This window comes from Phacochoerus africanus, chromosome 4, assembly GCF_016906955.1.
Source record: "Phacochoerus africanus isolate WHEZ1 chromosome 4, ROS_Pafr_v1, whole genome shotgun sequence".
NCBI lineage: Eukaryota > Metazoa > Chordata > Mammalia > Artiodactyla > Suidae > Phacochoerus > Phacochoerus africanus.
Window position 1 is genome coordinate 15,184,764 of NC_062547.1, and position 72,089 is coordinate 15,256,852.

Consider the following 72,089-nt stretch of genomic DNA (forward strand, 5'->3'; position numbering starts at 1 on the left):
ATGATTTTCTTAAAGTAAAGGGTAATGCTAAACAGAGTATGGGGATGAAAACACTCTAATTCCTCCCAGGTTTATGGTCTGGAGAAGCATGCATATTCTCACCATGGAGAGTGGCAGCTTATAAGCAATTACTTAACATCTAACAGGTTCCAGATGATGTAGACATTATGACAGGCACTATGGTAAGTGAAGAAACAGTTGAAAAGAGCACATGTGTTTGGGTGGGTACCAGGGAGGGTGTTGCCAACAACATGTACATCTCCCTAAACTGGCTGTTTATGGCAGATATTTACTGACAGTGCCTTTCTTTCCACATTTTAAAGTTGAGGGTTCAGTTGTTAATTCTCTCTTTTTTTTTTTTTTTTTTTTGCTATTTCTTGGGCTGCTCCCGCGGCATATGGAGGTTCCCAGGCTAGGGGTCGAATCGGAGCTGTAGCCACCGGCCTACGCCAGAGCCACAGCAACGCAGGATCCGAGCCGCGTCTGCAATCTACACCACAGCTCACGGCAACGCCGAATCGTTAACCCACTGAGCAAGGGCAGGGACCGAACCCACAACCTCATGGTTCCTAGTCGGATTCGTTAACCACTGCGCCACGACGGGAACTCCTGTTAATTCTCTTGAGAGAATAATTCTTACCTGTATGAGGGACCTCTCAGCTCACAAGATATATCTGAGAATTACAATGTGTAAGTTCACAAACACAGAGGTGGGCCCAGAATCATGGGACACTGGGGTGACTTACAAAGTCACTTGAAGTTGGAATCAAGAGAAAAACCCAGATCTCATGCAATAGCACAGTGTTTTCTCAGTAAATAACCACCTGATGTTGCCCTGTAGATGTTTCACGTGTGACAGGTATGAGGTGTCTGAGGAGATGTAAGTCATCATGAAGAAAGTAAGAAATATTTTAAAAAAGAACTGGGGGATGACTGCCAAGAACATGCCCTTCACTGACAGTGACTACTCTGTTTAGTTCTGAGAAATTGAGACTACAGTTATTTTCTGACTAAAAGGTATCATTCTTTATTCCTTTGCAGAAAATTCAGGGACCTGGAAGGTGGTCCTTAGTTGAATGGATCTCCCCACATCTTCCAACAATGTGACCGAATTTGTTCTCTTGGGACTCACACAGAATCCACACTTGCGGAAAATACTCTTCGTGGTTTTTTTGTTCATTTTCCTGGTTACCTTGCTGGCAAATCTGTCCATTGTCATTACCATCTCCCTCAGCCCCACGCTTTCAGCTCCCATGTACTTCTTTCTCACTTACTTGGCTGTCACAGATGCCACCTTTTCCTCAGTCACTACCCCCAAAATTACCATTGACCTGCCCTATCAGAGGACAACCATCTCCTGGGGTGGCTGCCTGACTCAGCTCTTTTTGGAACACTTTCTGGGAGGAGCAGAGATCATTGTGCTCATTGCCATGGCTTATGACCGCTATGTGGCCATCTGCAAGCCTCTGCACTACACGACCATCATGCGCCATGGGCTCTGCCAGCTCCTGGTTGTGGTGGCCTGGGTTGGGGGGATACTCCATGCCACCGTGCAAATTCTCTTTGTATTTGACTTGCCCTTCTGTGGTCCCAAAGTCATTGACCACTTCATGTGTGAATTCTTCTCACTGCTGAAAATTGCCTGCACTGACACCTACTGGCGTGCAATAGTGATATCAGCTAACAGTGGGGGCATGTGCTTGCTCATTTTTTTCATGCTCCTCATCTCCTACATGGTCATTCTGAACTCCCTGAAATCCCATGGCTCTGAAGGAAGATGCAAAGCCCTCTCCACCTGTGGCTCCCACTTTACAGTAGTGGTACTCTTTTTCGTCCCTTGTATCTTCATCTATGTACGTCCTCTGGCCACCTATCCCGTGGATAAGTTGGTGAGTTTGTTCTATGGAACCTTCACTCCCATGTTAAATCCTATCATTTATACAGTGAGAAACACGGAGGTGAAGAATGCTATGAAGGGTTTGTTGAAGAGGAGAGTAACTTGGGTTGTGCCTGGTGCCTAGAAATTGACAATTTATGTACATAAGGAGGTTGATATCTGTTGTAAATTGTGAAAGAAAACTAAGAAATCTTGTGGATTGGTGACAGAAATAAAGACCAAAACTAATATTTGTTGATTATTTAACAGTGGCTAGGCATTTATTAGACATTTGATAACATTTAATCTCTAGGCAAGGCTTCAATATTCATGTTCATAACTTCAGAATTGACAATGGATAAACAACTGTATAACCCTAGTTTTATGAGTATAGAGTATGTTTTACTCCAGAGTCTTCTACTCCTTTATGAAATTCTTCATTTTTGTTACTTGCATGAAATTGCTTTTCCAGAGCACCTTGGTCTTAGAACTTCTTCCATTATTGCTGAGCCTACATTAAAACAAAGGATAGAAATTCTTAGTATGTGCATAGAAAAGGGACAGTTGCAAAAGCAATCACAGCTGGTTTTTCATAATATGAATTTACCAAAAGTGAAAAAAGAGTCTCTCATAAAAGTGGAATGAATAATTCACAATTTCTTTCTTTACTTGACATAAAATATAAGCCCCCAAATTTGACATTGCTCTGTATTTGCTCCATTTTTAAAATATTCTATGGCTTACAGCTTTGAATACAAAAGAAATGTTTTCATTTTCCATACCATGACTTGAGTCATTCAAAACAAAATCAATATCTTTTATCAAATTTGAACAAGAAGGCATATGATTTTATTCCAAAACTACAGCTTTGTAGAGCTGATACATATATTTATATTAATTAATTAATACTTTATTGACTATAGCACATATTCTCCTCTGCTGATTTACTCTTGTAAAAAATGGTAGTTCCATCATTAGCATCCCCATTTTATAGAAAAGCAAATTAAAGCCAGAAGAGCTTTATTAATTTACTTGCCTGTCACAACACACATAGTTCCTCCATAAAGTGTGCTGGGAAATATTACACTGGAATGCAACTTCCTTTCAAAGTTTCAGCTACAAAATTGCAACCAAAGTCATTAGAATTCAAACCTATTTACATTATAATGAAACATAATTATCTGTGATATATTTAAATTCTATAGATAACAACATTATCTCTACTATTCATAAATCACTTTGAACTTCAGTGAGTTATCAGCCATATGGTGTAGAATTATCTCATGTGTAGCAAGATATTTCATCACTGTTAAGTATTTTCCTCTCTTTGAATGTTCAAGTTATGCCACTTCATGTTTACAAAAGACAAATGCTATTATGGTAAAAGTTATTACTATTTTTTTTTTTTAGTAAAGGTAAAAATCCCCTTAAGATTTCTTTCTCACAAGTGAAAATATACACTAACATATACATTCATAAAATCAACGTTGCAAATGTGAACCTTCAGAAAGTGGGGTATACCTGCAATGTGCTTCTTAGTGTGTGGAGAATAGCTGGTGATTTTACATTATTACATCTCCGTTAATCCATGCATCTCTGTTTACTACACTCCAACTCACATTACATCTCAGAAAATCACTTTTCGTAGTCAGTGGTCAACTTGAGCTATTTCTTCCATAATTTGACCTTACATCAATGCCCCAGAATGGTACTGGGGAGAATAAGTTTACTAGGTTGAGCGTGACAATCTCCAAGGAGGTAAGAATATACAATAGGGAAAGAGTCTCTTCAACAAGTGCTGCTAGTATCAATTAAAAAAAAAAAAAACCCTAAAATTTGAGTGATGTTTTATTTGGTGGGCATTCTGAGGACTCAAGCCTGGGATAGTGCATCTGAGACAATTTAGAGAAAGTGTTATGAAGAGGCAAAGGGAGAACCTGAACATACAGGAGTTTTTGCACAAAAGGAGTGGGGAGTCGGAACATCAAGATAATCATTAATAAAAGAAAACCCCCTATCTAAGGAACTTAGGACATTTCCCTGTTTGGGAAGATGCAGGGGTCCGGGCTCCCTGAAATCATTCCTCGGATAGGCACCTCAGCTCTCTGGGTCAGTGTCCTGTGCTTCCTCATCCTGAATCTCCTCAGGGTGCCCCATCCAGTATCTCTACAGCAGGTGACTGCTACATGGCAGGTACTTTTTGTCTCCATTCTCAGGGCTTTCCTTCAAGGTGGCTGTAATGTGGGGGCTTGAGGGCTGTCACATCCTTTGTTTACTCACATGGCCTGCTATATTTTAATTCACAGTCCCTCCCTTTGGGCCCAAAACTCAACCAATACCTGGCAGACATTTCATGAACAGTTTATGTCCTGTGTCACTAGGAAATTCATCCCAGATCAGGTGAAACAGATACTGTTGGTGTGCCATGCCCAGGGATAATTTATGGGTTAGGCCCTGCTGAGAATCTACAATTTTCTGGATCCTTGTCTTACCAGTCCAACTGATGCAGGAAATATCTTCCCTTCTTCCTCTCTCTCATACCTAGAATCACACCATTACAACCATTCCTAAGAGGCATAAATGTGATCTATTTAGTCAAGATGTTCAGAAATGTTCAGTTTTATTGGAGTCTTGGATACACATTCATTTAGGTAAGAGAAAACATCTTATAAAATAGACAGGATATAATCATATAGCTAGCAATATTGCCTAGGTCATAGCACAGCAGAGAAACACAAAGCAAAACAATTTGAAAAGCAATGAAATTAAATTAATGATTAATGTAATGATTTATAATCTGGTAGCAATAAACCATCAAATCCACTGGATGCGTAACTGGAGAAGCCACATTCTGGACAGATCAGCTAGAGAGAAATAAGATGGTTCATCTTTGTTCACATAGGTTTACTTTATCAACTGGTTCTATGTCATAGCATAGAAGGAAACCTTTTTAGGAAAAGAAATACCAAAGTCCAGTGTATTTCCCTAAAAATGCCAGAAAGCTATAATTGATATTTATGAGTTCCTTCAGTCCCCTGTAATTAAACAATATTTATCTGGATGAAGTCTTCAGGTTTTCCATTAGAATTTTGCCATATGTTATTCAGTGCAGTGATATTATGTAAATAAAGGCTATCAGAAACTTGAATTTCTCAAAAAGTTCCCTTTATGCATTTTCTTAAAGATCTTCATTTTATGAGAGCATTAATGTAAAATAAAGATTGCCTGTAAAGGAAAAAACTTGAAATGGCATGGTTAAGCATTTAAATACAATGTAATTGGTATGAAAGTGGGATATTTCTGTGATATGTTACATTATAAGATAGTAACAAGGATTATGACTAATATCATTATATCAGGGCATGTCACATCTTAGGACTTTTACATACATCATTGAATATCTATGATAAACATGTTTATCTATACAGCATAACAAATATTTATCCCCAATCACTTGACAGTGTTACTCAAGTAATTTACCATTCCATAGCAGCCTAATTAGTTTAATACTCCCCTCTGAGATGTCTCAGTGTTCCTGTGAAGTACCCTAGAGGTTGGTGGAGGCTAAAAGAACTTAAGTTAGATATTGAGATTTCAGAAACTTTTACAAATATCCAAAAGTTTTTAAAGCAAACAAGATCACATGTCACTGGGCAAACAATACCTGTTTGTCAACCAAATTGTCAATAAACAAATCAAAATTTAAAAAAAAAAAACAAATACAGATCATTGAGGGCACAGAAACCCACATAAGAAGAGAATCAAAAGGTTAGAGGACTGAGACATGGTGCTCACCTTCACCCACAAACACATCGAAAAATCCCAGCTTCATGTAGACCAATTCTCAAGGAACATCTATGGAACACTGACAGAAACCCTTGAAACTCTAAAAAGGGCAAGAAACCCTCCACATAACTGGGTGGAACAAAGGAAAAAAAAATAGAGAGAGAGAAAAAGAATCAGGACAGAACTAGAACCATTTTGAGGGAGCAGTTAAAGAGGAAAAGTGTCCAAACCTGGGAAAGACACTTAACTGATCAGGAGATCAGCTGTGACAGAGGGACCTCCAAATGTCCCTGCAAAGAAAAATCATCAGCTGGACTGAGGAGGGCAAAGCAGAGTAAGAGCTGCACAGATCATCTGCACCACTGCTCTGGACACCACAGCCTGAGAAGCTCAGGAGGGGGCTGGATGGGGAGATCAGGCTTGGAGTCTGTTTGGGGAGAAGACTAGGGTTGGCTCTGTGGAGACAGTTTGAAAGGCTAGGGAGAAGTGTCCATTGGCTGGGGAGCTGAGGGAACCTTGGAAGAGGTCTGGACCCCCAGGAGAAGCAAGGCACCATTGCTGGGGAGGGCCAGAGGAGGAGGGGCAGGCCACCATAGAAATAGTTTCACTGCATACACATGGATTCTCAGACAGTGGGGCACCTCTGGGGCAGGATAAAGTGGCCAGGAGCCACTTGCACAGGACATGGCAACAGGGCAATTCTTGTGTGGGCTAAGAGCAGTGAGGGAGGGGACTAAGGGCAATGCAGTTATATTTTATTTGGTAGATAATACTGAGGTCTAAAGTTCAGGACACAGCTTTTCAAATAATTCTGAGAGACTACTCTGAGGAGACAAAGGAGTAGGTGCTAGAATACACGGATGTTTTTTGACAAAAGACCAGATATTTGGAATCAAAAGATTATTGTTAAGTAAAGAAAAGTATATCTCAAATTAAGGAATTAATCCCTTTTCTATGTATGGGAAGATGGAGCATCTGAGCTCCTTGTACTCATTCCTTGCGTATGCACCTGAACTCTCTGGGGCCAGTATGCTGGGTTCTCTCATCCTGTGTCTCCTCAGGGTGCACCGCTGGGGCTGGCTGCAGTGGTGGGCATTGCTTCCATACTGAGTTCCCTCAAAGCTCACTGTCCAGGTATCTGTAATATAATGCTCGATGGCTGCCATATCCTTCATTTACTGATATGGCAGTCAATATTTCTTATTCATCAGTCTAAAGGAAAATGCAATGGACCACTCTTCATGTTTTTCAATAAGAAATGCATAATGAATTTACAAATACCTACAAAACTGGCTGTGTCTGCAATGGTCAGGGAAATCAATCAAACTTTCGGTAGATTGCTGTCCTTATGGTCATGGCCTGTGTCTGATACATGACCTCTGCACTATATGACCATCATGAACCAGGACACGTGATGCCTCCTGGTGGAGGTGGGTTTTCTGTGATTGATTGGACAGATCCTTGTCCCTTCCTGGCTTCCACGCTGTGGTTCAGACATCGTGGATCACTTCATATGTGACATTTTCCCCCAACACAGATACCAGCACTGACTCTTACCTTGTTCATGTGTTGGTTGCTGCAATGGTGGGGTAGTCCCTGTGATCACTTTTGTAATGTTGTTGGTATCCAGTGTGTTCATCCTGTGTGTCTTTGGGACGCACAGCTGTGCACAATTTGTCTTGTTTTTTGTGCCTGTATTTTTATGATGCTGTGACATTCTGTGCATCATAAGAAGACATTCTGTACTTTTTCCCATGGATAAAGCCATAGCAGGGTTCACTATTAGTGTTACTCCCATGTTACCCCCTGTTCCTTATACAGTAAAGAATACAGAGGGCAAAAACACAACTAGTATATTCATAAACCTATTCCTGTCACATAAACCTAGGAATATGATTTCAGATATTAAATGGCCCAAAATGAACATTTTATTTCTATCATGATCTTTAAATTTTCATATCTTGTTACTCTAAATTTCTTTTCATTCCTCTCGCTTAACACTAAAAGCACCTAAAAGATGTTATGGTTATCCCTGTTCCACACATGTGGAGCAATGAAGTTCAAAGAAGTTAAATAACACAATATCAGAGTAAGAGCTAGTGTTCCGATCTCCATCATTCTAAAACCAAATCCGATTCTCTTTCAATAGTTTCAATGTTGTCAGAGAAAAGACCTTTCCCTCAGAACTTCTCTTATTTTGTAGCAATGGAAAATTTTCCTTTCAGGGAGTTCTCTTTGTGGGTCAGTCAGTTATGAAGTGGACTAGGATCCGTGAGGTTGCATGTTCTATCCCTGTCTTTGCTCAGTGGTTTCAGTATCCAGCATTGCCATGAATGGTATGTAGGTCACAGATGGGGCACAGATCCCACCTTGCTATGGCCTAGACTGTCAGCCACAGCTCACATTCGGCCCTCAGCCTGTGAACATCTATATGCCGCAGGTTCAGTCCTAAAACCATACAAACAAACAAACAAAAATTCTTTCTAATTACATGGTTATATACTGTGTCTAAATATAAAATCGGTGGGTTCTCAGAAAGCTATTTGGCCAACTGGTATCTAGGATGCTGTGGAATATGAAATAGAGAGAAGATTCTTGCCAGTACACTCTTAACCCATAACTGATACAACTAATCAAAGGTTATTGGAGTTCTTATTCTGTTGGCAAGTGTTGTAAGTGAATATAAAATTTAATTTATTTAAACTGATGTAAAAATTATGAATGGTTCTGAAATGGTTAAAACAACATTATAAAATTAAGATTTTGTTTTCTTAATTTATAGAAATAAATGGTGTAAGAGAATCCCTAATTAGATCATAGGACCTGTAAATCACTTTGAGACCAAATATTCTTAATCTACATCCTGTGATCTTTGGATTGATCCATAGACTCTTTTGATGCTTGTATTTGATTATAGCTGTTTATGAAAATATTATTGTTTATATGCCATAAGCAGTGGTAATTTTTCAGATTAACAGTAATTACTAGTGTTTATGTTTGGGTTTTCTTCAGAAGCACACTGTAAAATACGTCTGTAAAATAATTTCTCTAATTAACATTTAGCTTTCCACTTAGTTCCTTGAATCTGGAATCCTCTTTTAAAGCTGAGATGAATTATAAGAAATATGTACATTTAAAAAAAAAACCAAAACATGAATGATTTCTCCACGGTTGACCACAGAAAGGATTTTTCAAATAAACCAATGCCTAACTTCAAAGATTTTGTTGTCAATTAATTGTAGCTATTTTCATAAATGAAAAGTGCTTCTAAAATAAAAATAAATTCAAATGTGTGTATATGTCATAGATGTGTTTTCAGTTTCCTCTTTTGACAGAAAGATCCAGCTCCCATTTCATGGCTACCATATGCTGTATTGAAGAAAGCAGTGGACCTTGGATATAGCAATATTTCCAAGCATGCAGTGGTTATGAAAACCTGATGAAAAACACTAGCTTAAGGATCAGGAGGCATGAATTTTATTTCACACTATGCCATCATCTCCTGTTTTAACCTTGGACAAATTGCCCTATTTCTACAAAAGTCATTTACTTAGGTAAATTGGAAGATGTTTCTAAGTTCTGTGATTCTGCCCAAGCCAATGTGTTTATTGCCATAAACATTGTTCTCTTTGCTTTTACTTCAATTATAGGTAAAATTGGAAGAGTTTTGAGACCACATTCCACCTCTTCTTCCTGGTAAACAACTTAAGGGGTGGCCTTATGGGATGAAGTTTGGAATGGATTAATACAATGGGATCTCTGCTCTTGAGGGCTTTGTTATTTTGAGACTGTTTCTCTACCTATTGAAATGTATGAAACCGCCCATAAGATCAATGTAGCAAGTACTTGTTTTTTGCTAATTAATCTCTGAGCCTTCCAAATATCACACCATTCCTCAGTTAGCTTCTGATCAACTGTGAAAAGATCCGTTTAAAATTTCTCCTGCTTTCTTTCTGGTTTACCCTTCAAGTGTGAGATCCTGTGTTGCTGTCCCTTTAGGGTTTTAAACCACTCTGTCCTTGCATTTGTATTCTGGAAACTGCCTTTTCTGGTATTACTCCAGGAACTTCTCTTGTGAAAATTGTTTTCATGGACAACAATTTAGATCCAAACTTGACTTGTTTTCCATTCCATGCTACTTTAGGGCTTAGGGCTAGACTAGGTGGGTATAAGCATTCTAAAACAAGCTGTATAACCAGCACTGTAGTTATTTAAGTAGAGACTGGATTGCCACCTAACAAATGGATTTCAATCTTTTGTGAGGTTTGGAATGATGATTTTTTTTTCCAGTACATGCTAAGTCTCTGAACTGTGGCTTTCATTCCAGAGCTGAGAGGCAAGTTCAAGATATTTCCAGGATGACACTAAATTAACTTCACTTTCCTTATAACTTATTAAATAGTTTCAAATCCTCATTCAAACTGTCATTTTAATGTGCCAACACAAATGTTATTTTGGCCCTAACACATTGCAATGTTTAGTCAAGCTAGGTTGAACCCTGTGATAGCTTTCTTAAAGTATTTTCATTCATGACACTTGCTGCCCACAGTGAATACTTTCTCTAGAGCCCATCCAGAGTTATGTACAATTTATTTCTCTTCTTACTAATGTAAGCATATTGGAATGTGGTGAGGAAGTGAAAATATATATATAGAAATATTCCTGAGTTGAACTGAATTATGTTTATTTACAAAATAATATTAAATATTGGTATATATTTCTTTAATGTAGAATTGTTTTAGGCCTTGCAGTTGGTGGCACTATAAGAGTATCATGACAATTTAGTTGTATACCAACAATTTGAAGATCAAAAACCTGGCCCGTGATTTAGTGACCTAGCTTCTTACTTCCCCTTGAAAATGATGCTCTCATTCCCTATGTTGTATTTTCTACTTATAAGCTATGGATATTGTTGCCAATTTTTTTCTATAAGTATACTTTGAGATTAAATTTAAATGGCAAATAAAGGCATTTTACCATCTTTGAATATAATTTAAAAGTGGAATTATTTCCACCATTATCTTCTTCATCTAATTCCAGAATTGGCACTGGAAACAACTACTCTGAAGATGTAGTGTAATTTTTACCTGGTGTGAAGTGCCAATATTATAATAGGGTTCATAAGGACCACCTAGTGCACATCAGAAAATGACATTAAAATATTATGATGAGCATGAATGGTAATTAAAAATAAAATATTGGAGTTCCTTTTGTGGCTCAGTGGTTTAAGAACCCAACATAGTATCTGTGACGATGCAGGTTTGATCCCTGGCCTTGCTTAAGTGGTTAAGGATCTGGCATTGCCACCAACTGTGGCAAAGACCATCATGATATGGCTTACTGGCAGCTGTACCTCTGATTCAACCCTGGCCCTGTGAACTTCCATATGCCAAGTGTGAGTCTATAAAATAACATTTATCATGAAAGGAAATTAAGTCAGATAGTTACCTACCTAACAGTTTAATTTATACAATCATCAATATTCAGACTTCATATTATGCTCATTTCTTATCAAATACCAGATTTCAGAGGTAGGCAACTTGCTGGTTTTTTTTTTTTTCTCTCATCATAGTATCTTAGCCTCATTTAGCCTTAAGGAAGAGTTCAAAATTAAAGATGAATAGAAATGATTGGGTTGTTGGCATTATCAGCTAACTGTGGTAAAACAGCCCTGAGGTCCAATTAGCCACAGTTAAGAAACATCATGGAATTTGCCTACAAAGAGCCTATGTGGTAGCAATATAAGGCTCAAGAGAAAGGCCTTATGCAAAGATACTGTTTATAAATCAACAGAGACACTTACAGTCATTATCATTTTTACTCTTACAGCTTCTTTCTTGTTGAACCGACAGCTGCTGGGGGCCCTTTCCATGGAGCCGTGTCAGACAAATTCATAGGTGAGATTTTTTTCCCAAGGAAATCATATAGTCATAGACTCTTGAGTTTAAATGCATCTTACAAATTTATAAAATCACTTCTCATGCTCACAAGTCTGAGCTTTAAATCCCTTATCCAGGATGTGAAACATGAAAAAAGATAGACATAAGTAGAAGACTATGAGTTGAGAAGTAAAGCTATCTGGATTATTTTTCTCTGTCATATATATTTAAATTCATTAGAAGAAAAATAAAATTAGTTGGAAATAAATAGTGTAGAATAATTATACAATTCAAATTTGCATACAAAATTTTTTCCAGTTTACAGTACAACTTAAGAATGATCCTATGATGTCACACATTTTGTTTTAAAAACACTTTTGTTAAAAAGTACACATTAATCAAAGAGATTCACTTTATTTTTTATTCCATTTCTCCAAAGTTGAACATTCCACGTCATTTCTAAATTTTCCACAGCTCTTAATAATTGTATTAACATATATGAAAATAATGATTTTTCTCCTTTAGAAATGTTTTCCTTTTAGGTTTGTTCCTAGAAAGAGTATTGTGGAGCCAAAGAAAAAAGAAGCAGTGATTTTTATTTCTTCACAGTTATTTCTAAATCGCTTTCAGTAATTATATTTAATTCTTGTTTTATTAACACAATACACTTCTCTGAAATGTTGGGGGAGTCCATCTCAGAATAAAAGAACGCAATGAGGTTGCTGCACTTTGTTTCCATGTATGTATAAAATTTCATCTCAGAAAATTAAAAAAATAAAAATATTTACTCAATTAACTTTGAAAGGAAAAAAAGCATGCTTTTTATAGGAATACATTTTTATGTTCATAGCTTTCTTCCCCCCTCATTGGGAAATCTATGTCTCCAAATTTCTCAATCTATTAGTAACACAGTCACCTACAACCAGGAATAATGGAGGAAGGATGCTATGGGAAGATGGAGAAGAAGGCATGAGAATGCATGTGTCAGAAATATAAAGGAGTGGGAAGTTCATTCACATTGTGGATAGACGGCTTGCTGCTCTTTGGTAATGAAATTTCAGGCATTAAGGGCATTTAACAGGGAGATACTTCATGATTTTGTGGAAACAAACATACATTCACATACATAGAGTCCAATAAATCTTTGTATTTGTATAGTGAGTGAACTTACCATAGGTACTTACAGTAAGCAGAAGGCTTTATATATGTTTTTGTGTACATGTATATAAGTATATACACATTGTGCGTAATGTATCTTACCTAGTAGACTATTTCTCTTTGCTTTTCACATTAAATTTCTATTTTTAGAACTTTGAAAATAAGGATTTCCTTTGCTTGATAGGTCATTGCTTATTGAACACCTATGCAAGAATTTTGTTTTCTTTTAATCCTAATCTATGGAAGTAGTAGTTTACTGAATATGACCTTGTTAAGTTGTATGTGGCAGAGAACTTTAAAGAATAAACACATTGATTAATAAATATAATATCATAAAAGTCAAATGACCCAGTAACACTCTCTTACCTAGAGGCAATTAACGTTTTCACACTTAACCTATAGAATGTTTCAGGGAAAAACTGGAATTCCACTCCTTCTCAAATGTTTATATCTGTTTTTCATAGAGAGTAGTGCTAAGCAGAGTAAGGGGATGAAAATATTTGAATTCCTCCTAGGTTTATTGTCTGGAGAAGCATGCATATTCTCACCCATGAAGAGTGGCAATTCATAAGCATTTACTTAACATCTAACAGGTTTCAGATCCTGTAGACATTATACCAGGCACTATGGCAAGTGAGGATACAGTTGAATATCATATATGTTCGGGTAGGTACCAGGGAGGGTGTTGCCAACAACATATACATCTCCCTAAACTGGCTGTTTATGGCAGATAATTATTGACGATGCCTGTCTTTCTACATTTGAGAGTTGAGGGTTTAGATAATTCTCATGGAAGAGAGAATAAGTCTTACCTGTATAGCAGAACTCTCAGCTTATACAATATATCTGAGAATTATAAAGTGTCAGCTCAAACACAGAGGAGGGTCAGAATCGTAGGACACTGAGATGACTTACAAAGTCATCTGGAGATGGAACCAAGAGGAAGAGCCAGATCTCTCAAAGATAGCACAGTGTTTTCTCAGTAAATTACTCACCCAGTGTTGCCCTAGAGATGTTTCACAGGTGACAGATTTTAGGTTTCTGAAGAGATATAAATTATCATGGAGAATGTAAGAAAGAATTGAAACAAGAACTGGGGCAAGATTTCCAGAAACAGGCTCTTCACTGACAGTGACTACTCTATTTTAGTTTTGAAAAACTGAGACTATAATTCTTTTCTGACTAATACATATCATCCTTTATTCCTTTGCAGAAAATTCAGGGACCTGGAAGGTGGTCCTTAGTTGAATGGATCTCCCCATGCCTCCCAACAATGTGACTGAATTTGTTCTCTTGGGATTCACACAGAATCCACACTTGCGGAAAATATTCTTCATTGCTTTTTTGTTCATTTTCCTGTTTACCATGCTGTCAAATATGTTTATTGTCATTATCATTTCCCTCAGCCCCACGCTTTCAGCTCCCATGTATTTTTTTCTCACTTACTTGGCCTTCATCGATACTTCCTTATCCTCTGTCACCACCCCCAAAATTACCATTGACCTGCTCTATCAGAGGACAGCCATCTCCTGGGGTGGCTGCATGACTCAGCTCTTTTTGGAACACTTTCTGGGAGGATCAGAGATCATTGTCCTCATTGCCATGGCTTATGACCGCTATGTGGCCATCTGCAAGCCTCTTCACTATACAACCATCATGCGCCATGGGCTCTGCCAGCTCCTGGTGGTGGTGGCCTGGATCGGAGGGATACTTCATGGCACTGTGCAGATTCTTTTTGTCCTTGACTTGCCCTTCTGTGGTCCCAATATTATTAACCACTTCATGTGTGATTTCTTCTCACTGTTCGAACTTGCCTGCAGTGACACTTACTGGCGTGCAATAGTGATATCAGCTAACAGTGGGGGCATGTGCTTGCTCATTTTTTTCATGCTCCTCATCTCCTACATGGTCATTCTGAGCTCCCTGAAATCCCATGGCTCTGAAGGAAGACGCAAAGCCCTCTCCACCTGTGGCTCCCACTTTACAGTAGTGGTACTCTTTTTCGTCCCTTGTATCTTCATCTATGTACGTCCTGTGGCCACCTATCCCGTGGATAAGTTGGTGAGTTTGTTCTATGGAACCTTCACTCCCATGTTAAATCCTATCATTTATACAGTGAGAAACACAGAGGTGAAGAATGCTATGAAGGGTTTGTTGAAGAGGAGAGTAACTTGGGTTGTGCCTGGTGCCTAGAAATTGACAATTTATGTACATAAGGAGGTTGATATCTGTTGTAAATTGTGAAAGAAAACTAAGAAATCTTGTGGAGTGGTGACAGAAATAAAGACCAAAACTAATATTTGTTGATTATTTAATAGTGGCTAGGCATTTATTAGGCAGTTGATAATATTTATTAGCCTTAGCAAGGCTTGAATGTTCATGTTCATAACTTCAGAATAGATAATGCATAAACAACAATATAACCCTAGTGTTATGAGTAGAGAGTATTTTTTACTCCAGAGTCTTATACTACTTTTTAAAATCCTTCATTGTGTGACTTTGATGAAACTGACTTTTCCAGTGCACCTTGGTCTCAAAATTTCTTCTGTTTTTGCTAGGCCCATATTAAAGTAAATAAGTGATAGAATTTCTTAGTACGTGCCTGGGAAAGGAAGAGTTGCAAAAAGGAATCACAGCATGTTTTTTGTAATATGAATTCACCAAAAGTGAAAAGAGAGTCACTCATAAAAGTGGAATGAATAATTCACAATCTCTTTCTTTACTTGGCATAAAATATAAGCCATAAAATTTGAAATTACTTTAAATTTGCTCTATATACTTAAATATCCTGTGGCTCACAGCTTTGAATATAAAATAAGGTTTTCATTTTCCATACCATGACTTGAGTCATTTGCAACAAGGCTAAGCATCCTTTATCAAATTTGAACAAAAAGGCATATGATTAGTTCCAAAGCTATTGTTCTGTAGGTCTGATAACATATTTACATTAATTAACTAATGCTTTATTGACTATCAGACATATTCACTGCATTTGATTTACACATGAAAAATTCGTAGTTCCTTTTTTAGCATCCCCTTTTTACAGAAAAGCAAATTAAAGCCAAAGGAGTTTTACTAATTAACTTGCCTCTCATATCACACATGCTTCCTCCATAAAGTATGCTAGAAAATATCACACTGGAATGCAGCTTGCTTTCAAAGTTTCAGATACAAACTTCCAACCAAAGTCTTTAAGACTCAAAACTATTTTCTTTATAATGAAACATGATTATCTGATGTATAAGTCTATAGATAAAAGATTATCTGCAGTTTTAATAATTCACTTTGAACCACAAGGAGATATCATCCATAGTTGTAAAATTATGTCATGTGTAGCAGTATATTACAGTGCTGTATTTTCCTCTCTTTGAAAGTTCAAGTTCTGCCATTTCACTTTTTTTTGTCTTTTGTCTTTTGTTGTTGTTGTTGCTATTTCTTGGGCCGCTCCCGCGGCATATGGAGATTCCCAGGCTAGGGGTTGAATCGGAGCTGTAGCCACAGGCCTACGCCAGAGCCACAGCAATGGGGGATCCGAGCCGCGTCTGCAACCTACACCACAGCTCAGGGCAACGCCGGATCGTTAACCCACTGAGCAAGGGTAGGGACCGAACCTGCAACCTCATGGTTCCTAGTCGGATTCGTTAACCACTGCGCCATGACAGGAACTCCTGCCATTTCACTTTTACAAAAGACCAACACTAGTATGGCAGCAGTTGTTTTTTGTTGTTGTTGTTGTTGTTGTTTTTGTAAAAGCAAAAATCCACTTTAGATTTCTTTCTCATAAGTGAAAATATGCACTAATATAGACCTTCATCAAATTTAAATGACCAAAGTGAACCTTCAGAAAGTGGGAGATACCCGCAATGTGCTTCTAAATATGTGGAGAATACCAGAAGATTCTCTATGATTGCATCTCTGTTAATCCATGCCTCTCTGACTACAACCCTCCAACTTATGTTACTTCACTCAGAAGCACTTTCTCCAAGTCAGTGGTCAACCTCAGCTATTTCTCCCATAATTTGAACATACATCAATGCACCAGAATAGTACTGTTGAGAATGTGCTTGCTAGGTTGTACATGGCTGTCTCTGAGGAGGCAAGAATATACAATAGATAAGAGAGTTTATTCAACAAGTGGTTTTAGTATCACCCCCCCTCAAAAAAAGAACAACCTAAAAATTGAGAGTTATATTATTTTTGTGGACATTCTGAGGACTTAAGCCTGGGATAGAGCATCTCAGATATAGCAGAGAAAGTGTTATGAAGAGGCAAGGAGAAGAGCCAGAATATATGAGAGTTTTTGCATTAAAGGAATGGGTAGTCAGAATATCAAGATTACTATTAATAAAAGAAAACTTCATAAATCAAGTTAGAGAATGTAGAACTTTTCCACATATGGGAAGATGCAGCAGTCTGGGTGCACTGATCATTCCTTGGATAGGCATCTCAGCCTCTGGGTCAGTATCCAGTGCTTTCTCATCCTGAATCTCCTCAGGGTGCCCCATACAGGATCTCTGCCTCAGGTGACTGCTAAATGGTTGGTACTTTCTGTTTCCATCCTGTGTTCCCTCAGGGCTTACCATCAAGGTGGCTGTAATGTGGTGGTTGATGGCTGCCACATCATTTGTTTATTCACATGGCAGGCAATATTTTAGTTCACAAAAGTCAACCAACATCTGGCAGACATTTCATGAACAATTTTTGTCCTACAGCAATAGGAAATTCATCCCAGATCAGGTGAAATAGATACTGTTGCTGTGCCACTCCTGGTGATAATTTATGGATTAGACCCTGTTGAGAAGTTAAAATTCTCTGGATCCTCTGTCTTACCAGTCTAATTGATGCAGGAAATATTTTCCCTTCTCTGGATCCTCTGTCTTACCAGTCTAATTGATGCAGGAAATATTTTCCCTTCCTTCCCATACCTAGAATCACACTATTACAATTATCCTCTAAGAGTCATAAATGTGATTTATTTAGTCAAGATGTTCAGACACGTTCAATTTTGTTGGAGTCTTGGATGCACATTGGTTTATGTAAGAGAAAACATCTTATAAAACAGACAAGATATAAGTCATGCAGCTGGTAACATTGGCAATGTCATAGCACAATAGGGAGACACAAAGAAAATGTTTTGGAAACAAATTAAATTAAATTAAATTAATGCAACAAGTTATAATCAGGTTGCAATAAACCATCAAATCCACAGGAGACCTAGCTGGAGAAGCCACATTCTGGACAGCTCAGGTAGAGAGAATAGGATGGTTCATCTTTTTTTCACATAGGTTTACTTTATCAACTTGTTTTGGGACGTAGTACAAAAGGAAACTTTTTCTGGAAAGCAAAGATCAGTGTATTTCCCCAAAAAATCATCAAGTTATAAATGATATTTATGAGTTCCTTCAAACCCTTGTAATTAACATTGAACATGATAAAGTCTTCAGGTTTTCCATTATAGTTTTGCCTTATGTGACTTGGCTCAGTGATATTACCTAAATAAAGGCCACCAGAACCTAGAATTTGTCAAAAAGTTCCTTTTATGAATTTTCTTGAAGATCTTCATTTTATGAAAGCCTTAATGTAAAATAAAGATTGCCCATAAAGGACAAATGGCAGGAAAGTGAGAGATATCTGTGATATATGACGTTTTAAGGTAGTAACAAGGATTATGTCTGATAACATATCAGGGCATGTGAAGTTTTAGGAATTTCATATAGATTTTGGAATAACTATAATAAACACATTTACCTATTCAGTATAAATAAAGGTACATCTCCAGTCACTTGACAATGTTTCTCAAGTAATTTAACATAGCAAAGGAGCCTAATTATTTTATTTATTTATTTATATTTTGTCTTTTGCCTTTTTAGGGCTGCACCTGTGGCATATGGAGGTTCCCAGGCTAGGGGTCTAATCGGAGCTGTAGCTGCCAGCCTTCGCCAGAGCCACAGAAACCCCAGATCTGAGCTGCGTCTGCAACCTATACCACAGCTCAGGGCAAAGCCGGATCCTTAACCCACTGAGAGAGGCCAGGGATCAAACCTGCAGCCTCATGGTTCCTAGTTGTATTCTTTTCCTCTGTGCCAAGATGGGAACACCAGCCTAAATATTTTAAAGTTCCTCTTGAGTTGTCTCAGTGTTCCTTTGATGGACTCCAGAGTTTTCTGGGTATTAAAAGAACTTAAGTTAGATTTTGATATTTGAGAAATTTGTTTAAAAAAAACCCAAAATTTTCTAAAACAAGCAAGATCACATGTCACTCTGAAATAATACATATTTATTGAACCAAAAATCACAATATTTAAATTAAAAAACAAGTACAGATCATTTAATGGCAGAAACCCACAATTCTTCAAGGGCAGTGCTTGAAGAATATTTGTTCTCCTAATAAAGAAAATTAAATCTAGTTTGGTATTAACTTTTTTTTAAAAAAATTTTAAATAAAATTTATGGCCACACCAAGGGCATATGTAATTTCCCAGGCTAGGGATTGAATCCAAGCTGCATCTGAGACCTACACTGCAGGTATGGAAATTTGACCCATTAAGCAAGGGCAGGGATTGAACACACATCCTCACAGAGACAACATCAGATCCTTAACCAGCTGAGCCACAATGAGAAGCCCAATGAAATATATATTAACAGTGATTCGAACAAATAGAACACAAGAGGCTTCCCCATAAGAGACTGGGGAGGATGGCACTAAACAAGACCCTGAAAGTTTATAAGTTTACTCTCCAAAATATGACGGAGGTCACGTTTTCAAAACACACACACACACACACACACACTAAGAAGAACACATAGAACATTTAGCCATTTAGATCTCAAGGTCACTGGAAGAGAAATGTATATTTCCCCTACAAGGCTTTTGGTTGTGGTCAGAAGCCTATGAAAATATTTTTATCAAGTCAGTGTTTTATTTAACTGCATACCATTCCACTCAAACAAAATCAGCCCAGTTTGGCCATTTAGGGCTGAGATCTCTTTTAGTATAATTTAGGAACTTACAAGAGTGAGCTCTGTAAGTATTGCACATGGATGGATCTAGAGTGATATTTGGAGGTTGGCTTTAAAGAGGTCAGGTCACCCCCTTGCTGTACAGTGGGAAAATAAAAAAAATAAAAAAAAAAGAGGTCAGGTCAGCCTCTTCCCCACACTAGCAGCTCAGACTCTTCAGTTTCTTTAGCACATCCCAGGCTCTGCTAATATCTTTCAATCAGGATGATTTTCTCCCAGTTCTTTTTCAAACAGGCTCCCATTATACCTTTAAAATAGGGTGGGAGTTACTCTCCAAAATCTTTCAACTGGGGATCCAGGTAACAGACACTGCCAAATAAAACTCAGGATCATCAATAAACACTAGGAAAATCCAGACACCATGAGAGACTCGGCCAAATTCTTGTGCACTCTCCAAGGTGATGGATGAGCACAAGAGGCCTCTGCTGGTACCAAGGCTCCAGACCCTCATACAGTTCAAGCCAAGGAGAGAAGATTGTTCTGAGTTCCTTTGTAATCATCACCCAAACTGTCAACTAAAAAATAATTCACACCTAAAAGTTGATAATTATGTTTTATTAGGTGGACAAAATTGAGGACGTAAGTCCAGCATCTCATATAATTCTGAGAGACTGGTTGGAAGAGGCAAGAGGTGTAGGTGGGCAGAATATATAGCTTTTTTCAACTAAAGACCAAGTATTTAGAATCAAAAGATTATTGCTAATTAAAGAAAACTAGATATCTCAACTTAAGGAACCGATACCTTTTCTATGTACAGGAAGATGCAACATCTGAACTCATTGCAATCATTCCTCGGGTATACACCTCAGCTCTCTAGGGCCAGTATCCTATGAACTCTCATCCTGTGTCTCTTCAGGGTGCACCACTGGGGCTGGCTTCAGTGGTGGGCATTGTTTCCAAATGTAGTTCCCTCAAACTCAAGTTATCTCTAATGTAATGCTTGACGGCCATGACATCCTTTGTTTAGTGATATGGCAGGCCATATTTTATTCACCAGTCTAAAGGAAAATGCAATGAACCACTCTTCCAGTTGTTCAATCAGGGATCCATAATGAATTTACAAATAAAAACAAAAATGAGCTTTGTCTGCAATGGTCAGGGAAATCAATCATATGTTCAGTAGAAGGTTCTCCTTGTGGTCAAGGCCTGTGACTGATACATAACCATCTTTCAACCTCTGCTTATGTGACCAACATGAGCACCACACTTGCTGCCTCCTGGTGGAAGTGGGTTTTCTTTGATTGATTGGACAGATCCTGTCACTTTCTGGCTTCCATGCTGTGGTCCAGACATTACGAATTGCTTCATGTGTGACATTTTCCCCTCTGATACAAGTGCATGCATTGACTCTTTCCTTGTTCATCTGGGGGTAGCTGGAATGGTGGGTAATCCCTCTGATCACTTCTGTAATGCTGTTGGTATCCAGTGTGCCTTGGGGACTCAGAGCTCTGCAGGGAAGAAAAAGTCCTGGCTACCTGTAGCTCCCTCATCATAGTTTTGCATAGTTTTTTTGTGCCTGTGTTTTTATGATTCTGTGACCAGTAGCTCCTCTTCCCATGGAGAAATCCATAGCAGTATTCGCTAGTATTGTTACTCCCACGTAAAACCCTCTTCCTTACACAGTAAAAACACAGAGATCAAAAATGCAACTAAAATGATATTAAACAAATATGCAATTTCAGATACTAAATGACCCCAAATGAAAATTTTATGTCTCTCATGATCTTTACATTTTCATATTTTATTGCTCTAAATTTCTTCCCATACCTCTCACTTGACCCTAAAAGCACCTAAATAATAGGATGATTATCCCCATTCCACCCACGACAAACAGTGAATTTCAAAGAAGTTCAAGAACCCACCCACTAGCAGAGACAGAGCTAGTATTCAGATCTCCATTCTTCTAAAACCAAAATTGATACTCTTTCCATAGTTTCAGTGCTGTCAGAGAAAAGGCCTTTCCCTCAGACTCTCTCTTATTTTGTTGCAGTGTAAAATTTCCTTTCAGGGAGTTCCCATTGTGGGTCAGCAGGGTATGCATGGGACTAAGATCCATGAGGTCGTGGGTTCCATCCCTGTCTTAGCTCAGTGGGTTAAGTATTCAGCCTTGCAATCAAGGATATGGGTGTGTAGGTCACAGACCTGGGTCAGATCCTGCCTTGCTGTGGCTGTGGCATAGGTGGCAGTGGCAACTCCAATTCGACCCCTTGCCTGGGAACTTCTATATGCCGCAGGTGCAGCCCTTAAACGCAAAAATAAACATAAGAAATTTGTTCTAATTATGTAGTTATATACTGTGCCCACATACAAAATCAATGGGTTCTCAGAAACCTGTATGACCTACTGGTATCTAGGATGCTGTGGGATATGAAATAGAAAGAAGATAATTGCCAGTACTCTCTTGACCAATAATTGATACAGCTATCCAATGTTTATTGGGGTTCTTATTCTGTTGGCAAGAGTGAATATAATGAATATAAAATTTAATGGCACACCATTTAAACTGATGTTTAAAATATGAAGTATTCTGAAAAAGGTACAACAACATTATAAAATTAAAATTTTGTTTCCTTAATTTATAGAAATAAATGGGATAAAAAAGAAAGCTTAAATAGATCATAGGACCTGTACCTATAAGTCAGATTGAGCCAAAATACTCCTCTTCTATCTCCTCTGGTGTTTGTATTTGATTATTTGATTATAACTTGGTATGAAAATATTTTTGATTATATGCCATAGGCAGTGATAATTTTTTAGATTAACAGTTATTACTAGCAATTAAGTGTGGCTGCTTTTCAAAAGCACATGATAAAATACATCTGTAAAATAATTTCACTCTGAGATAATTGGCATTCTGCTTACTTCCTTGAATCTGGAATCCTCTTTGAAAACTGAGGAGATGATGTATAAGGGATATGTATATTTAAAAAACAAAACAAAACAAAAAACCAGGAATAATTACTCCACAGTTGATCAGAGAAAGGATTTCTCAACTAAACAAATACCTAACTTAAAAGATTTTGTTGTGAATTAATTGTGGCACTCTTCATAAATGATGCCTGCTTCTCAAATAAAAATGAATACAAATGTGTGTATATGTCATAGATGTTTATTGTTTGCTCTTTGACAGAAAGATCCTGCTCCCATTTCACGGCTACAATATGCTGTTTTGAAGAAATCAGTGGACCATGGATATAGCAATATTTATAAGCTTATGGTATTTATGAAAATATGATGAAGAACACTAGCTTTAGGATAAAAAGACATGAATTTTATTTTACACAGTGCCATCGATTTTAATCTTAAACAATTTTCAAACAATTTTCCCTATTTCTACAAGTAATTTACTTGGGTAAATTGGATGGTATTTCCAAGTTCTGTGATTCTGCCCAAGCTAATGTGTTTATTGCCATAAATATTGTTCTGTTTGCTTTTACTTTAATTATAAATAAAATTGGAAGAGTTCTGAGACAACATCCCACCTCTCATTCCTGTTAAACAGTTTAGGGTGTGTCCTTATAGGAGGAAAGGCTTTTGGAATGGATTACTATGATGTGAGCTCTGCTCTTGAGTGCTTTGTTATTTTGAGACTGTTTCTCTAACCATTGAAATGCATGAAACTGGCTCAGTATTGTAGGTTGTAGCTTTGAAAGAATCTGTCCATTTCTTCTAGGTTGTCCATTTTATTGGCATATATTTGCTTATAGCAGTCTCTTATGATCCTTTGTATTTCTGTGGAGTCAGTTGTAATGTCTCCTTTTCCATTTCTTTTTTTTTTTTTTTTTTTTTTTTGTCTTTTTGCTATTTCTTTGGGCGGCTCCCACGGCATATGGAGGTTCCCAGGCTAGGGGTGGAATCCGAGCTGTAGCCACCGGCCTACGCCAGAGCCACAGCAACGCGGGATCCCAGCCGCGTCTGCGACCTACACCACAGCTCACAGCAACGCCGGATAGTCAACCCACTGAGCAAGGGCAGGGATCGAACCCGCAACCTCATGGTTCCTAGTCGGGTTCGTTAACCACTGCGCCACGACGGGAACTCCTCCTTTTCCATTTCTAATTTTATGGATTTGAGCTCTTCTGGTTTTTTCTTGTTGAGTCTGGCTAAAGGTTTACCCATTTTGTTGATCTTTTTAAAGAATCAAGTTTTCATTGCACTGCTCTTTATTTTTATTGTCTCTATTTCATTTATTTATGCTCTGATCTTTATGATTTCTTTCCTTCTGCTAATTTTGGGCTTTGTCTGTTCTTCCTTCTCTGATTGTTTTAAGGACAAGGTTAGGTTGTTTATTTGAGCTTTTTCTTCTTTCTTGAGGTTAAGATTCCTTCTTCATTGAAAAAGAGACATGCACCCTTATGTTCATAGCAGCACTATTCACAATAGCCAAGACAACCTAAATGTCCATCGAAGATGAATGGATTAATTAGATGTGGTACATATACACAATGGAATATTACTCAGACATGAAAAGGACAAACTAATGCCATTTGCAGCACCAAGGATGGATCTAGAGACTCTCATACTAAACGAAGTAAGCCAGAAAGAAAAAGACAAAACCATATGATATCACTTATTTGTGAAATCTAAAGTATGGAACAGATGATCCTATCTAAAAATAACAAACAAACAGAAAACAGAAATATATCATGGCCAATAAGAGCAGACTTGGACCTCCTGGTGTGGGGGGAGGAGGGGAGGGAGTGGGAAAGATGGGCACTTTGGGTGTTTGGGGGATGCAAACTGTTAAATTTGGAAAGGATGGACTGGGATCCTACTGTACAGCACAGGGAAATGTATGTGATTGGTTCAATTTGTTGTACAACAGAACTTGGTGAAACATTATCAATCAACTACACTTGTAATAATAATAATAATAATAATAATAATAATAATAATAATAATAATAATAATTGATGTGGCTGTGGCAGAAACACCAATTCTACTCCAGATCTGGGAATTTCCATATGGCAATAGGTGGCTGTAAATAAAAATTATAATGAAAGAAAAATCAGATAGTTACCTGCCTGAGTGTTTAATTTATACAATAGTCAATATTCAGACTTAATATTATGCTCATTTCTTATCACATACAAGATTTCAGATGTAATCAACTTTTTTCCCCTCATCATAGTAGTTTGTTCTCATGCAGACCTAAAGTGGAGTTCAAAATTAAAGATGAATAGAAAAAGTATTCTTCTGCTTTTCAGTTTCTGTGAAATTATTGGGTTGTTGGCATTATCAGCTAACTGTGGTAAAACAGCCCTGAGGTCCAATTAGCCACAGTTAAGAAACGTCATGGAATTTGCCTACAAAGAGCCTATGTGGTAGCAATATAAGGCTCAAGAGAAAGGCCTTATGCAAAGATACTGTTTATAAATCAACAGAGACACTTACGGTCATTATCATTTTTACTCTTACAGCTTCTTTCTGGGTGAACCGACAGCTGCTGGGGGCCCTTTCCATGGAGCCATGTCAGACAAATTCATAGGTGAGATTTTTTTCCCAAGGAAATCATATAGTCATAGACTCTTGAGTTTAAATGCATCTTACAAATTTATAAAATCATTTTTCATGCTTGCCAATCTGAGCTTTGAATCCCTTATGTATTTAGCATGAAGAAAGATAGACTCAAGTACAGGACTATGAATTGAGAAGTAAAAATAGCTGATTTTTCTCAGTCATATGTATTTAAATTCATTAGAAGAATAAAATTAGTTGGAATTAAAATATGTGGAATAATTATACAATTCAAATTTGTGTCCAAAATTTTCTCTACTTTACAGTGCAACTGAAAAATGTACCTATGATGTCACGCATTTTTTAAAAAACTCTTTTGTTTAAAAGTACACATTAAGCAGAGACACACTATATTTTAATAATCCATTTCTCTAATGTTGAATATTCCATGTCATCTCTAAATTTTCCACAGCTCTTAATAATTGTATTAACATATATGTAAATAATGATTTTTCTCCTTTAGAAATAATTTCCTTTAGGGTTTATTCCTATAAAGAGTATTGTGAGGCCAAAGAAAAAGGAAGCAGTGCAATTTATTTCTTCACAATTTTTCTAAATCACTTTCAGTAATCATATCTAACTCATATTTTAAACAATACACATTTCTCTGGACCTTTGGGGGAGTCGAAGTCAGAAGAAAAGTAATGCAATGAGATTGCTGGACCTTGTTTCCACTTATGTACAAATTTTTGAAAATTAAAAAAAAAGGTTCTTTACACAATTATCTTTGAAAGGAAAAAAACATGCTTTTTGCAGGAATACATTTTTTTTTTGTCTTTTCTAGGGCCACACCCAGAGCATATGGAGGTTCCCAGGGTAGGGGTCTAATTGGAGGTGTAGCCACCAACCTATGCCAGAGCAACAGCAATGCTGGATCGGAGCTGCCTCTGGGACCTATACCACAGCTCAGGGCAACACCAGATCCTTAACCCACTGAGTGAGGCCAGGCATCAAACCCGCAACCTCATGGTTCCTAGCTGGATTCGTTTCCACTGCACCACTATGGGAACTCAAGGAATAGATTTTTTTATATTCATATTTCCACCCCTTTTTCATTGGGACACCTAATTCCCCCAAGTTTCTCAATCTATTAGTAACACAGTATCCTGTAACCAGGAATGATGGAGGAAGGATACTATGGAAAGATGGGAGAAGTAGGCATGAGAATGCATGTAGCAGAAATATAAAGGAGTGGGAAAGTCATTCATATCATGGAGGGATGTCTCACTGTTATTTCATGATGAAATTTCAGGCAATAAATACGTTTAACAGGTAGAATCTTCATGACTTTATTTAGACAAACATACATTCATATACATAGTAAGAGTCCTTTAAATATTTGTATAATGAGTGAACATGAAGTAGGTACTTATAGTCAGTAAAAGGCTTTATATGTGTTTGTGTATAGATGTATATATGTATATATGCATAGTGCCTTATCTATCTTACCCAGTAAAATATTTTTTTTTGCTTTTCATTAATTTCTACTTTTAGAACTTTGAAAAAAAAGGATTTCCTTTGCTTCATAGATCCTTGCAAGATCCTTGCATACTGAACACCTATGTCAGAGGTTTCTTATCTTTTCATCCAGATCTATGAAAGTGGTAAGTTTACTGAATATGACTATGTAAAGTTGTATGTGGCACAGAATTAAAAAAAATAAACATATTGATTACTAAATATAATACTATCTTGAAAGAACAATGACCCAGTAACACTCTCTTACCTAGAGGCAATTAATATTTTCACACTTACCCTTTAAAATGTGTCAAAAAAAATTGAATGGCACTTCTTTTCAAATGCTTATTTACGTTTTTCTTAATGTAGAGAGTAATGGTAAAAAGAGTATGGGGATGAAAACACTCTAATTGCTCCCAGGTTTATGGTCTGGAGAAGCATGCATATTCTCACCATGGAGAATGGCAATTTATAAGCATTTACCTCACAGCTAACAAGTTTCAGACCCTGTAGACATTATGCCAGGCACTATGGTAAGTGAAGAAACAGTTGAAAAGAGCACATGTGTTTGGGTGGGTACCAGGGAGGGTGTTTCCAACAACATGTACATCTCCCTAAACTGGCTGTTTATGGCAGATATTTACTGACTGTGCCTTTCTTTCCACATTTTAGAGCTGAGGGTTCAATTGTTAATACTCTTGAGAGAATAATTCTTACCTATATGAGGGACCTCTCAGCTCACAAGATATATCCAAGAATCACAATGTGTAAGCTCTGAAACACAGAGGAGGGCTCAGAATCATGGGACACTGAGGTGACTTACAAAGTCACTTGAAGTTGGGACCAAGAGGAAAACCCAGATCTCTCAGTGATAGCACAGTGTTTTCTCAGTAAAATACACATACAGTGCTGCCCTATAGATATTTCACAGGTGACAGGTACTAGGTGCCTGAAGATACATAAATTATCATGGAGAACATAAGAAAAAATTGAAACAAGGACTGAGACAAGTCTGCCAAGAACATGCTCCTGACTGACAATGACTATTTTACTTCTCAAAAATGGAGGCTACAATTATTTTCTGACTAAAAGGTATCATTCTTTATTCCTTTGTAGATAATTCAGGTCTCAGGAAGGTGTTCCTTTGTTGAATGGATCTCACAACACCTCCCAACAATGTGACTGAATTTGTTCTCTTGGGACTCACACAGAATCCACACTTGCGGAAAATACTCTTCATGGTCTTTTTGTCCATTTTCCTATTTACCTTGCTGGCCAATCTGTTCATTGTCATTATCGTTTCCCTCAGCCCCACACTCTCAACTCCCATGTACTTCTTTCTCACTTACTTGGCTGTCATAGATGCTGCCTTCTCCTCAGTCACTACCCCCAAAATTACCATTGACCTGCTCTATCAGAGGACAACCATCTCCTGGGGTGGCTGCCTGACTCAGCTCTTTTTGGAACACTTCCTCGGGGGAACAGAAATCATTGTCCTCATTGCCATGTCTTATGACCGCTATGTGGCCATCTGCAAGCCTCTGCACTACACGACCATCATGCGACATGGGTTGTGCCAGCTCCTGGTTGTGGTGGCCTGGATTAGTGGGATAATCCATGCCACTGTGCAGATTCACATTGTGCTTGACTTGCCCTTCTGTGGTCCCAATGTCATTGACCACTTCATGTGTGAATTCTTCGCACTCTTGGAACTTGCCTGCACTGACACCTACTGGCGTGGAATAGTGATATCGGTTAACACTGGGGGCATGTGCTTGCTCTTTTTTTTCTTGCTAATCGTCTCCTACATGGTCATTCTGAACTCTCTGAAATCCCATGGCTCTGAAGGAAGACGCAAAGCCCTCTCTACCTGTGGCTCCCACTTTACAGTAATGGTACTCTTTTTCGTCCCTTGTATCTTCATCTATGTACGTCCTGTGGCCACCTATCCTGTGGATAAGTTGGTGAGTTTGTTCTATGGAACCCTCACTCCCTTGTTAAATCCTATCATTTATACAGTGAGAAACACAGAGGTGAAAAATGCCGTGAAGTGTCTTTTGAAGAGAAGAGTAATTTGAGTTGTGCCTAATGCCTAGAAATTGATAATTATATACATAGAAAGGTGTACATCTGTTGTAAATTGTGAAAGAAAACTAAGAAATCTTGCAGATCATTGACAGAAAAAAAGGTCAAAACTAATATTGTTGATAATTTAATAGGAGCTAGGCATTCATTAGGCATTTTCATTACATTTAATGAAATGTTTAATTAATATTCTTAGCAAGGCTGCAATGTTCATGTTCACAGGTTCAGAACAGACAGTGGAAAAACAACTATATAACCGTAGTTTTATTAGCACAGAGTATGTTTCACTGCAGAGTCTTATACCACTTTACTAAACTCTTTACTTGTGTTACTTGGATGAGATTGGCTTTTCCAGAGCACCTTGGTCTCAGAACTTCTTCCATTCTTGCTAAACCTGTGTTGAAGCAAAGAAGCAATAGAAATTCTTAGTAGTTTCATAAGAAAGAACAGTTTCAAAAAGGAATCATAGTAGATTTTTTCTAATGTGATTCTACCAAAAGCAAAAAGAGAGTCACTCTTAAAAGGTGAAAATAATAATTCATAATCAATTTGTATACATGGCATAAAATATAAGCCAGAAAATTTGAAATTACTCTAAATTTGCTCTATGTACTTAAATACCTTATGGCTCACAGCTTTGAATATTCCATACCATGACATGAGACATTTGAAATAAGATTAAGCATCTTCTATCAAAGTTGAACATTTGAAAGACACATGAGTAGTATCCAGAGCTATTGTACTGTATGTTTGATACATATATTTATATTAAATTAATGCTGTATTGACCACCAGGCATAATCACAACAGTTGATTTACCCCTATAAAAACTGGTATTTCTATTACAAGTATCCCCATTTTACACAAAGAGCAAATTAAAGCCAAAAGTGTTTTTCTAATTTGCTTGCCTTTCACATGACCCATGCTTCCCCCATAAATTATGCTAGGAAATGTGAAACTGGAATGCAGCTTCTTTTTAAAGTTTTAGCTACAACCTTCCAATCCAAGTCTTTACAACTCAAACTTACTTTCTTTCTAATGAAATATGATTATCTGTGTTATGTTTAAGTCTACAAACAGCAAAGCTATCTGCAGTTACAATAATTACTCTCTTTGAACTTCAAGGAGATAGCATCCATAAAATGTGGACTTTCTCACATGTAGCAATATATTTCATCACTGTAATTATTGTCCTCTCTTTGAACATTCAAGCTATGCCACTTCACTTTCACAAAAACCCAGCACTAGTATGGTAACTATTTTGTTATGTTGTTGTTATTTTAGGTTTTTTGGGGGCGGGGATTATGTAACAGCAAAGATCCCCTTCAGATTTCTTTCTCATAAGTGAAAAAAATGCACTAACATAGACCTTCATAAAATCAAAATGGCTGAGTCGAACCTTCAGAATGTGGGAGATACTTGCAATGTGCTTCTCACCATCTGGAGAATACCAGGAAATTCCAAGTTATTACATCTCTGTTCATCCAAGCCTCTCTGCCTCCAACACTCCAACTCACATTACTTCACACAAAATCACTTTCTCCAAGTCAGTGGTTAACCTGAGCGCTTTCTTCCATCCTCTGACCATACCTTAATGCCCCAGAATGGCACTGGGGAGAACATGTTTATGAGGTTGTGCATGGCATTCTCCAAGGAGGCAAGAATATACAATGGAGAAAAGAGAGTCTCTTCAACAAGGGGCGCTAGTTTCAACCCCAAAAGTGTACAACCTAACATGGGAGAGTTATGCTGTATTATTTGGTGGGTATTCTGAGAACACAAGCCCGTGAGAGTGCATCTCAGATAATGCAGAGCAACTGTTCTGAAGAGGCAAGGGGAGGAGCCAGGATATATGGGAGGTTTTGCAACAAATCATCAGGAAGTCAGAATACTAAGATTGCTATTAACAAATGAAAGCTTCATGAATCAAGTTAAGGAACTTAGAGCCTTTCCATATATGGGAAGATGCATGGGTATGGGCTCTCTGAGATCATTCCTTGTATAAGCACCTCGAGCTCTCTGGGTTAGTGTCCTGTGCTTTCTCATCCTGAATCTCTTCAGGGGGCACCAATATGGTGGCTTGATGGCTGCCACATCCTTTGTTTACTCACATGGCCTGCAACATTGTAGTCCACAGTCCCTCCCTTTGCCCCCCAAATTCAGCTAATATCTGAACAATTTCTGTCCTATGTCACTAGGAATTTCATCCCAGATCAGGTGAAATATATACTGTGGATGTGCCACTGCTGGTGATAATTTATGGACTAGGCCCTGTTGAGAAGTTAAAATTCTCTGAATTCTCTATCTTACCAGTCTAATATAATCCAGGAAATATTTTCCTTTCTTCCTCCTTCTCATACCTAGAATCACACACTTACAAATTATTCTCTGGGTCATAAATATGGTCTTTTTCCTCAAGATGTTCAATTGTGCTCAATTTTATTTGTCTTAGATCCACACTGATTTATGTAATAGAAACATCTTACAAAACAGACAGGATATAAGTCATACAGCTGGTAACATGGACAAATTCATAGCACAGTGGGGAGACACAAAGCAAAATAATTTGGAAACAAATATAATTAATGTCATGAGTTGTAATCTGGGAAATCCATAGGAGACCTGGTTGAGAGAAGCCACATTCTGGAGAGAAAAGCTAGAGAGAATAAGATGGTCCATCTTTGTACACCTAGGTTTACTTTATCAACTTGTTTTGGGACATAGCATGAAATGAAAACTTTTTCTAGAAATCAAAGATCAAAGTCCAGCGTATTTCCCCCAAAATATCATGAAGTTATCATTGATATCTATGAATTCCTGTTGGCTTTAAAGAAGTCAGGCCAGCATCCACAACAACTCTCAGCCCAGACTCTTCTTGAAGAAATTCATAAATATGATCTGGATGAACTCTTCAGGTTTTCCATTAGAGTTTTGCATTTTGTTATTAAGTTCAGTGATGTTGTCCAAATAAAGACCACTGGAACATTGAATTTTTCAAAACAAACCTTTTATGAATTTTCTGGAAGACCTTCATTTTATGAAAGCCTTAATGTAAAATAAAGATTGCTCATAAAGGACAGAACTTAAAATGGCAGGTTAAACATTTGAAAACAATGTAATTGGCAGGAAACAGGGAGATTTCTGTGATATATACATTGTAAGAGAGTAACAAGGACTATGACTGATGTATATATATATACATTATATTGGGGCATGTCAAGTTAGGAATCGCATATGCATTTCGGAATATCTATAATAAACACATTTATCTATACACTACAACCAAAAGTTTATCTCCAGTCACTTGACAATGTTCCTCATGTAATTTAACAAACAAAAAAAGCCTAATTAAAGTTCCTATCTGAGATGTCTCAGGGTTCCTTTGAAAGATCCCAGAGTTAGCTGGAAGCTGAAAGAATTTTGGTTAGATTTTGCAATTTGAGAAAATTGTAAAAATATCCAAAAGTCATAAAACAAATAAGATCACATGTCACTGTGAAACAAAATTTATTTATTGGACCAAAATCACAAGATTAAAATAAAAAAGCAAATACAGATCATTTAAGGACACAGAAATCCATATAATGTCTTATCAATGGAAGTGCTCAAAGAAAACTTTATTCTCTTAATAGAGATAGAAAGTTAAAGTCTTTTGTTAGCTTCCTTTTTTTTTATATTTTTTTAAAATAAAATTTATGGCCAAACCAAGTACATATAAAAGTTCTCAGGCCAGGAATTGAATCCAAGCCACATCTGCACCCTAAACAGCAACTGTGGAAATTTAACCTATTAAATGAGGGCAGGGATTGAACCCATATCCTCACAGAGACAACATTGTGTCCTTAAACAGCTGAGCCACAATGAGACATCTAACAAGATATTTATTAACAGTGATTCAAACCAATAGAACACAAGAGGCTTCCCCGTAAGAGAATGGGGAGGATGCCACAAAACAAGAGCCTGAAAATTTACAAGTGTACTCCTCAAAATAGTATGACAGAGGTCAAGTTTTCAACACACACAAACACACAGAAGTGCACACACACACACACACCACACTCTAAAAAGATCAGGTAGAACATTTAGGACTCAAAAACACAGGAAGAGAAATATGTTTCCCCAAAAAGGCTTTTGGTTGAGGTCAGAAGCTTGTAAAAATATTTTTATCAAGTCAACATCTTTATTTAGCTGCATACCATTCCACCCAAACAAAATCAACCCAAATTGTCCCTTCAGTGCTGAGATCTCTTTTAGTATAATTTAGGTATTTACAAGAGTGAGCTCTGTAAATATTGTACATGGATGGATCTGGATATTTGGAGGTTGGCTTTAAAGGGGTCAGGTCAGCAACCACAACAAATCTCAGTCCAGACTGTTCAGATTTTTAGCATATCCAGGCTCCACTAATACCTTTCATTCTGGGGCATTTTTCTCCCAGGTTTTTCTCAATCATTCTCCAATGATATCTTTAAATTGGGGTGGGGCACTCCCCAATGTCTTTCAACTGGGGGTCCAGGTACCTGTTAGACATTGCCAAATAAACTCAGGATCATCCACAAATACTAGGAAAATCCAAAAACCAGGAGAAGTTGGCAAAACTATTTTGGAGAAGGATGAGCACAAGAGGCCTCTGCAGGTACCACGGCTCCAGATTCTCACAGAGATCAGGCATAGGAGAAATGATGTTCTCATTCCCTTTGTAATTGGTCACCAAAACTGTCAATTGTAGAAAAAAAAAATTCACACCTAAAAGTTGAGGGTTATGTTTTATTTGGTGGGCAAAACTGAGGACTTAAGTATGGGACAGTATCTCATATAATTCTGAGAGACTACACAGATGATGGAAATGCGTAGGAGGGCAGAATATATGGGACTTTTGTCAACAAAAGACCAGGTATTTGGAATCAAAACATTATTGTTAATTAAAGAAAACTCAGTATCTCAAGTTAAGGAATTAATCTCTTTGCTATGTATGCGAAGATGCAGCATCTGAGCTCCTGTACTCATTCCTTTGGTAGCTCTCTAGGGCCAGTATGCTCTGTTCCCTCATCCTGTGTCTCCTCAGGGTGCAGCACTGGGGCTGGCTGCAGTGGTGGGCATTGTTTCCATCTTGAGTTTCCCTCAAAGCTCACTGTCCAGGTACCTGTAATGTAATGCTAATGGCTGCCACATCCTTTGTTTACTGCTGTGGCAGGTAATATTTCTCATTCACCGGTCTAAAGGAAAATGCAATGTGCCACTCTTAAAATTGTTCAATTAGGGATGCATAATGAATTTACAAATCCCTGCAAAACTGGCTTTGTCTGCCTTGGTCAGGGAAATCCATCTTTCAGTAGATGGGGGTCCTTGCAGTCATGGCCTGTGATCGCTAGGTGGCGATCTGCCCCGTGTGACCCTCATGAACCACGAAGCATGCTGCCTCCTGGTGGAGGTGGGTTTTCCTCGCTTGACTATGCAGACCTTGTCACTTTCTGGCTCCCATGCTGTGGTCCAGACATCATGGATCACTTATGTGTGACATTTTCCCCCAGCACCGATGCCAGCATTGACTCTTTCCTTGTTCATGTGTTGGTTGCTGCAATGGTGGGGTAGTCCCTGTGATCACATTTGTAATGTGGTTGGTATCCGGTGTGTTCATCCTGTGTGCCTTGGAGAGTCACAGCTCTGCAGGCAGGAAAAAGTCCTGTCTACGTGTCGCTCCCTCATCACCATTTTGTCTTGTTTTTTGTTTGTTCGTTTGTTTTGTTTTTGTCTTTTTTTGGAGGGCCGCACCCACAGCATATGGAGATTCCCAGGCTAGGGGTCTAATCAGACCTGTTGCTGCTGGCCTCTGCCAGAGCCACAGCAATGACAGATCCCAGCCGCAACTGCGACCTCCACCACAGCTCACGGCAACGCCAGACCTTTAACCCACTGAGCGGTAACCTCATGGTTCCTAGTCAGATTCGTTTCTGCTAAGTCACAAAGGGAAACTTCTGTCTTGTTCTTTGTGTCTGTACTTTCATGACTCTGAGACCAGTAGCTCCTCTTCCCATGGAGAAATCCATAGCAGTATTCACTAGTATTGTTACTCCCACATAAAACCCTCTTCTTTACACAGTAAAAACAGAGATCAAAAATGCAACTAAAATGATATTAAACAGATACGCCATTTCAGATACTAAATGACCCCAAATGAAAATTTTGTCTCTCATGATCTTTACATTTTCATATTTTAATTCTCTAAATTTCTTCCCATACCTCTCACTTGACACTAAAAGCACCTAAATGATATGATGATTATCCCCATTCCACAAACAGTGAATTTCAAAGAAGTTCAAGAACCCACCCACTAGCAGAGACAGAGCTAGTATTCAGATCTCCATTCTTCTAAAACCAAAATTGATACTCTTTCCATAGTTTCAGTGCTGTCAGAGAAAAGGGCTTTCCCTCAGACTCTCTCTTATTTTGTTGCAGTGTAAAATTTCCTTTCAGGGAGTTCCCTTTGTGGGTCAGTGGGGTATGCACGGGACTAATATCCATGAGGTCGTGGGTCCCATCCCTGTCTTAGTTCAGTGGGTTAAGTATCCAGCATTGCCATGAACAATGTGGGTATGGAGGTCATAGACCCGGGTCAGATCTTGCCTTGGCTGTGGCATAGTTGGCAGCGGCAGCTCCAATTCGACCCCTTGCCTGGGAACTTCTATATGCCACAGAGGCAGCCCTTAAAAGCAAAAACAAACATAAAACTCTTTCTAATTACATAGTTATATACTGTGCCTACATAAAAAAATCAGCGGGTTCTCAAAAGCTGTATGGCCCATTGGTACCTAGGAAGAAGTGGGATATGAAATAGAAAGAAGATACTTGTCAGTACTCTCTTGACACGTAACTGATACAACTACCCAAAGGTCATTCATTGGAGTCCTTCTTCTGAAGAGTTCTCAGTGAATATAAAATTTAATGGCACACTATTTAAACGGATGTGAAAATTATGAAGTGTTCTGAAATGGTTACAACAATGCTATCAAAGTAAAATTTTGTGTTCTTAATTTATAGAATTAAATGGACTATCAGAAAGTTGAATTAGATCATAGGATCTGTAAGTCCATTGGAGTCTATACGCACTTCCTCTATATCCTTTGATCTTTACATTGCGTAGAAAGTTTTGGTGCTGGAGTTCCCGTGGTGGCGCAGTGGTTAACGAATCCGACTAGGAACCATGAGGTTGCAGGTTCGATCCCTGCCCTTGCTCAGTGGGTTAAAGACCCGGCGTTGCCCTGAGCTGTGGTGTAGGTCGCAGACGTGGCTCAGATCTGGCATTGCTGTGGCGATGGTGTAGGCCGGCGGCTACAGCTCCCATTCGACCCCTAGCCTGGGAGCCTCCATATGCTGCAGTGTGGCCCTAGAAAAGACAAAAAAAAATAAAAAAAAAAACAGAGAGAGAGAGTTTTGGTTCTTGTATTTGATTATATTTTGGTATGTAGAGACGATTGTGAGTATATTCCATAGGCAGTGATAACTTTTAAATTAACCTTTATCACTAGCAGTTAAGTGCAGGTACTTTTCAAAAGCACACAGTAAAATATATCTGTAAAATAATTTCACCACTATACATTTGGCTTTTCACTTAGTTCCTCTTTGAAAACTGAGGAGAGGAGTAGGTAATCTCAAATCCTCATTCTAACTGTCTTTGTTTTCCACCATCACAAATACTCTTTTGGCACTAAAATACTGGAGTCTTTAATCACACTGGGCTGAGTCCTGTGGCTTCAGCTTTCTCTACCTATTTTCCTTCATGACACATGCTGCTCACAGTGACTACATTCTCTGGAGCCCATCCAGAGTTACATACAATTTATTTTTCTTCTTCTTCATGCAAGCGTGTTGGAATATGGTGAGTGAGTGAAATTCTATATAGGAATATTCCCGAGGTGAATTGAATTATATTTATTTACACAATAATTTCACATAGTGGTATTTATTTATTCAATATACTATTGTTGTAGGCCTTCTAATCGGTGGCACTGTAAGAGTATCCTGACACTTCTGTCATCAACCAACAATTTGAAGATGAGGAAACTGGCCCAGGACTTAGTGATCCAGCTTCTAATTTCCTCTTGGAAAATGGTGCTCTTATCCCATGTGTTGTATTTTCTACCTATAAATTGTGTATATCATGGCCTAATATTTCCTTTCCATAGGCATACTTTGAGATTAAATGTAAATGACAAATAAAGGCATTTTACCATCTTCGAAATTTTACCATTTTCGAAAGGAAAAATTTCCATCATCGTCTTGTATATCTAACTCCAGAATTGGCATAAGAAATAAGTATTTTGAAGATGTAGTGTAGTTTTTACTTGGTGTGAAGTGACAGTATTACAATAGGGTTCATAATGATCACCTACTGTGCATCAAAAAATGATATTTAAATATTAGGATGAGCACGAGTGGTAGGAAATTAAAAATAAAGTATTGGAATTCCTGTGGTGGCTCAGCGAGTTAAGAATCCAACATAGGAGCTCCCATCATGGCGCAGCAGAAAAGAATCCGACTAGGAACCGTGAGGTTGTGGGTTCGATCCCCGGCCTTGCTCTGTGGGTTAAGGAACCGGCATTGCTGTGAGCTGTGGTGTAGGTCGCAGATGCAGCTCGGATCTTGCATTGGCATGGCTGTGGTGTAGGCCAGCAGCTGTGGCTCTGATTGGACCCCTAGCCTAGGAAACTCCATAAGCCACGGGCGCAGCCCTGAAAAGCAGAATAAAATAAAATGAAATAAAATAGAGAAAAAATAATAAAGAACCCAACATAGTATCTGTGAGGTTGCAGGTTTGAGCCTTTGCATTGCTTAGAGGGTTAAGGGTCTGGCGTGGCCGTGGCTGTGGCATAGACCAGCTGCTGCTGTCCTGATTTGACCCCTGGCCCAGAACTTCCATATGCTAAGGGTGTGACCGTTAAAAGAAGAAAAAAAAAATGTGTAGTGAAAAAATTTAAATCAGATAGTTACCTACACAAGAGTTTAATGTATACATTAGTCAATATTCAGACTCCACACTATGCACACTTCTCATGAAACACCAGATTTCAGAGGTGATTCACTTGCTGTTTGTTTTTTTCCTCATCATATTATTTTGTACTTATGTAGAGCTAAGGAATAATTCAAATTTAGATATGAAAAGAATGAAAGTTCTTTGCATTTTCGTAATGTGAAATAATTGGGTTGTTGTCATGATCTGCTAAGGGTGATGAAACAGCCCTGAGGTCCAATTAGCCACAGTTTAGAAACTTCTCAACATTTTCTTAAAAAGAGAACGTAGGGTAGCCCTTTGAAGGCTCAAGAGAAAGCCCTCATGCAAAGGTACTATTTATTAATCAACAAAGACACTTATTGTAGACGAGCTAGTTGGCATGTTTAATCTTACGACCTCTTTCTTGGGGAACTAACAGCTGCCAGGTGCCCTCTCCCTGGAGCTCTGTCAGAAAATTCATAGGTGAGATATTTTTTTTTCCAGCAAATCATATTCAAAGGCTCTTGGGTTTACCCATGGATCTTACAAATGTGTATAATCCCTTCACATGCTCACTAATCTGAGCTTTAAATCCCTTATCCGGCATGCAAGACATGAAGAACGGTAGACTCAACTATTTATATTATGAGTTTAGAGGCAAAAATATTTGGAGTAGTTTTCTCAGCGATATGTATTTAAATTATTTAGAAAAAATAATACAGTGAGACTTAAATTATGTAGCATAATTATACAATTCAAATTTGCATCCGAAATGTTCTCCAATTCACATTGCAAGTTGAGAATATTCCTAGATATTGCATGAGTTTTTGAAAAACACTTCTGTTTAAAAGTACATATTGATCAAAGAAATGCACTCTATTTTAATACTCCATTTCTCCAATATTGATCATTCCATGTCTTTCTAAATTTTCCACAGCTCTTAACAATTGTATCAAAACACACACACACACATATATAGTGATTTATATATTTACATATTGTATTGACACACACATATATAAAATCAATACATATGTATATATAATGATTTTTCTCCTTTAGAAATATTTTCCTTTTAGGTTTGTTCCTAGAAAGAGTATTGTGGAGCCAAAGAAAAAAGAAGCAGTGATTTTTATTTCTTCACAGTTATTTCTAAATCGCTTTCAGTAATTATATCTAATTCTTGTTTTATTAATGCGATACGCTTCTCTGAAATGTTGAGGGAGTCCATCTCGGAATAAAGGAACGCAATGAAGTTGCTGCACTTTGTTTCCACGTATGTATAAAATTTCATCTCAGAAAATTAAAAAAATAAAGGTAATTACTCAATTATCTTTGAAAGAAAAAAATGTGCTTTTCAAAGGAATGCATTAATTATGTTCATATTTTTCTTCCCTCCTCGTTGGGTAATCTATGTCCCCCAAAATTTCTCAATCAATTAGTAACTCAGTCACCTACAACCAGGAATGATGGAGGATGGATGCTCTGGGAAGATGGGAGAAATAGGCAGGAGAATGCATGTGGCAGAAACATAAAGGGGTGGGATGGTCATTTATATCCTGGATAGATGACTTGCTGTTATTCGGTAATGAAATTTCAGGCAATAAGGGCATTTAACAGGGAGATGATTCATAACTTTTTGTGAACGAACATACATTCATATGTATAGCTAGCATGCAATAAATATTTGTATGATGAGTGAGCTTTTAGTCGGTGTTTATAGTAAGTAAAAGTCTTTATATGTGTTTGTGTATGCATGTATATGTTTGTATATGTATAGTGCAACACATATGTTACCTAGTAATCTATTTCTTTTTGCTTTTCATGTTAAGTTTCTATTCTTAGAACTTTGAAAATAAGGATTTCCTTTGCTCGATAGATCCTTGCATATTGAACACCTATGCAAGAATTTTGTTTTGTTTTTATCCTAATCTATGGAAACAATAAATTTATTGACTATTACAATGTTAAATTGTTTGTGGCACAGAATTTAAAATGTAATAAACATATTGATTACTAAATATTATAATATCTTATAAGTAAAAAGACCCAGTAACACCCTCTCCCTAAAAGCAAGTGGTGTTTTCACACTTACAATATATAATGTGTAAGAAAAACCTGAAATGCCGCTTCCTTTCAAATATTTATTTCTGTTTTTCATAAGACAGTAATGTTAAACAGAGTAGAAGGACGGAAAACTTGACTTCCTCCTGGGTTTATGGTCTAGAGAAGCATGCGTGGTCTCACCCATGAAGAATGGCAATTCATAAGTATTTTCTTAACAGCTAACAAGTTTCAGACACTGTAGGCATTATTCCAGGCACTACGGTAATTGAGGAAACAGTTGAATCGCATATGTGTTTGGGTGGGTACCATGGAGGGTGTTGCCAACAATATATACATCTCCCTAAACTGGCTGTTTATGGCAGATATTTACTGACTGTGCCTTTCTTTCCACATTTTAGAGCTGAGAGTTCAGTTTTTAATTCTCATGTAAGAGACAAAAACTCTTAGCTGTATGAGGGACCTCTCAGTTTACAAGATACAGATGAGAATTACAATGCATAAGTTCACAAATGCACAAGAGGGCTCAGAATCATGGGACACTGAGATGACATAATATGTCACTTGGAGTTTGAACCAAGAGGAAAACCTAGATCTCACAAAGATTGCACAGTGTTTCCTCAATACATTACACTCTCAATGTTGCCCCATAGATGTTTCACAGGTGACAGGTACTAGGTGTCTGAAGACATATAAATCATTGTGGAGAAAGTAAGAAAAAATTGAAACAAGGACTGGGACAAGTCTGCCAAGAACATGCTCCTGACTGATGGTGACTATTTTACTTCTCAAAAATTGAGATTACAATTCCTTCCTAATTAATAGTTGTCATTCTTTAATCCTTTGTAGATAATTTGGGTCTCAGGAAGGTGTTCCCTTGTCAAATGGATCTCCCCACATCTCCCAACAATGTGACTGAATTTGTTCTCTTGGGACTCACACAGAATCCACACTTGCGGAAAATACTCTTCATGGTCTTTTTGTTCATTTTCCTGTTTACCCTGCTGTCAAATCTGTCCATTGTCATTACCATCTCCCTCAGCCCCACACTTTCAGCCCCCATGTACTTCTTTCTCACTTACTTGTCCTTCATCGATGCCTCCTTCTCCTCTGTCACTACCCCCAAGATTACCATTGACCTGCTCTATCAGAGGACAACCATCTCCTGGGGTGGCTGCATGACTCAGCTCTTTTTGGAACACTTCCTGGGGGGATCAGAGATCATTGTGCTCATTGCCATGGCTTATGACCGCTATGTGGCCATCTGCAAGCCTCTGCACTACACGACTATCATGCAACATGGGTTGTGCCAGCTCCTGGTTGTGGTGGCCTGGATTAGTGGGATAATCCATGCCACTGTGCAGATTCACTTCGTGCTTGACTTGCCCTTCTGTGGTCCCAAAGTCATTGACCACTTCATGTGTGAATTCTTCTCACTGTTGGAAATTGCCTGCACTGACACCTACTGGCGTGCAATAGTGATATCGGTTAACAGTGGGGGCATGTGCTTGCTCATTTTTTTCATGCTCCTCATCTCCTACATGGTCATTCTGAGATCCCTGAAATCCCATGGCTCTGAAGGAAGACGCAAAGCCCTCTCCACCTGTGGCTCCCACTTTACAGTGGTGGTGCTCTGTTTTGTCCCTTGTATATTCATCTATGTACGTCCTGTGGCCACCTATCCTGTGGACAAGTTGGTGAGTTTGTTCTATGGAACCTTCACTCCCTTGTTAAATCCTATCATTTATACAGTGAGAAACACAGAGGTGAAGAATGCCATGAAGGGTTTGTTGAAGAGGAGAGTAACTTGGGTTGTGCATGACGCCTAGAAATTGATAATTTATATACACAGGGAGTTGTGAATTCTGAAAGAAAACTAAGAAATCATGAAGATCATTGACAGAAACAAAGGCCAATTCTACTATTTGTGCATTATGTAAATATGTCTAGGCCTTTATAAGGAATTTTGATAACATTTAACATTTTTAGCAAGCCTTTAATGTTCATGTTCATAGTTTCAGAATTAATGGGAAAAAAACTAGGTAACCCTAGTTTTATGAGTATAGAGTATGTTTTACTTCAGAGTCTTCCATGACTTTACTAAATTCTTTACTTGTGTTACTTGGATGGAATTGGCTCTTCCAGAGCACCTTGGTCTCAGAACTTCTTCCATTTTTGCCAAGCCTGCATTAAAGCCAAGAGGCTATGGATATTCTTAGTAGGTGTCTAGGAAGGGGACAGTTGCAAGAAGGAATCATAGTAGACTTTTTCTAATGTGGTTTTACCAAAAGCAAAAAGAGAGTCACTCATAAAAGGATAACTCATAATGCATTTGCATACTTGGCATAAAATATAAGCCATAAAATTTGAAATTACTCTAAAGTTGCTCTATATACTTAAGTATCTTATGGCTCACGGCTTTGAATATATAAGAAATGTTTTCATTTTCCATACCACCACATGAGTCATTTGAAACAAGATTAAGCATCTGGAATTCCCATGTGGCTCAATGGTTAACGAATCTGACTAGGAACCATGAGGTTGCAGGTTCGATCCCTGGCATTGCTCGGTGGGTTAAGGATCCGGCATTGCTGTGAGCTGTGGTCTAGGTTGCAGATGCAGATCCCAAGTTGCGGTGGCTCTGGCACAGGCCAGCGGCTACAGCTCTGATTGAACCCCTAGCCTGGGAACCTCCATATGCCGTGGGTGCAGCCCTAGAAAAGACCAAAAAACAAAAACAAAAACAAAAAAAAGTTTAAGCATCTTTTATCAAAGTTGAACACTTAAGACATATGAATAGAATCCAAAGCTATCTATTTCTGATATTTATATTTATATCAAATTAATGTTTTATTGACTATCAGGCATATTCACATCAGTTGATTTACCTGTATAAAAACTGGTATTTCTATTACAAGTATCCCCATTTTACAAAGAGCAAATTAAAGCTAAAAGTGTTTTTCTAATTTGCTTGCCTTTCATATGACTCATGCTTCCCCCATAAATTATGCTAGGAAATGTGACACTAGAATGCAGCTTCTTTTTAAAGTTTTAGCTACAACCTTCCAATCCAAGTCTTTACAACTCAAACTTACTTTCTTTCTAATGAAATATGATTATCTGTGTTATGTTTAAGTCTATAAACAGCAAAGCTATCTGCAGTTACAATAATTACTCTCTTTGAACTTCAAGGAGATAGCATCCATAAAATGTGGACTTTCTCACATGTAGCAATATATTTCATCACTGTAATTATTGTCCTCTCTTTGAACATTCAAGCTATGCCACTTCACTTTCACAAAAACCCAGAACTAGTATGGTAACTATTTTGTTATGTTGTTGTTATTTTAGGTTTTTGGGGGGCGGGGGTTATGTAAAAGCAAAGATCCCCTTCAGATTTCTTTCTCATAAGTGAAAAAATGCACTAACATAGACCTTCATAAAATCAAAAGGGCTGAGTTGAACCTTTAGAATGTGGGAGATACTTGCAATGTGCTTCTCACCATCTGGAGAATACCAGGAAATTCCAAGTTATTACATCTCTGTTCATCCAAGCCTCTCTGCCTCCAACACTCCAACTCACGTTACTTCACACAAAATCACTTTCTCCAAGTCAGTGGTTAACCTGAGCGCTTTCTTCCATCCTCTGACCATACCTTAATGCCCCAGAATGGCACTGGGGAGAACATGTTTATGAGGTTGTGCATGGCATTCTCCAAGGAGGCAAGAATATACAATGGAGAAAAGAGAGTCTCTTCAACAAGGGGCGCTAGTTTCAACCCCAAAAGTGTACAACCTAACATGGGAGAGTTATGCTGTATTATTTGGTGGGTATTCTGAGAACACAAGCCTGTGAGAGTGCATCTCAGATAATGCAGAGCAACTGTTCTGAAGAGGCAAGGGGAGGAGTCAGGATATATGGGAGGTTTTGCCACAAAAGATCAGGAAGTCAGAACACCAAAATTACTATTAACAGGCCCCACTGAGAAGTTAAAATTCTCAAGAGCCTCTGTCTTACCATGCTAATATGATCCAGGAAATATTTTCCTTTCTTCTTCCTTCTCATACTTAGAATCACACTATTAGAATTATTCTTTGTTATAAATACATTTGATTTATTCATGATGTTCAGACACATTCAATTTTACTGGAGTCTTGGATACACATTGGTTTATGTAAGAGAAAACATCTTACAAATCAGACTGGATATAAGTCATACAGCTGCTAACATTGAAAATGGCATAGCAGAATAGGGAGACACAAAGCAAAAGAATATGAAAACATTAAAATTAAATTAATGCAATGAGTTTTAATCTGGTCACAATGAACCATCAAATCCACAGGAGATCTAGCTGGAGAAATCACATTTGCAAAGATCAGCTAGAGTGATTAAGATGGTTCATCCTTGATCACATAGGTATAACTTACCAGTCTGTTGGGGGGCATAGCACAAAAGGAAACCATTTTCTGGAAAATAAAGTTCAAAGGCCACTGTATTTCAAAAAATATCATTGAGTTATAAATGATAGTTATGACTTCCTTCAGTCCCCCGTATTTAATTTATGTTGATCTGGATAAACTCTTCAGGTTTTCTATTAGAGTTTCGCCATTTGTTTCTCATTTCAGTGATGTTCTTTAAATAAAGGCCACAGAACCTTGAATTTGTCAAAATGTTCCTTTTATGAATTTTCTTGAAGATCTTCATTTTATGAAAGCCTTAATGTAAAATAAAGATTGCCCATAAAGATAAAACTTAAAATGGCATTTTCAAACATTTGAATACAATGTAATCAGTAAGAAAGAGGGAGATTTCCCTGATATATAACATTGTAAGAGAGTAACAAGAATTGACTGATGTATATATGTTCCATTGGGACATGTCAAATTTTAGGAATCTCATATACATTTTTGAATATCTATAATAAATACATTTATCTATCTTCTATAACCAAGAGTTTATCTCCAATCACTTGACAATGTTTCTCATGTAATTTAACAAACCAAAAAAAAGCTTAATTAGTTTAAAGTTCCTCTCTGCAATGTTTCAGTGTTCTTTTGAAGGATCCCAGATTTAGCTGGATGCTAAAAGAACTTCAGTTAGATTTTGCAACTTGAGAAGTTTGTAAAAATATCCAAAAGTCTTAAAACAAACAAGATCACATGTCTCTGTGTGAAACAATATTTATTTATTTATTTATTTATTTATTTATTTATTTATTTTGCCATCCAGAATCTTTTATTGTTCACATTTGGAAGATTTAGGGATTCATTACTATTCTATTGAACAAAAATTCAGGAGATAAAATAGTCTGTTATGTTTGACAAATGAATGCATAAAAGCATACATTACCCTAGTATAAGCACCTACTATTTAAAAGTATTTTTTGCAGTTATTATTAGTTGAGATCCTCAGAACAATCTTGTGCAATAAGCACTGCAGGAATCATTACTCCCCTGTCATGTATCTAGATGTTTTAGACATTGAGAAATTAAATGGCTTTCAAGATAATATTTATTTATTGAAGCAAAATCACAAGATTAAAATAAAAAAGCAAATACAGATCACTTAAGGGCACAGAAATCCACATAGTATCTTATTAATGGCAGTGCTCAAAGAAAATTTGTTCTCTTAATAGAGATAGAAAATTAAATCTAGTCTTGTGTTAGCTTCTTTTTTAATCATTTAAAAATAAAATGCATGGCCATTCCAAGGGTATATGGAAGTTCCCAGGCCAGAGATTTAATCCAAGCCATATCTGTGACCTACAGAGTAGCTGTAGAAATTAATGCATTAAACGAGGGCAGGAATTGAACATGTATCCTCACAGAGTCAAACAACATTGGGTCCTTAACCATCTGAGCCACAATGAGAAATCCCATGAGATATATATTAACAGTGATTCAAACCAATAGAACACAAGAGGCTTTCTATAGAGAATGGGGAAGATGCCACGAAATGAGATCTTGAAAATTTATGTTTACTCCCCAAAATAGTATGACAGAGGTCAAGTTTTCAAAACACACACACTCACAGAGAACACTCTAAGAACACCAGAGAACATTTAGATCTCAAAAACACAGGAAGAGAAAAATACATTCCCCCATACAAGGCATTTGTTTGAGGTCAGAAGTCTGTAAGAGTATTTTTTAAGTCAGTGTTTTTATTTAACTTCCTACAACACCCCCAAAACAAAAATCAGCCCCAGTTGGCCCTTTGTGCTGAGATGTTTTTTAGTATAATTTAGGTATTTATAAGAGTGAGCTCTGAAAATATTGTACATGGATGGATCTAGAGTGATATTTGGACGTTGGCTTTAAAGAAGTCGTATCAGCATCCACAACACTCAGCCCAGACTGTTCAGTTTTTTAGCATATCCAGGCTCCACCAATATCTTTAATTCAGGGACATTTTTCTCCCAGGTTTTTTCAACAATTCTCCAATGATACCTTTAAATTGGAGTGGGGCACTCCCCAATATCTTTCAACTGGGGATCCAGTTACCTGTTAGACACTGCCAAATAAACTCAGGATCATCAACAAATACTAGGAAAATCCAAAAACTAGGAGAACCTTGACCAAAATATTTTGGACTCGCCAAGGAGAAGGATGAGCACAAGAGCCCTTGGCTGGTACCACGGCTGCAGACTCTCACAGAGATCAGGTGTAGGAGAAAAGACTGCTCTGGTTCCCTTTGTAATTGGTCACAAAAACTGTCAAATGTAAAAAAAAATAAAAAATCACTCCTATAGTTCTGAGTTATATTTTATTTGGTGGACAAAACTGAGAATGTAAGTTGGAGACACAGCATCTCATATATTTCTGAAAGACTATTTGGAAGAGGCAAGAGGGGTAGGTGGGAAGAATATACAGGGGTATTTTTCAACTAAAGACCAGGTATTTGGAATCAAAAGATTATTGTTAATTAAAGAAAATTCAATATCTCAAGTTAAGGAGTGAATCCCTTTTCTATGTTTGGGGAGATGCAGCATCTGAGCTCACTATACTCATTCCTTGTGTATGTACTTCAGCTCTCTAGGGCCAGTATGATGCATTCCCTCATCCTGTGTCTCCTCAGGTTGCACCATTGGGGCTGGCTGCAATGGTGGGCATTGTTTCCATCTTGAGTTCCTTCAAAGCGCACTGTCCAGGTATCTGTAATGCAATGTTCGATGGCTGCCACATCCTTTGTTTACTGCTGTGGCAGGTAATATTTCTCATTCACCAGTCTAAAGGAAAATGCCATGCACCACTCAATGTTTTTTAATCAGAGATGCATAATAAACTTACAAATAAATACAAAACTGGCTTTGTCTGCAACGGTCAGGGAAATCAATCTAACTTACAGTGGATGGTTCTCCTTGTGGCCATGCCCTGTGACAACTACGTGGCCATCTGTCAACCTCTGCATGGTATGACTATCATGATTCATGACACATGATGCCTCCTGGTGAAGTGGGTTTTCTTTGCTTGATTGAGATCCTTGTCACTTTCTGGCTTCCATGCTGTGGTCCAGACATCATGGATCACTTCGTGTGTGACATTTTCCCCCTGATACTATTGCCTACACTGGCTCCTTGGTGGTCTCTTGGTGGTTGCAATCATGGGGTAATCCATGTGATCAGTTTTACAATGTTGTTGGTATTCAGTGTGTTCATCCTGTGTGCCTTGAGGACTCAGAGCTTTGCAGAGAGTCTTTCTATCTGTAGGTCCCTCATCACAGTTTTACCTTATTCTTTGTGCCTGTAATTTTATGTGTTCGTGTCCAGGAGCTACATTCTCATGGATAAAGCCATAGCAGTATTCACTATTATTCTTACTCCCATGAAAACCCCTGTTCCTTACACAGTAAAAATACAGGGGTAAAAAATGCAACTAGGATGTTATTAAACAGGAATGGAATACAGACAATAAATGACCCAAAGTGTAAATTTTTTTTTTGTCTTTTGCCTTTTCTAGGGCTGCTCTATGGAAGTTCCCAGGCTAGGGGTCCAGTTGGAGCTACAGCACCAGCCTACACCAGAGCCACAGCAATGAGGGATCAGAGCCATGTCTGCAACCTACACCACAGCTCATGGCAACGCTGGATCCTTAACCCACTGAGCAAGGCCAGGGATCAAACCCGCAACCTCATGGTTCCTAGTTGGATTCATTAACCACTGCTCCATGATGGGAACTCCCCAAAATGTAAATTTTGTTTCTAACATGATCTTTACATTTTCATATTTTATTACTCTAAATTTCTTCCTTACATCTCACTTGACTCTAAAAACACCTAAAAGACATTATGATTATTCCTATCCCACACTTGAAGAACATGCCTTTCAAAGAAGTTAAATAACCCACCCAATATCAGAGACAGGACTATTATTCAGATGTCCATTCTTCTGAAACCAAATTTGATTCTTTTTCAATAGTTTCGATGCTGTCACAGAAAAGACCATTTCCTCAGAACCTCTCTTATTTTGTAATAATGGAAAATTTTCCTTTCAGGGAGTTCCCATTATGGGTCAGCGTGTTACAGACCGGACTAGGATACATGAGTTTGCAGGTTCCATCCCTGGCTTTGCTCAGTGGGTTCAGTATCCAGCATTGCCATGAATGGTATATAAGTCACAGATGTGGCTCTTATCCTGCCTTGCTGTGGCTGTGGCTGGCAGCTGCAGCTCCAATTTGACCCCTAGTCTGTGAATTTATGTATGCTGCAGGTTTAGCCCTGAAAATAAAAACAAACTAAAATATTCTTTCTCATTATGTAGTTATATACTGTGCCTACATACAAAATCAGTGGGCTCTCAGAAAGCTGTATGGCTACTGGTACCTAGGATTCTGTGAGATATGAAATGGAAAGAAGACACTTGCCAGTACTCTTTTGACACATAACTGATAAAACTACCCAAAGGTTATTGGAGTTCTGATTCTGTGGGATGAGTTGTCAGTGATTATAAAATTTAATGGCACACTATTTAAACTGATGTGAAAATTTTGAGGTGTTCTGAAATGATCACAGCATTATAAAGTTAAAATATTGTGTTCTTAATTTACAGAAATAAAAGGAGTATAAGAAAGTTAAATTAGATCATAGGATCTGTAAGTCAGTTTGAGCCTAAATACTCTTCCTCTGCATCCTGTGATCTTTACATTGCACAGAATGGTTTGGTGTTTGTATTTGATTACATTTTGTCATATAAAGATTTTTTATTTGTTTTTTTAGGGCTGTACCTGTGGCAGATGGAGGTTGCCAGGCTAGGGGTCTAATTGGAGCTGTTGCTGCTGGCATATGCCACAGCCACAGCAATGCCAGATCTGAGCTGTATCTGCAACCTACACCACAACTCACCACAACACCAGATCCTTAACCCACTGAGCAAGGCCAGGGATAGAACCCTCAAACTCATGGTTCCTAGTCAGATTCATTTCCCCTGTGCCACGATGGGAACTCCCAATATATTTTTGATTATATGCTATAGGAAGTGAACTTTTGTTTGTTTTTTACCTTTTCTTTTTTTTTCAACTGTACAGAATGGTGACCCAGTTGCACATACATGTAAACATTCTTTTTTCTCACATTATCCTGTTCCATCATAAGTGATTAGACATAGTTCCCAGTGCTACAAAGCAGGATCTCATTGCTAATCCATTCTGAAGGCAATAGTCTGCATCTATTAGATTAAGAGTTATTAGTAGCAATTATGTTTGGGTGCTTTTCAAAAGTACCCAGTAAAACGTATCAGTGAAATAATATCACTATTACACATTTGGATTTCCACTTATTTCCTTGAATCTGGAATCCTCTTAGAAAACTGAGGCGATGAGTTATAAGAAATATGTATATTAAAAAAAACACACCAAAAAAACAGGAATCATTACTCCACAGTTGGCCAAATAAAGAATTTCTCAACTAAATAAATACCTAACTTATAAAAGTTTTTTTGTGAATTAATCGTGGCTCTTTTCATAAATGAAGTCTGTTCTAAAATAAAAATGAGTACAAATGTGTGTATATCAGAGATGTGTGCAAGTTTCCTCTTTTGACATGAAGATGCAGCTCCCATTTCCTGGCCTCTGTATGCTGTGCTGAAGAAATCAATGGACTCTGGATGGAGCAATGCTTAGCAAGCGTAAGGTGGTCAGGAGAACATGATGAAGAACAGCTTCGGGATCAGGATACATGGAACTTATTTCACACTATGCCATCACCTCTGTTTTATCCTTTAAAAACTTGCCCTATTTCTACAAGTCATTTACTTCGGTAAATTAGAAGGAGTTTCTAAGTTCTGAGATTCTGCCCAGGCCATTGTGTTTATTGCCATAAAATTGGTCTATTTGCTTTTGCTTCAATTATAAGCAAAATTTGAAGAGTTCTGAGACCTCATTCCACCTCTCATTCCTGGCAAACAGTTTAGGGGATGTCCTTATGAGGTGAAAGACTTTTAGAATAAATTAAAACAGTATGAGCTCGGTGCTTGAGCACTTTTTTATTATGAGATTGATTCTCTGCCTATTGAGAAATGTATGAAACTGCCCCTAAGCCCAATGTAACAGGTGCCTGATTTTTATGAATTAGTCTCTGAAGCTACCAAATATCATATTCCTCAGTTTCTGATATACAGTTCTGAGATCCATATACAATTTCTCCTGCTTCTTTCTAGTTTACCCTTCAAGTTTGAGATCCTGTGTTGCTGTCTCTTTAAGGTTATAAACCACTCTATCCCTGGATTTATATTCTGGAAACACTCTTTTCTGGTATCTCTCCAGGAACTCATCTTGTGAAAACAGTGTTTTCATGGACACTGATTTAGATCTAAACATGACTTGTTTTCCCTTCCAATGCACTCTAGGGCTTAGGGCCAGATTGGATGAGTGTAAGGATTCTAAAACAATGTCTATACCCAGCCATGTGGCTATTTAAGTAGAGACTGGATCACCATTTAAGGAATGGATTTCAATCTTTCATGAGGTTGGGAAGGATGACTTTTTTGGTACATGCAAAGTCTTTGAACTGTGGCTCTCATTCCAGAGTTAAGAGGCAAGTTCAAGATATTTCCAGGATGACACTAAGTTAAATCCACATTCCTTCTAATTTATTAGATAATCTCAAATCCTCATTCAAGCTGTCTTTGTCATCTACCATCTAAAATAGTATTTTGGATCTAAAATATTGGAGCGTTTAATCACACCAGGTTGAATCCCATGGCTTCGCTTTCTTAAAGTATTTTCCTTCATGGCACGAGATGCTCACAATGACCACATCTGGAGCCCATGCAGAATTGCTACACCTGTGGCATATGGAGGTTCCCAGGCTAAGCATCGAATTGGTACTGCAGCCACCGGCCTACACCACAGCCACAGCAACACAGGATCCTTAACCCACTGAGTGAACCCAGAGATCAAACCCACATCCTCATGGATGCTAGGCAGATTCATTTCCACTGAGACATGATGGGAACTCTCAATTTATTTCTCTTCTTATTAATGCAAGCATATTTAAATAAGGTGAATGAGTGAGCTTCTTATATATAAGAATATTCCTGAGTTGAATTGAATTATATTTATTTACAAAATAAATAAATATCCATGAGCTACCACATACCAGTCAGAATGGCCGTCATTAATAAGTCCACAAATAACAAATGCTGGAGAGGTGTGGAGAAAAGGGAACCCTCTTGCACTGTTGGTGGGAAGGTAAGCTGGTACAACCACTATGGAGAACATTATGGAGATACCTTAGAAAATTATACATAGAACTACCTTATGACCCAGCAATCTCACTCTTGGACATATATCCAGACAAAACTCTAGTTAGAAAAGACTTGTGGTTGCCATGGGGGAAGGGGAGGGACTGGGAGCTTGGGGTGAATAGATGCAGAATGCTGCCTTCGGGATGGATTCGCAATGGGATCCTGCTGTGTAGCACTGGGAACTCTGTCTAGTCAATTATGATGGAACATGTAATGTGAGAAAAAAGAATGTATACATGTATGTGTAACTGGGTCACCATGTTGTGCGGTATAAAAAATACATATATGTAAAGAAATAAAAAATAAATAAATAAATAAATAAGCCCAGGGTCTAACCCCTGAAAAAAATAATTTCAAATATTGATATTTATATATTTAACACAGAATTGTTTTAGGCCTTACAATTGGTGGCACTTTAAGAGTATCATGACTCTTTAGTGGTAAAACAACATTTGAAGTTAAGAAATGAGACGTGGGTTTTGGTCTCAGAACTCTTCCAATTTTACTTACAATTGAAGTAAAAGCAAGGCTCAAGATTTAGTGAACTACCTTCTTATTTCCCCTTGGAAAATGGTGCTCTTATGCCCTGAGTTGTATTTTCTACTTATAAATTGTAAATATTACTGCCTAATTTTTCTTTTCCATAGGTAAACTTTGAGATTAAATTTAAATGACAAAGGCCTTTTACCATCTTTGAATATAATTTAAAAATGGAATTATTTCTATCATTATCTTATATATCTAATTCCAGAACTGGCACTGGAAATAATTACTTTGAAGAGGTACTCTAATTTTTAATTGGTGTGAAGTGCCAATATTATAATAGGGTTCATAATGTAATCTACTGTACATCAGAAAATGATATTTAAATGTTATGATGATCATGAATGTTAGGAAAATAAGAATAAAATATTGGAATTCCTGTTGTGGCTCAGCAGGCTAAGAGCCCAACATTGTATCTATGAGGATGTTAGGTTTGACCCCTAGCCTTGAATACAGGGTTAAGGGTCTGGCATTGCTGTGGATGTGGCATAGGCCAGTAGCTGCTGCTCTGATTTGACCCCTGGCCTGGAATTTCCATATGCCACAGGTATGACCATTAAAAGAAGAAAAAAATGTATAATGAAAAAAAATTTAAATCAGATAGTTACCTACGTGTTTAATTTATTCAAAAGTCAATATTCAGATTCTAAATTATGCACATTTCTTTTCAAATACCAGATTTCAGATATGATTCACTTGCTGTTTTTTTTTTTTCTCATCTGTTTTCTTGTACTTATGTAAACCTAAGGAATAAATCAAAATTAAAAATGACTAGAATAAAAGAACTCTGCATTTAAGTTATGTGAAGTAATTGGATTGTTGGCATGATCTGCTAATGGTGAAGTTGCCCTGAGGTCCAATTAGCCACGGTTTAGAAACTTCTCAGAGTTCGCCTACAAAGAGAATATATGGGAGCACTTTTAAGGCTCAAGAGAAAGGCCTTAGGCAAAACACTATTTAAAAATCAACAAAGAAACTTATTGTAGCTGAGCTAGTTGGCATTTTTAATCTTAGAACCTCTTTCTTGGTGAACTAACAGCTGCCAGGTGCCGTTTCCACGGAGCTATGTCAGACAAATTCATAGGTGAGATATTTTTTTTTCCAGAAAATCATATTCATAGACACTTGGGTTTAAATGGATCTTACAAATTTATATAATCACTTCTCATCCTCACTAGTCTGAGCTTTATATCCCTTTCCCAGCATGAACATGAAGAAAGATAGACTCAAGTATAATACTATGAATTTGAGAAGTAAAAATATTTGAAGTACTTTTCTCAGGGATATGTATTTAAATTATTTAGAATAATAAAAAGAGAATTATATTAGGTAGAATAATTATGCAATTTAAATTTGCATCCAAATTTTCTCCACAACATATTACAACTTAAGAATATTCCTAGATATTGTGCAATCTTTTTTTGGGGGGGGGTCTTTTTGCCATTTTCTTGGGCCGCTCCCACAGCACATGGAGGTTCCCAGGCTAGGGGTCGAATAGGAGCTGTAGCAGCCAGCCTACGACAGAGCCACAGCAACATGGGATCCAAGCCACGTCTACAACCTACATGAGAGCTCATGGCAATGCCAGATCCTTAACCCACTGAGCAAGGCCAGGGATCCATCCCAAAACCTCACGGTTCCTAGTCGGATTTGTTAACCACTGAGCCACGACAAGAACTCCAGTACAATCTTTTGAAAGACACTTCTGTTGTAAAGTACACATTACTCAAAGAAATGCACTGTATTTTAATTATTCCATTTCTCCAATGTTGAACACTCCATGTCATTCCTAAATTTTCCACAACCCTTAGCAATTGTATAGACATATATGTAAATTATGATTTTTTCTTCTTTAAAAATATTTTCCTTTAGGATTTATTCCTAGAAAGAGTATTGTGGAGCCAAAGAAAAATGAAGTAGTCATTTTTATTTCTTCATAGTTTTCTCTAAATCACTTTCAGTAATTATATATAATTTTTATTTTATTAACACTGTACTTTTCTCTGAATTGCTTGGGGGGTCTAACTCAGAATAAAGGAATGCAGTGAAGTGGATGCACTTTGTTTCCACTCATGTAGACCATTTTCATTTTAGAAAATTAAAAAAATATAGATTTTTACTCAGTTATCTTTGAAAGAAAAAAATACATGCTTTTTGGAGGAATACATTTTATTATATTCATATTCTTTCTTCACTTTTCATTGAGAAATCTATGTCCCCAAAATTTCCCAATCACTTTCTTAATCAACACAGTAGCCTGTTACCAGGAAAGATGGAGGAAGGATGCTGTGGGAAGATGGGAGCAGTCAGCATGAGAATGCATGTAGCAGAAATATAAAGGAGTGGGAAGGTCATTCATATCATGAATGGATGACTTGCTGCTCTATGGTAATGAAATTTCAGGCATTAAGTGCATTTAACAGGGACAATCTTCACAATTTGTGTGATCAAATATACATTCATATCCTTACTTAAGAGTCCAATAAATATTTGTATAATAAGTGAACATTTAGTAGATATTTGTATTAAGTAAAGGGATTATAAATGTTTACATAAATGTACACATGCATATATATGTGGAGTGCATTTCCTATTTTACCAAGCAGAATATATCTTTTGGCTTTTCATATTAAATTTCTATTTTTAAACTTTGAAAATAAGGATTTTCTTTGCTTGATAGATCCTTGCATATTGAATAGCTATGCAAGAATTTTGTTGAGTTTTTATCCACATCTATGGAGCAGTAGGTTTATTGAATATGGCTACGTTAAGTGGCATGTGGCACAGAATTTTAAAGAATAAACATTGATTAATAAATACAATAATATCTTGTAAGTAAAAAGACCCAGTATCATTATCTTACCTAGAAGCAATTATTATTTTCACACTTACAATATTAAATGCGTCATAAAAAACCTGGAATGTCACTTCCTTTCAAATGTTTATATCTATTTTTCATAAAGTAGAGAGTAATGCTAAGCAGAGCAGGAAGATTAAAACACTTGAATTCCTCCTAGGTTTATGGTCTGGAGAAGCATGCATGTTCTCACCCATGGAGAATGGCAATTCATAAACATTTAATTAACATCTAACTGGTTTCAGACCCTGTAGACATTATTCCAGGAACTATGGTAAGTGAGGATACAGTTGAATAGCACATGTTTTTGGGTGGGTACCAGGGAGGGTGTCACCAACAACATGTACATCTCCCTAAACTGGCTGTTTATGGCAGATAATTATTGACAGTGCCTTTCTTTCTACATTTAGGAGTGGAGGGTTCAGCTGTCAATTCTCATGGAAGAGACAATAACTCTTACCCATGTGAGGGACCTCTCAGCTCACCTGATACATCTGAGAATCACAGTGTGTAAGTTTGCAAACACAGAGGAGGGCCCAGAATCATGGGACCCTGAGATGACTTACAAAGTCACCTAGAGATGTAACCAAGAGGAAAAGCCAGATCTCTCAGTGATAGCACAGGTTTTCTCAGTAAAATACACATCCAATATTTTCCTGTAGTTGTTTCACAGGTGACAGGTACTAGGTGTCTGAAGAGATGTAAATCATCATGGAGAAAGTAAGAAAGAATGGAAACAAGGGCTGGGACTAGTCTCCCAAGAACATGCTCCCGACTGACAGTGACTGTTCTATTATAGTTCTAAGATATTGAAACTAAAATTCCTTTCTGATTAATAGGTATCATTCTTTCTTCCATTGTAGACAATTCAGAAACCTGGAAGTTGGTCCTTAGCTGAATGGATCTCCTCATGCCTCCCAACAATGTGACTGAATTCGTTCTCTTGGGACTCACACAGAATCCACACTTGCGGAAAATACTCTTCATGGTCTTTTTGTCCATTTTCCTGTTTACTTTGATGGCCAATCTGTTCACTGTCATTACCATCTCCCTCAGCCCCACACTTTCAGCTCCCATGTTCTTCTTTCTCACTTACTTGGCTGTCATAGATGCCTCCTTCTCCTCTGTCACCACCCCCAAAATTATCATTGACCTGCTGTATCAGAGGACAACCATCTCCTGGGGTGGCTGCATGACTCAGCTCTTTTTGGAACACTTCCTGGGGGGAGCAGAAATCATCGTTCTCATTGCCATGTCTTATGACCGCTATGTGGCCATCTGCAAGCCTCTGCACTACACGACCATCATGAGACATGGACTCTGCCAGCTCCTGGTGGTGGTGGCCTGGGTTGGGGGGATAATCCATGCTACTGTACAGATTCTCTTCATCCTTGACTTGCCCTTCTGTGGTCCCAATGTCATCAACCACTTCATGTGTGATTTCTTCGCACTGTTTGAACTTGCCTGCAGTGACACTTACTGGCGTGGAATGGTGGTATCTGCTAACAGTGGGGGCATATGTTTGCTCATTTTCTTAATGCTCCTCATCTCCTACACAGTCATTCTGAGCTCCCTGAAATCCCATGGCTCTGAAGGAGGACGCAAAGCCCTCTCCACCTGTGGCTCCCACTTTACAGTAGTGGTGCTCTTTTTCATCCCTTGTATATTCACCTATGTACGTCCTGTGGTCACCTATCCTGTGGACAAGTTGGTGAGTTTGTTCTGTGGAACCTTCACTCCCATGTTAAATCCTATCATTTATACAGTGAGAAACACGGAAGTGAAAAATGCCATGAAGTGTTTATTGAAGAGGAGAGTAACTTGGTTTGTACATGATGTATAGAAATTAATAATTTACATAAATATGGAGGTTTATATCTGTTGTGAACTGTGAAAGAAAACTAAGAAATCTTACTGATCATTGACAGAAAAAAAGGCCATACAGATATTTGTTAATAATTTACTAGTGGCTAGGTATTTACTAGGCATTTTCATAACATTTTATATTCTTAGCAATAGTCATAGAATATTTGATATTCTTCAATAGTCATGTTCATAGCTTCAGAATAGACAGTAAAAAAATAACTATATTCCATAGTTTTATGAGCATAGACTATGTTTCATGCCAGAGTCTCATACTATTTTACTAAATTCTTTTTTCTTTTTTTTTTTTTTGTCTTTTTGCTATTTCTTGGGCCGCTCTTTGTGGCATATGGAGGTTCCCAAGCTAGGGGTCGAATCGGAGCTGTAGCCACCGGCCTACACCAGAGCCACAGCAAGGTGGGATCCAAGCCATGCCTGCAGCCCATACCACAGCTCACAGCAAGGCCAGGGATCAAACCCGCGACCCCATGGTCCTAATCGAATTCATTAACCACTGCACCACGATGGGAACTCTGGAAAAGAAAATTAAAGCCAAAGGAGTTTTACTAATTTACCTGCCTCTCACAACACACATGCATCCTCCATAAAGTATGCTAGGAAATATTACACTGGAATGCAGCTTGATTTCAAAGTTTCAGCTACAAAGCCATCAAAATTCAAACCTACTTTCTTTATAATGAAATATGATTACCTGTGGTATGTTTAAGTCTGTAGACAACAACATTATTTGCTTTCTTAATAATTCACTTTGAACAACATATCATCCATATGTTGTAGAATTAATCTCACATAGAGCAATATATTTCAGCACCATAAGTATTTTTCTTTCTTTGAAAGTTCAAGTTATGCCAGTTCACATTTACAAAAGACCAACACTAGGATGGAACAGGTTTGTGTGTGTGTGTGTGTGTGTGTGTGTAAAAGCAAAAATACCCTTCAGATATTTTTCTCACAAGTGAAAATATGCACTAACATAGACCTTCATAAAATCAAAATAGCAAATGTGAACCTTCAGAAAGTGGGATATACCTGCAATGTGCTTCTAAGTGTGTGGGGAATACTGGGTGAGTCTACGTTATTACATCTCTGCCTACAACATTCCACCTCATGTGACTTCTCTCAGAATCACTTTCTCCAAGTCAGTGGTCAATCTGAGCCATTTCTTCCATAATTTGAACATACATTAATGCCCCAGGATGGTATGGGGGAGAACGTGTTTACTAGGTTGTGCATGGTGTTCTTCAAGGAGGCAAGAATATACAATAGATAAAAGAGGCTCCTATGATAGATAAAAGAGACTCCTCCTAATAAGTTGGTGGGTCTATAAAGTATCAACCAAAAAAAAAAAAAAACCTAAAATTTGAGAATTATGTTTTATTTGGTGGCTATTTTGAGGACTCAAGCCTGGGATAGAGCATCTCAGATAATGGAGAGAAACTGTTATGAACAGGCAAGGATAGGAGAACAGATACATGGGAGTTTTTGCAAAAACAAGAGCGGGAAGTCATAATATCAAGATTACTATTAATAAAAGAAACCCCCCTATCTTGAATTAAGGAACTTAGAGCTTTTCCATGCATGGGAAGATGCAGGGTCTGGGCTCACTACAATCATTCCTTGGATAGGCATCTCAGCTCTCTGGGTCAGTGTCCTGTGCTTTCTCATCCTCAGTCTCCTCAGGGTGCCCCATCTGGGATCTCTGCAGCAGGTGGCTGCTAAATGGCTGGTACTTTTTGTTTCCATCCTGAGTTCCCTCAGGGCTTACCTTCCAGGTGGCTGTAATGTGGTGGCCTGATAGCTGCAGCAACATTTGTTTATTCACATGGCCTGCAATATCTTAGTTCACAGCCCCTCCCTTTGTTCCAAAAGTCAACCAATATCCATCACACATTTCATGAACAATTTTTGTCCTATGGCACTTGGAAATTTATCCCAAACTGGGTGAAATACATACTGTTGGCATGCCACTCCCAATGATAATTTATCTATTAAGCCCCTGTTGAAAATGTAACTTCTTGGGATCCTCTGTCTTACAAGTCTAATTGATCCAAGAAATATTTTCCCTTCTTCCTCCTTCCTATACCTAGAATGACACCATTACAATTATCTTCTAAGAGTCATCTTAGGCAGCTAGACTAAATATGTAAGGGTTTTATCCTTATTCTCTACCCAGCACTGTAACTCTTTAAATAGAAGCTGGAGGACCATTTAACGAAAAATTGTGAATGGATTTCAATCCTTCATAAGGTTGGGAATGATGACTCTGTACATTCTTATTCTCTGATTTGACTCTGGCTTTCATTTCAGAGTAGAAACGCGAGTTCAAGGCATTTTCAACATGACACTTCAGCTAAATCCATATTCCTTATAATTCTTTAGATAGTTCCAAATCCTCATTCACACTGTCTTTGGCATCGGCTGTCGCTAATATTATTTCAGCACTATAGTACTGACGTGTCCAGTAAAACTAGGTTCAGTCCTGTGGTTTCAAATTTCTTCAGCTCTTTTCCTTCATGACTCATGTTGCTCACTAGTGGGCTCCACATTCTCTGGAGCCCATCCAGAGTGATGAACAGTTTATTTTTCTTCTTATTAATGCAAACATATTTGAATATGATTAAAGTGCATCTATACAGGGAAGTTTATGAGTTAAATTAAATTTATTTACAAACTATTTCAAATTTTGGAATTTATTTCTTTTACTAGGTAGGTATAATTGGCCTTAATAGTTGGTAGCATTATAAATATGTCATGCAAATTTAGTTGTAAAACAATACTTTTAAAGATGAAAATCCTGGACCAGAATTTCATGGCCTGGTTTCTTTTTTGCCTCTAGCAAGTGACATTCTTATTCCCTGTCTTATATTAATTTATTATAAATTGTGAATATTATCACCAATTCTCTCTTCTATTTGTATATTGTACAATTACTGTTAAAGGAATGAAATAAATGCAACTTATCATCTCTAAGTATAATTGAAAAATAAAACGATTTTACTCATTATCATGATAATTTAATTTCAGAATTGGCACAAGAAATAACACTTTGAAGAAGTGCTGTAAACTTTCCCTCATGTGAAGTGCCAATATTTTAATAGGGTTCATAATTATCACTTAATTTATACTTGAAAACCATATTTAAAATTATGATGCATGAGTTGTAGATCAATTTAAAATGTTATTATAATAACATTTAAAAATCAGGTAGTTGCCACCCTAAATGCTTAATTTGCACAATACTAAATATCCAGACTCCGTAATAAGTCCATATGTTTGCAAATACCTAAATTAATTAGGGGTCAACTTTTTTGTTTTTCTTACACCATTTTTGTGTTCATGTAAATTCAAGGATGCATTTGAAACTAAAGAGGAATGCTATAAAAGTTCTCCTCTGCTGTTTGCTTATCTTATATGAAATGATTGGGTTGTCAGCAAGGTCTGCTAATGGTGGTAAAATACCCCTGAGGTCCCATTAGCCACAGCTAAGAAACTTTAGAGAATTTATCTGCAAAAAGTATATGCAGTTGCACTTTTAAGGCTTATCCAAAGGTGTCATTTATAAATTAACAAAGAATCATGTAGCTGAGTTGTAGTTGGCATTTGTAGTCTTACACCATCTTTCCTGGTGAACGAATACCTTCCTGGGGCCCTGGCCATGGAGTTATGCCAGACAAGTTTATAGGTAAGATTTTTTTCTAGGAAGTTGAATAATTATAGACTCTCAGGTTTACATGGATCTTACAAATCATAATATTACCATTCATCCTCAACCATCTCATGGCAAAATCTCTTTTCAGCACACAAAACATCATGATAAAAAGACTCAAGTATAATACTACCAACTTAGAAATAAAAATATTTTGGGATTTTTTTCTTATTGATATAAATTTAAAATAGAATAATAACAAAAGTAATTAGGTTTAAATTGGAATAATTCTACAATACAAATTTGCATCCAAAGTGTTCACCACTTAAGAATAAAACATGCTTTCTTACAATATTGCACAATTTTTAAACACCTCTGTTAACAACTAAACGTTAATCAAAGAGACACACTATGTTTTAATTATCCATTTCTCCAATGCTGAAATTTTCACTAGCTCTTAATAATTGCATTGACATATATGGAAATAATGATTTTTCTCCTTGAAAAAAATGTCCCTTTGGGGTTTATTCTTAGATGATGTATTATGGAGCCAAAGAAAAATGAAAAAAATGATTTATATTTCTTCATAGTTTTTTTCTAAAACACATTTCTTAATTATGTTGAACAGTTATTTTATGTACACTGTATTATTTTCTGATCTGTTAGGGGAGCCAACCTTAGAATAAGAGATTGCAATGGAGCTGCTACACTTTGTTTCCACATATGTATAGAATTTTCATACTCATTTATCTTTGAAATAAAATAGTTTTGTTGAATATATTTTATTACATCTATCTCTTTTCTTAGGATATTAATGTTCCCAAATTTATCATTCTATTAGTAATGCAGTAACTTGTAACCAGGAATGATGGAGGAAGGATATATTGATGATGGGAGAAGAATGCATGAGAATGCATGTAGCAGAACTATGAAGGTGTGGGAAGGTCATTCATATCATGGATGGATGCCTTGCTGCTCTCTGGTAAAGAAATTTCAGCCACTTAGGGTATTTAACAGGCAGACTCTCCAAGACTTTCTGCGAACACATTCACATACAAAGCAAGGGTCCAATAAATATTTTCTGAATGAGTAAACTTTAGTAGGTATTTATACTAAAGAGTAGATCTTATATGTGTTTGTGTTAATCTGTGCATATATGTATAGTACATTATCTATCTCATTATTTACCTATCAGACTAATTCTCTCTGTTCTCCACATTTAATTTTTATTTCTAAAACTTTGAAAATAAAGATTTCTTTGCTCCACAGATCCTTCAGTAAAGAACACCTATGCAAGAGGTTTTTGTTTGTTTTAATTTATATGTCTGTACCACAGCACATGGAAATTCACAGGTTAGGCATTGAACCCAAGTCACAGCTGTAACCTGTGACCCAACTGTAGCAATGTTTGATCTTTAACCCAGTGTGCTGAGCTAGGAATTGAACCTCCTGATTGATCTGAACTGCTGACACATGATCAGATCTTAACCTAGTTTGCCAGAGTGGGAACTCCAGCAAGAGTTTTGTTTTGTTTGTTTTATTTTGTTTTGTTTTAAGCAAGTATACAGAAGTTGTACATGTACTGAATATGACTATTTTAAATTGTATGTTGAACATAATTTTGAAGAATAAACAATAATTAACACACTAATTCTAAAGTAAATGATTCAGTAGTGTAGTTTTTCCCAGTGCAATTAAATATTTTCATATTACCCCATATAGTGTATCAAAAACTATTAAACTGGAGGGCAGCTTCCACACAGTGTTCATTTATGTAAATCATAATGTAAAGAGTAATGATAAACAGAGCAGGAGAACTAGAGCACTTGAATTCTCCCCCGGTTTATTGTCTGGAGAAGCAGTCTTATTCTTACACATGGAGAATGGGAATCCACTAAGCATTTACTCATCACCTAATAGGTTGCAGACACTGCAGACACCCAGAATTACTCTATGTGAGAAAACACACTTGAGTAAGTTATATGTTCTGGGGGGGTACCAGGGAGAGTGTGTCACTGATGACTTATATATATTTCTAGTAATACTCTGCTTATGATAGATATTTACTGATGGTGTATTTCTTTGCACATTTAGAGCTGAGTGTTCAAATGTCAATTCTCATTGAAGAAGGAATAATTCTTAAATCCTGGGGCAACTCTCAGCTTATGGGACACATTTGAGAATTATAATGTGTAAGTTCACACACACACACACACACACACACACACACAGAGGCTCAGGAGTATGGGGCACTGAGATGACTTGGAAAAGTCACTTGGATTTAGAATCAGGAGGAGAAACCTGATCTCTTGTAGACAGCCCAGTGTTTTCTCAGTAAATTGCACATCCAATGTTCCCCTATAGAAATTTCTGCAGTGACCGGTAGTATATTTCTGAAGAGATGTAAATCATCGGGAAGAAAGTAAGAAAAATAGGGGGAAAAAAAGTGCTGGGGAAAAAGGCCAAAGACATTTGGCACAGTGGTTACTGTAGTTAATTTCTCAGAAATGCATGCTACGTCTTTTCATAATTAAGAAATGTCATTTTCTTTTATTCTGTTATAGGTAATTCAGGCCTCTCAGGAAGGTGTTACTTCCTAAATGGATTTCCTCACACTTCCCAACAATGTGACTGAATTTGTTCTCTTGGGATTCACACAGGATCCACACTTGCGGAAAATACTCTTCATGGTGTTTTTGTCCATTTTCCTGTTTACTTTGATGACCAATCTGTCCATTGTCATTACCATCTCCCTCAGCCCCACACTTTCGGCCCCCATGTACTTCTTTCTCACTTACTTGGCCTTCATTGATGCCTCCTTCTCCTCTGTCACCACCCCCAAAATGATTTTTGACCTGCTCTATCAGAGGACAACCATCTCCTGGGGTGGCTGCATGACTCAGCTCTTTTTGGAACACTTCCTGGGGGGATCAGAGACCATTGTGCTCATTGCCATGGCTTATGACCGCTATGTGGCCATCTGCAAGCCTCTGCACTACACAACCATCATGCGCCATGGGCTCTGCCAGCTCCTGGTGGTGGTGGCCTGGGTTGGGGGTATCCTGCATGCCACTGTGCAGATTATTTTCACACGTGAGTTGACCTTCTGTGGTCTCAAAGTCATTGACCACTTCATGTGTGAGTTCTTCTCACTGTTGGAACTTGCCTGCAGCAATACCTACAGGCTTGGAATTGTGGTGGCAACTAACACTGGGGGCATGTGCTTGCTCATTTTTTTCATGCTGCTCATCTCCTACATTGTCATTCTGAGCTCCCTGAAATCCCATGGCTCTGAAGGAAGATACAAAGCCCTCTCTACATGTGGCTCCCACTTTACAGTAGTGGTACTCTTCTTTGTCCCTTCTTTCTTCATCTACATACGTCCTGTGGCCACTTACCATGCAGACAAGTTGGTGAGTTTGTTTTATGCAACCTTCACTCCCATGTTAAATCCAATCATTTATACAGTGAGAAACCAAGAGGTGAAAATTGCCATGAAGAGATTATTGAAGAGAAGAGTAGCTTAAGATGTTTATGATACCAAGAATTTGATGTTTTATGTACATAGGGAGGATTATATCTACTGTAAATTATAAAGGAACACTAGGAAATTTTACAGATTAGTTTAGTGAAAAAAAAGCCCCAAACTATCATTTCTTGATTACTTAATAGTGGCTAGGCATTATTAGGCATTTTGATAACTTTTACTCTACTTTACCAAGGCTTCCATGTTCATGTTCATAGCTTCACAACAGACAATGGAAAGAACAACTATAAAACCCTAGTTTGATGATGATAGAGAATGTTTTTCTCCTGTCCTACTTCTACTTTTCTAAATTCTTCATATATGTTACTTGGATAAAATTGGCTTTTCCGTAGGATCTTAATCTCAGAACTTCTTTTAATTTTGCTTAGCTTGTGTTCAAGCAAATTGGCATAAAAATTCTTAAGTAAGGTACATAATGAAGTTGCATGAAGGAATCACTGCTGATTTTTTTTTTATGTAATGTGAATTTACCAGAAACAAAAGGGAGGCACTTAGAAAAAGGGATAAGAGTAATTCAGAATCAAATATTTTCTTGGCACAAAAAATAATCCAATAATTGTGAAATTACTCTTAATTTGCTCTATTGTCTTAAAAATCCTTATGTCTCAGTTTTTCTTGCATATAAAGGACACATTTTCATTTGCCATATCAGACTTTGAAGAGACATTTGAGGTAAGCATAAGCAACTTTTATCAAGTTTTGGCAATTGGTATATGACTAGGTTCCAAAACTATTGCTCTGTTGGTCTTATACACACACACACACACACACACACACACAATTAAATCCTTACCATCAGGCATAGTCACTTCAGTTGAATTATCCACATAATAAAATGATGGTTCCATTATCATTATCCCCATTTTACAGAAAAGCAAATTGAAGACACGAGAGTTTAATTTACTTGCCTCACATCACGTGTGGTTTTCTCATAAATTGTGTCAGGATAATTAGAATGCAGCTTTCTTTTGAAAGTTTTAGCTACAAACTTTCAATTCAGGTCTTTAAAATGCAGTCTTACTTTCTGCAATTGAAACATTGTCTGTGATATGTTGAGGTCTAGAGATAAGAAAATTACCTGCAGTCTTAATGCTTTGTTTGTCATTTAAGGAGAAGGTGTTAATATGTGGTACCCTTGTCTCATGTGTAGCAATATACTTCAGCAATATTGGTTTTTTTCCTCTTTTTGCAAGTTCAAGTTATGCCACTTCACTTTTACAGAAGACTAACACTAGTATAGTAACAAGTTTTTTGTTGTTGTTGTATTTTTTTGCGTTTTTTTTGTTTTTTGTTTTTTTGTTTTTTGGTTTTTTGTTTTTTTTTTTTGTAAAAGCAAAAATCCCCTTCAGATTTCTTTTCTGTTAGAGAAAACAAGTACTAATATTATTATTCATAAAACCAAGTGGCTAAAGTGAACTTTCAGAAATTGTGCTGCTCTGTGCATGTGGAGAATATCAGGTCATCATACCTCATCACATAACTATTTATAGATCAAAGATTCTCTGACTGCAACACTCCAACTCATGTTACTTCCACAAATATCACTTTCTCCAACTCAGTGGTCAGCAAGAGCTCTTTCTGCCATAATTTAACCAGATATTAATGCCCCAACCATGGTATTAATGTGACTATGTTTACTCAGTTGTGCCTGGCTGACTCCAAGGAGGTAAGAACATACCATGGAGAAAAGAGTGCCAGCTAGCTCAATAAGTAATAATGGGTCAATTGGACAGCTACAAGTAAAGAATGAAATTTGAACATTCTCTAACATCATAATAACATCTTAATCTCACATGAAAAATAAAGACAAAGTGGATTAAAGACCTAAATGTAACCCTGATAGATAAAACTCAGCATAAAACATATGCAGAATACTTTGACTTAAATTGCAGCAATACTTTTTTGATCCACCTCCAAGAGTAATAGAAAAAAAAACCAGAAATAAACAAAAGGAATCTAATTAAATTTAGAAGGTTTTGCACAGCAAAGGAAACCATAAACAAGAAGAAAATACAACCTATTAGAATAGGAGACAATCTTTGCAAATGATGCTACCAAAAAGGAATTAATTTCCAAAATACACAATCAGGTCATACAGCTCAAATAAATAAATTTTTTTAAAAAATCAGGATTTCCCATAGTGGCTCAGTGGAAATGAATCTGACTAGTATCCATGAGGTCACAGGTTTGATTCCTGACCTCTCTCAGTGGGTTAAGGATCCAGTGTTTCTGTGAGCTGTGGTGTAGGTCATAGATGAGGCTCAGATCTGGCATTGCTGTGGCTATGGTGTAGGCCAATGGCTACAGCTCCAATTTGACCTCTAGCCTGGGAACCTCCACCTGCTGCAGGTGCAGCCCTAAAAAGACAAAAAATAAAATAAAATAAAATACAAAAATATAAATAATAAGCAGAAGGAAGACATTCCAAGGAAGACATTCAGATAGGCACATAAAAAATCCTCAATATATCTAAATAGTAGAGAATGCAAATCAAAATTAATATGAGGTACCGCCTCGGACTTGTCAGAATGACTACCATCATAAAGTTACAAATAATAAATGTTGGAGAGGGTGTGGTAAAAAGGGAACCCTCCTTCACTCTTGGTGGGGATGGACATTGGTACAACCACTATGGAGAAAAGTATGGAGGTTCCTTAAAAAACTAATCATAGACCCACCATATGACCCAGCAATCCCACTCCTGGGCACATATCCAGAGAAAACCATAATTTGAAAAAACACACACACCCAAGTATTTATTGCAGCACTATTTACTATAACCAAAACATGGAAGTAATCAAAATGTCCATTGAGAGAGGAATGGATAAAGAAGATGTGGTATCTATATATAGTGGAATATTATTCATCCATAAAAAGAAAAAAATAATGCCATTTGCAGCAATAGGAAGGGAGCTTGAGATTATATAAGTGAAGTAAATTATACAGAAAAGGACAAACATCATACAATACCACATATATGGAATATAATAAAAATTATACAAAAAACTTATTTATGAAACAGAAACAAATTCACAGAGTTTGTAATCAAACTTATGTTACTATAAGGGAAACTGTGGTTAGGGAGAGATAAATTGGGAGGATGGGAATACCATACTGCTGTATATAAAATAGATATTTAACAAGGATCTACTGTATAGCACAGCGAAATTTACTCAATAGTGTTTAATTATCTATATGGGAAAAAAGAATGGGTATAAGAATATGTATAACTGAGTCATTTCGATGTACACCTGTAACTAATACAAATTATAAATCACCTATTCTCCAATAAAATTAAAAAATAAAAAATTATATTCATAGTTATTTCCAGAATGTCATCCATTTGAGCATCTATTCACATTTTTTTAAATGATTTGTATTCCTTTCCCATTAATTGCTTATAAATAAATCTTAGTTGCTTCTGTTTTGTGTGTGTGTGTGTGTGTGTGTGTGTGTGTGTGTGTGTGTGTTTTAAGGGCTGCACCAGTGGCATATGGAAATTCCCAGGCAACAGGATGAATTCGAGTTGTAGCTGCTGGCCTAAGCCACAGCCACAGCAATGCCAGACCTGAGCCACGTCTGTGACATACATTGCAGTTCATGGTAATGCAAGATCCTTTGATCCACTGAGTGAGGCAGAGATTGAGTCTGCATTCTCACGTACACTAGTCAGGTTCATTACCACTGAGCCACAATGGGAACTCCCAAATCTTACTTGTTTTGATTGCTGATATTTTCTAAACTGTTTTGAATTGTATGGCCATTTTCACAATATTTAGTCTTCCAATTCATGAACATGGGCTATCTTTCCATTTATTTGTGTCTTTAATTTTTTTCATCAATATTATATATTTTCATCAATGACGTATATTTTTCAGTGTACAATATTTCAATTCTTTATTGAATTTATTCCTAATTATTTTTATGATACTGAAAGTAGGATTGTTTTCTTAATTACTTTTTTGATCAGTTCATTGTTAATATAGACAAATGCAACTCATTTTTGTATGTTTTAGTATCCTGCAACATTTTTTGATTTTTTTTTTTGTTAGGTCTACCTGTTCAGGGTACAAATTTTTGCATTTTCTATATATAAGATCATGTCTGCTATGCAGTTTTTAAGTCTGGCTTCTTGCCCTTATTATCTTGTATTTGAAGTTTTTGCATATCAATAAGTCTATTAGTGGTCTATTTGTTTTATTGCAGAGTAATATTCCATTGTGTGGATATATCACAGTTTTTTCCCTCAACTAATAGATATTTTAGTTGTTTTTAGCTAATTGAAATTATGACTAAGACTGCTATAATATACATGTATTGTTTTTGAAAAATAAGCAAAGCAGAACAAATATGTAATAATTATTTTAAAGGTACTAAATGTCAGAAACGACTGACAGTGATCACTGCAAGATGGGAAACAAGTTGAGCTCTAGGATTTTTACAGCTTGTTACCTTTAAAAATTTTCCATGTTGTGGTACAGAGAAGGATATTTTAAAAGGTTTCCTGGTAGAATCCCTGAACTGAAGAGATAAAGATGAGGCTCTGAGGAGATCAAGGCAGCTAGAATTCTGAGAGTATAATTTTGTAGAGGATAGATGTCTGGACCAGGGGTGGGGGAAGGGGCTGCAGAGGAGAAGAGAGAAAGAGAAAGGGACTGAGACGGCAAAAGCTTGGGAACAAAAGAGGATCCCTCTCCACTGCTCATCAGAGTGCGGAAACATGAATGCATTTGAGGAAATTACCTGAAGCTGGGGAAAGATTTACCCAGATGGATTAAAAAGAAGAGTGCTTGGTGCTCACATTGGACCAGGAATTGCGCCTATCCTCACCAGTGGTAAATCTAATAGTTTTCAGGACCAGTGCTTAAAGTGATTACTTAGAAAGTTTTTACTTCTGTAGTAGGACATAAGCATCCTTAGACTGGACTTTTCTCAAGAACAGACTCAAAAACAGTATCAGGAGTTCCCGTCGTGGCGCAGTGGTTAACGAATCCGACTAGGAACCATGAGGTTGCGGGTTCGGTCCCTGCCCTTGCTCAGTGGGTTAACGATCCGGCGTTGCCATGAGCTGTGATGTAGGTTGCAGACGCGGCTCGGATCCCGCGTTGCTGTGGCTCTGGCATAGACCGGTGGCTACAGCTCCGATTCAACCCCTAGCCTGGGAACCTCCATGTGCCGCGGGAGCGGCCCAAGAAATAACAACAACAACAATAACTGCAACAACAAAAGACAAAACAAAAACAAAAACAAATATCAGGAAAAAAAAGAAAGAAAAGAAAGGGAAAAAAAGAAAATATCCAAAATAAGCAAACTAAATATCATGTATAGAATGTAGTGTTTTTGTTAATATGAGGTGTTAATCTAATTACTCTCCTTGTGATTGCCTTGTTCTATACTTGTAGAAGGTTTATGCTGAGTCCACTAAATATATCAGGAATTATATTAATTGCCTCCCATTTTTGAAAGTGTTTATGTTAGATTGGTACAATTTCTTGATAAGTTGTTATATAAAATTAATTTGATTAAAGTTGTTTGGTGTGAAATTAGGATAGTATCATTCTAAATAATTTATTTAGTTATTAGGTGATTCCAGTTTTTTACGATTTTTCTGAATGTTTAGAAAGTTGTGTTTTTTCATTGCAGTAGTCTATAATGTTTTAATTGGCATTATAATCTCCTAAATTCATTGACCATGTCATTTTATTATCATTTTTATTGATATTAAACTACAATCATATTATTTTATTAGCATACTTTCATCATTTAGAAGGCATTTATAGAATTCTATTAAATTTTCTTGCAGTTTAAAATCAGAAAATATATCCACTGAAATTAGCTTGTGACACATTCTTTCTTGCTTTTTTATTTTTACTTTTTAACTTTTGTGGGAGTATAGTAGACTTACAATCTTGTGTCACTTTCAGGTGTAAAGCAAGGTGAATCAAACATAAATATGTATTCATTCCTTTTGAGATTTTTTTCCCATATAGGTTATTACAGAGTATTGAGTAGATCTTTCTTTACTGTACAATGGACCTTTGTTACTTATATATTTTATGTACAGTAGTATGTATATGTTAAGCCCAACCTCCTAATTTATCCCTCCTCTTAATGTTTCTCCTTTGGTAACCATAAGCCTCTTTTCAAAATATTTGAGTCTGGTTTTTTTTTTGCAAATAATCCTCTCGTACCATTTTTATTAGATTCTACATATAAGTTATATGATATTTGAGGAGCTATACTATAGTTAATATTGTGAATCTATATTAGTGTAAAATTTTCTCATGTTTCTATATCAAATAACATAATCTCTTTTTTAGAACTAATAGGACTCTACATATTTCAGAAAAAACAAACATGAAATAAGACACAAAAACTTGGCTCACTCCTCCCTAAACAAAGACAGCCCAGATTAATATTTGAAACATATATCTTATTTTTTATCTGCAAGGTATCTTACATGTATTATTTTGTTTATAAGCTTAGCATGTTAAGGTGGGAGTAGAATGTTTCAGAGTTGTAATTGTAATCATAAGGAGGCTAAGTTTATAAAATTATCTGAATGAACAAGGTGTATATGCAGAAAATTACCAAATCTTAATTATTTTAGAAATGTTCCTTTCCCCAGGTCTCAGTTTCTTATGATGCAAAATAAAGAAAATGAATTAGATACTGTCCCATAACCTGTTCATTTCTCAATGCCTAGGATCTGATTGTTTATTTATTTGTAGATCAAATGCTGAGCTCCCTGTCATTAAATTCTCAGAAAGCTCATTTATAATATTATATAAAAAACAGGATAGTTCTTCCACTTATGGTGAAACATGGCCAACACGTTGCAGAGATTTCCGATTTTGGAGCTCTCTTAAATTAGGATGCTAAGAGCTTAGTACTCAAACAAGAGAATCAACCTTTTAGTTTTACATCTTACTGGTTACATAATCTTGGACAAGAGAAATAAAGTACTCTAAGCCTCAGCTTTTCTCTCTATACATTGGAGATAATGTATTCATACCTCAAAGTTAAGATGAGATTAAATGTGAAAGGGGACTGCAAAGAACAAGAGCTCGGTGCATGATACTTCCTTTTAATAGCAAATTTAGGGCAGATTAGAAATGAACAGGGTGAGTAATGGATTATTAACTGACCTAACAGAGTAAAGAAAATATCTATCTTATTCTAAATTCCCCTAAGAAAATCATGGACATGGAGGACAGACTTGTGGTTGCCAAGGGGGAGGGGCACAGAGTGGGATGGATTGGGAATCTGGGGTTAACAGATGCAAGCTATTGCCTTCGGAATGGAAAAGCAATGAGATCCTGCTGCGTAGCCCTGGAAACTATGTCTAGTCTCTTATGATGGAGCATGATAATGTGAGAAAAATGAACGTATACATGTATGTGTAACTGGATCACCTTGCTGTACAATAGAAAATTGACAAAACACTGTAAACCAGCTCTAATGGAAAAAGTAAAAATCATTATAAATTATAAAATAAATAAATAAATAAATTCTCTTAAGAGAGGAGATGGAGGAGCATTCTGAGGGAAAAACTGGACATCTTTCAAATTCCCAAGTGTTTTTTGAGTCCATTCTAATGCCTCAGGATGAGAACTAGTCTTCTGATCACCTTGTTGATAAATGGATGTTAAAGAAGCCTCTTTACATTTTTGCTTGGGAGGTAATATGGGGCCAAGATCAAGATCAACACTTGAGGTTGGAGAGTCTTTATTATAACTTGAGGTCTCTTCCTCATTAACTGTATATCTTGGTGTACAGGCTTAACTTCTTGATGTCTCAATTTTCCTGTCTTCCAACCACATATAGCTCTTTTTAAAAAATATTAAATGAGATAATTTGTTTAAAATTCTTTGCACAATGCCTAGTATATATGTAGCAGTCATTATTAATTTTTGAACATCACTCATCATAATAATCTGACCTTCAAAAAGGATTTCATCAATTCCCAAATTTCAAAAGGTAAGTAGGCTTACTTTCCTTAGTCCTTACCCATCTCAGAACTTGTAATATTGCAGACACCA

At 37.2% G+C, this 72,089-nt stretch overlaps 6 protein-coding genes across 6 annotated transcripts; all 6 read left to right on the forward strand.

The window, feature by feature from the left end:
* The first annotated feature begins 1,076 nt into the window (after positions 1-1,076).
* Positions 1,077-2,021, forward strand: LOC125124466 (olfactory receptor 140-like). Its single transcript, XM_047774577.1, has one exon. The coding sequence runs from the start codon at positions 1,077-1,079 to the stop codon at positions 2,019-2,021; it is 945 nt and encodes a 314-aa protein (XP_047630533.1).
* Positions 2,022-13,947: 11,926 nt separating this feature from the next.
* LOC125124467 (olfactory receptor 140-like) lies at positions 13,948-14,892 on the forward strand. The gene has a single exon (XM_047774578.1). The coding sequence runs from the start codon at positions 13,948-13,950 to the stop codon at positions 14,890-14,892; it is 945 nt and encodes a 314-aa protein (XP_047630534.1).
* A 12,953-nt stretch (positions 14,893-27,845) lies between these two features.
* Positions 27,846-28,772, forward strand: LOC125124050 (olfactory receptor 140-like). Its single transcript, XM_047774228.1, has one exon. The coding sequence runs from the start codon at positions 27,846-27,848 to the stop codon at positions 28,770-28,772; it is 927 nt and encodes a 308-aa protein (XP_047630184.1).
* Positions 28,773-40,716: 11,944 nt separating this feature from the next.
* Positions 40,717-41,661, forward strand: LOC125124468 (olfactory receptor 140-like). Its single transcript, XM_047774579.1, has one exon. It carries the CDS (start codon positions 40,717-40,719, stop codon positions 41,659-41,661), a length of 945 nt encoding a protein of 314 aa, XP_047630535.1.
* A 14,207-nt stretch (positions 41,662-55,868) lies between these two features.
* LOC125124469 (olfactory receptor 140-like) lies at positions 55,869-56,813 on the forward strand. The gene has a single exon (XM_047774580.1). It carries the CDS (start codon positions 55,869-55,871, stop codon positions 56,811-56,813), a length of 945 nt encoding a protein of 314 aa, XP_047630536.1.
* A 6,287-nt stretch (positions 56,814-63,100) lies between these two features.
* LOC125124051 (olfactory receptor 140-like) lies at positions 63,101-64,027 on the forward strand. The gene has a single exon (XM_047774229.1). It carries the CDS (start codon positions 63,101-63,103, stop codon positions 64,025-64,027), a length of 927 nt encoding a protein of 308 aa, XP_047630185.1.
* The last annotated feature ends 8,062 nt before the right edge of the window (positions 64,028-72,089 follow it).

Bases quoted from the DNA above. Each gene is read 5' to 3' on its own strand.
- LOC125124469 (XM_047774580.1), top strand. From the start codon at position 55,869: ATGGATCTCCTCATGCCTCCCAACAATGTGACTGAATTCGTTCTCTTG.
- LOC125124468 (XM_047774579.1), top strand. From the start codon at position 40,717: ATGGATCTCCCCACATCTCCCAACAATGTGACTGAATTTGTTCTCTTG.
- LOC125124466 (XM_047774577.1), top strand. From the start codon at position 1,077: ATGGATCTCCCCACATCTTCCAACAATGTGACCGAATTTGTTCTCTTG.
- LOC125124051 (XM_047774229.1), top strand. From the start codon at position 63,101: ATGGATTTCCTCACACTTCCCAACAATGTGACTGAATTTGTTCTCTTG.
- LOC125124050 (XM_047774228.1), top strand. From the start codon at position 27,846: ATGGATCTCACAACACCTCCCAACAATGTGACTGAATTTGTTCTCTTG.
- LOC125124467 (XM_047774578.1), top strand. From the start codon at position 13,948: ATGGATCTCCCCATGCCTCCCAACAATGTGACTGAATTTGTTCTCTTG.